At 39.6% G+C, this 60,948-nt stretch overlaps 4 protein-coding genes across 5 annotated transcripts; 3 read left to right on the top strand and 1 right to left on the bottom strand.

Moving 5' to 3' along the window:
* The first annotated feature begins 1,323 nt into the window (after window positions 1–1,323).
* On the top strand, window positions 1,324–10,405 carry LOC144044335 (extracellular serine/threonine protein kinase FAM20C-like). Its single transcript, XM_077558672.1, has 10 exons — window positions 1,324–1,796; window positions 4,025–4,203; window positions 6,266–6,344; window positions 6,422–6,514; window positions 7,306–7,421; window positions 7,518–7,698; window positions 8,218–8,327; window positions 8,544–8,625; window positions 9,232–9,291; window positions 9,722–10,405. The coding sequence occupies exons 1-10, from the start codon at window positions 1,324–1,326 to the stop codon at window positions 9,975–9,977; spliced, it is 1,629 nt and encodes a 542-aa protein (XP_077414798.1). The 3' UTR covers window positions 9,978–10,405.
* Window positions 10,406–10,590: 185 nt separating this feature from the next.
* Window positions 10,591–22,178, top strand: LOC144044334 (uncharacterized). Of its 2 annotated transcripts, none has more exons than XM_077558671.1 (15): window positions 10,591–10,897; window positions 15,310–15,484; window positions 15,552–15,947; window positions 16,070–16,188; window positions 16,264–16,398; window positions 18,501–18,545; window positions 18,635–18,677; window positions 18,747–18,887; window positions 18,981–19,120; window positions 19,328–19,396; window positions 19,508–19,635; window positions 20,756–20,873; window positions 20,956–21,030; window positions 21,118–21,258; window positions 21,333–22,178. In XM_077558671.1, the coding sequence occupies exons 1-15, from the start codon at window positions 10,763–10,765 to the stop codon at window positions 21,405–21,407; spliced, it is 1,935 nt and encodes a 644-aa protein (XP_077414797.1). In that variant the 5' UTR covers window positions 10,591–10,762; the 3' UTR covers window positions 21,408–22,178. The 2 variants fall into 2 exon arrangements, with proteins under 2 accessions (XP_077414797.1, XP_077414796.1); XM_077558670.1 differs by having other exon boundaries at window positions 18,735–18,887.
* A 1,759-nt stretch (window positions 22,179–23,937) lies between these two features.
* LOC144042672 (uncharacterized) lies at window positions 23,938–27,056 on the top strand. Its single transcript, XM_077555550.1, has 3 exons — window positions 23,938–24,436; window positions 25,034–25,311; window positions 25,425–27,056. Exons 1-3 carry the CDS (start codon window positions 24,202–24,204, stop codon window positions 26,220–26,222), a joined length of 1,311 nt encoding a protein of 436 aa, XP_077411676.1. The 5' UTR covers window positions 23,938–24,201; the 3' UTR covers window positions 26,223–27,056.
* ccdc97 (coiled-coil domain containing 97) lies at window positions 27,004–31,879 on the bottom strand. Its single transcript, XM_077555551.1, has 7 exons — window positions 31,510–31,879; window positions 31,025–31,198; window positions 29,497–29,656; window positions 29,257–29,345; window positions 28,137–28,320; window positions 27,885–28,008; window positions 27,004–27,224 (listed from the first exon to the last, which is right to left on the bottom strand). The coding sequence occupies exons 1-7, from the start codon at window positions 31,669–31,671 to the stop codon at window positions 27,110–27,112; spliced, it is 1,008 nt and encodes a 335-aa protein (XP_077411677.1). The 5' UTR covers window positions 31,672–31,879; the 3' UTR covers window positions 27,004–27,109.
* Window positions 31,880–60,948: the final 29,069 nt, after the last annotated feature.

Here is a 60,948-nt window from a genome sequence, read left to right as displayed (position 1 = left end):
CCCCCAAAAAAAACCTCGGCTATAATGCTGTGGTGAGGTAAGCTGAGGTGCCATGAGATTTGCTCGAGACTTCAGTGCTCTCACATGAAGACAGATAATTAGTGAGATTTAAGAGAAGGGATTTTCTTTGTTGTTGGTTTCCAAATTTCATGACCTCAAAGGTATTTATTTTGGAACTTAAAGATGTGGGTATATCATAGTCTTCATTTGGAAAATACCCTTTACCACTATTGCAAAGTTAATCAGTGACTACTAAGCGGCAACACTGTTACATTTTAAATTTGAATTAGACCGCTTTTTGCATTATACTGCCACGTCTTTGAGCATATGTTTTTATCGTGCTAATTTTATAGCTTCCATCTGTGTTTCTGTGTTTATCACTCCACTCACTGACAGAAAGGCTTAAAGATCATTTGTGTACAGGACAGGTCACAATGACATAGGTCACTGCAACATGTCTCCGTTCTGTTTGAATTGAAGTGTGCCATCGCAAACATCTGACTGCACACTGTGGTAGAATTAGCGGAAGAATCAGATATTTGCCTCATTAGCCGAAGAAGTAGGGGAACAGAAAGTGGGAGAAGAAATAAAGGTCTTGAAGGGAAAGAGATGTAAGTAATTCCTTCTGCCTGCCGTACCCGGGGGAATTTGGGAGCAGCAAGTTCAATAATTTATTGATTTTCCTCGGTGAGCTTTTCTGTATCTCATCATGTAAATGATTATCGTTTTTGTTTTTTTAACTTAATGCCTGAGTTGCTCATCAACTAAAACTAGTAGATTTACAATTCATCTCTGGGTGTAATATTGTTCTGAATGTTTACTTATTTATATCCGATCTTATTGTATTGACAGAAGTAAGTAAAAACCATCACATTTACATTGCCAAATGGTCTATTTGAATAGGGAAACGATTTGCTCCAGGGCTTGCCCTCTCTCTCAGCTTTTACACAAGAGATGTTCTCATACAAGTCTGAAAAACATTGGCGGTTTCTGAGCTGATCCACGATTAGTCTCTAGACCACAAAATAGATGATGCAAGTTACCATAGCAACAGCAGAGATACTATTCTCACAATAAGAAGCTGTTTGAGGTCAGACTATTCTGTAGTGTGTCTTTAAGTACTGTGGTTGAAAAATATATCTGCTGTTGTGGAAGAGACCAATTCCATGCGGAGCTTTCAATTTACAGAAGAAAAAAAGTAGAAGATGGACAAGAGTTCAATCAGACACTGAGTTGAAAGAAAAAAAAATGAAAATTAGGTCTGAAGTGGTCAAGGCTCAACTTTTCAAGTGTCTCTTCTTCTGTTCTTGCCTATTTTCCAGCATGGTGAGACGGAACCTACGTCCTGCATCCACTCGTTCTATCTATCTTTGCCTGGCCTGTCTGTCCCTTGCTTTGCACATCATTCTAGCAGTCGTTTGTCTCACTGTCCTCCAAACAGCCTGTGTCATTCCCAACTCATCCTCCTCCTCCCTAAATCCAAGAACAGATGGCCAGAAGCATCAATCACTCTCCTCCTCATCACGTAAACTATCAATAATTTCCCAGAATGGCAAACCTTGCAAATCAAATGCCACCGGATTGCCTGATGCCATTGGCAGAGAGATGAAAATGATCGGCGTTGGAAAGGCAAATCAAGTCGACAAGGAGGCCTCGAAGCTGGAGGCACTTTTCAAGCACCCGCTGTACAACCTGCCAGAAGTAGGACTGCTGGAGGATGACTGGTTGCTGAGGGTGAAGAAAAATGAGGACGTGGATGATGACATGGAGGAAGGCATCAATAGTGACAGTCAGTGGTGAGTGCTATACTGAAAATGTTCATTCGACATTGGGTGAGTTAAGGGTGTAAAAAAAGAGTGCTGTGGTTTTGCTGTTACGTAACCAACCTGAGTGGTTAGTGGCCTACAATTTTTTTTAAAACATCAAACACTACCTTCTTTTATCTTTCCATTAAGTGGTTTGGGAAATGGTTGGATGGATGGATGGTAGAAAATTAAAAATCCATATAAAGTGAAAATAAAAATGGCCACCCCAGTTGGTGCTCGCAGCCCAAGGTCAGCATGCAAACGGTATGGCTGCATGGTTAAGAACCACTTATTTAGACATTTCAGGTATGAACTTATGGCCACCCCTATATGAGTCATGTTTTCACTCGAGCCACTTCAATGAAAAATTTCTGGCTACGCCCCTGAGCACAAGGGCGAGTGTTGTTGACAACTGTGCTAAATTTAAATGAGCAAAAAAAAAAAAAAAAAAGCCCAACTTTATAAAATAAAGTATTAAAATCATGAAAAATCAAGCCTTACTTCCTGCTTTCAAATGCTGTGGGCATGTCCCTTAAATGCGCTGAAACCACACCCTGCTCAACTGTCAATCAAAGACCACACATCTTTCTTCTGCCTACACATCATCACCACGTTTGAGCCACGAACAATATCTGCTAAAAGTCTCCATTGGCTGAAATAGTGCATATCCCAGAGTATATATGAACTGTCCCACCCCCAACAATAAGCGCTAGCAACCAGCTAGCTTGCAAGCCTCTCGGCAAATGGACGGTCAGCTAACCGGCTAATTTGCTGTGTCACTTCCTCGCTTGATTTTCTGTCAGAGTGTAGGTCCACATAACAGAGAAACTACTATAGGGAAAGTCAACTGTTAACAGTCAAACAGGAAGAACCTGCGTATCATTGACACCCACCCATTGAAATGCTTTGGAAAGATTTATTTTTTCCACAATCCACAAAATATCGAGAGAATTTTTTTTAAATATATGTTTTACATGAAAAAAATGGGGGGAAATAGTTAAAATATATATTAATAAATTAAAAATTATATTTTAAAAAAATATTTACAAACATAAGTGAATACGCAACTCTGTGGGTAGCGAATTGCATGTGTGCTGGGGTCGACTATTAAACACATTAAAACATTCAGACTGTGCCCACTCTACATGACAGGCATGTTAGCACATATGTAATTCCTGTAAGTTATATACTAACAATGCTTTACATTTCAACATACTGTATTATGGTAGCCTGAATGACACAAAATAAATTACACTTGGGAATCTGGCAATGCTAGCTAGCTAACTGCACACTGTAGAGGTAGAAATGGGCCACGTAGCTATAACTAATAAGTAACTCACAGTTGTGCTGGTTAGCTATTAGCTGGTGATGCAAACATGATTCGCTCAAGTTCTTTTATAGTAAAGGAGTTGGCTATCAATGACAGATGTCCTAAAATTCCAACAATTCTGGAAAACTGAAATGGTTTACTGTAACACTATCACCACATAAAATAATATATTCTAAGCTTGTTCTAAGTATTTGCACATGTGTTCAGCAATTTTCTTCAAACATCCATCCATTTTCTTAACTGCTTGTCTTCACAAGGGTCGCGGGGGGCGCTGGAGCCTATCCCAGCTGGCTTTGGGCAGTAGGCGGGGTACACCCTGAACTGGCCCAATTTTCGTGCCCAGTCTTGCGCAAAGCATAGTCTAACTGTGGACATCGTTGGAGTTTTCTTTCTTTTAGTATTTTTCTATACTTTGCACTGGTGGAATTGGGCATAAAGGGGTGTTTGCGTCAATGTGTGCCGTTGATGGAATGTAGCCGACTCCTGGCCAATCGAAGCGGCTCCCCTCATTCTCATTAAAATCAGGGCAGTGGAAACACACACATGCTTGACATTGCGGAAGCAAATTGACTCGCTGGGTTCTGAAAGATGAGATTGGCATATGCAAAGTGCGTTTATACAGGACTGTCAAATGCGAGATGCGCAGGGGGTGTGGCAGCCGCTTCCGCTAGAACACCCAGAGAGGTGTAATGCATTCCCAAACATGGTAGACTAGACTTGCCCCGGCACTAAAATAAACATGCAGCCGTTTTTATGCCAAACGCACAGCCTGTAAAAAAAAATAAGGACCATACGATGCACCTGTACATAAATCTCTGCATTAACTTTACAGGGTCTTTAAGATAATTTACATTGGCCTATTGCTCACCACCCAGTGTCTCCTTTAAAGGCAGAGTGCAAGTCAAGAGGAAGGCTACGACAAAGTCTTTTGGACCACTGACGCAGAGTCGCACCCACCTTGGTTGCGATTCCACTTGGGCATTACGCGGAGGGAACTATACAACAGAAAGGACCTCACTGTGTCAAAGCTGACTCATGACTTGGCCATGCAACACATCCTTGAAGCAGGTGAGTAAAGAAGAGATGCTTTGATAATAATGAATAATAATCGGTATGGTGTCGAGTGCTGATGTTATTCCGGTATTGTCTGAGTGCTCAAGACAACAAACATCATGCAGCGATAAAGTTAAACAAAATGTATAGATTTATGAAGCATTGATCGCAAGTGTAGTGTTATATTTGAAATATTGCATCATTATGTAAACACAAGTTTTAGTGCCATTTACTTCAGTCGTCTTTTGGGTTTAAATGCAGACAGACATGATTCTGCACTTCACTTGAGAAAGCTGCATTGCTCAACAAGGCAAGCATAAATTTAGAAGCTGACCTAGCTGTTAACCATAATGGTCCCAGTAGTGCTTAGTTCTCATCTAATTATGATAATTCAGTTTCTTCTTAGTTAAACAGAAAAACAAAGTCCCTACCATGCTTCTTGTTTCATTTTTTTTACTCATATGCCTTTACAGAAATGAGTCTAGTCTGCGAGAGAGCTCGAGGCAAGAAAGGGAAATCACATTGTTTTTTTTTTTGTTTTTTTAAACTTGAGGAGATAGTAAACTGTGCCAAAGTTTACATTCAGAGCAGGGAAACCTTTGGAGATTTTTTAGAACAACAAAAAAGGAGAGCACATCCACACATGTCGTGTACACACCCAAACTTGCACAATCAAGGCTGACCTTTATGGCAAAAGTGAACAAGATAAAAAAAAAAAATGTTATTATGTCACTATAAACAATTAGCCTTCCTTATACTGCTTGGTTAGTGACACGAAGAAGGTGGAGTTGTTTGTCCGTTGTGTGTGTGTGTATATATATATATATATATATATATATATATATATATATATATATATATATATATATATATATATTTCCATATTGTATTCACATTATTGCCATGGACAATTTATCCACAAAGGGCAAAGCTGTTAGGAATATCACTATGTCAGTAATACATTGTGTGCAAAGAAAGATGCCTGAAGCACATATCTATGACTTAGTACATTCTGGATGAACTCATACATAATCAAGTTTGCTTTGTTTTGATTTTAGGCACCCTTCTCACAATCTCAGCACAGTGCAGAGTACGGTAAATTATACATTGAGAAGTGTGTTATGCAGTGAAGATTGCAGATACAAGCTGCTTTTTGGTTGTACATTTCTCTATAACTGAAAGACCTACATATGGTAATCATGCTAAATATTTCAGTTCTCTAGGTTACACAAATACAGTGGTTATAAAAAGATAAATAAAAATAAGAACACATGTCTTGTAATAGCAGGATTTTGTGATATATAAAAATGAGACCAAGACATTTAAAAACTTTTTTTTTTACCATTACTGTGACCTGTAACCTGAACAAATCAGTTCAAAGAAAAAAAAGGAGGGGGGGGGGAGTGAAAATAATAACTCAGATGATGTAAAAAATACGTTGTTTGCAAATTTCCGAATTACAAAGCAATAAATATAGCCTACCATTGAACAGAGTAAAGACAGACTTTACCATGGTTCAGTGGTAGACTGGTCGTCTCCCAACCTGAATGTTGTGGGTTCGATCCTCAACACATCTTATACTGCCCAAGTGCCCTTGAGCATACTGAACACTAATTTGCTCCCAGTGTGCATGGCAGCAGCCTCCCCTTGATGCATGAATGGGTGAATGTGAGGCTCTGTGAAGTGCTTTGGACACCATATGGTGCAGTCCATTTATCAAGTTGAGAGAGAAATGGCACAACAGTGACAAGACCAAGAACTGGACATCCATCAAAATTTGATGGGGGGAAAATGAGATGAGAAATGGTCAGGTATGCTAGGAAGCAGATCACAACAATCTTCTATCATCTTCATATATCTGGATTAGCCTATGGAAAATAAAACTATTTGTCACAAAAACCTGTCACTGGCAAAAGGGCATATAGACTTTTTATATCCAGTGTAAATGACAGAAATAATATTTCGTTTTTAAAATATGTTTTAATCATTTGTCATGACAGCCTGGGTTATCACTGAATGGTATGATTAATTTGAATTCACCTCGTGAATACAACCTTTATTTTTCTTCATCTTTTAGTTCAAAAATCAGGAGGTACTCAGCTCAAACTGCTGATATCTTTCCCAAACTATGGACAAGCTCTGCTCAAACCTATGAAGTAAGACCGTTGTGTCATAATGCTATAATGCTATCCCACATCCATCTCAGCGTGAGTGTTTTTTCTCATCTATCCAGACAATCCAGAGACACAGAGACTGATGTGAACCTCTTTTACTTCTCCGACTTTGAAAGACACAATGCGGAGATCTCAGCCTTTCACCTTGACAGGTACCAATAATGAATTTCTCTGTGAAGCTTCAACTATATTGTGAAGAGAAAAGAAAATCTCAAGTGGGGTGTGCATCTCTCCAATAATAGACAATTTGATACGTTGGGTGCGATAAGATTTAAGGACGGAACCTTTGAAAGTGGAACGATTCAATTCGATTTGATTCAGTGGGATTACGATTCAATTTGACGAGGTATTGCTCAGTTTGAGAGTGTATGATGCAAATACTGAGTCCAATTCATTTGTTCACATGCTGATGCACTCAAAATTGATTTTCCTGATTCAAATTGTTTTTTGTTACACCGCTAAAAATGAACTAATTTCCCTTAACATGTAGTAGAGGCTATGACGACCTTGTACTTATCTATCTTTCGGAGTCACCTTTGGAACTTCCAACCGTCGGTCATGAATGGCGTCACAGCAGAGTTTTTTCAATTTTATAATGGCAACAAGTGTACCCTAGAATTGATCATTTATATTTCCACTATTTCCTAAAGAAAGTAAACGTTTCAAAATCTCAACAAATCAAATGTCAATTACCATCCAGGGGAAAAAAATTGTTCAGCTCAGAGGTTCTGCTGTATTTGGCAGTGGATGCAATGAATTAATTAGCGCAACTCAAAAACAGCTACAGTGCACCAATTTCTAAGAAGCTAAGTCAAGGTCTGTGGCACTTACCATACTTAGACATAACTGCCACCTACAGGACACAAGTGTTCTGCCTCAATGGAGGTCTGTGCTTTTTCAAAGTGAATTTTGCTTCTGATCTCTGTGTTGCTCTGCGTCTCAGACTGCTAGGCTTCAACAGAATCCCCCCAGTGGTCGGTCGTCTCATCAATGTCACCAGTGAGATCAGAGAGATTACCACTGACCGCAAGCTGTCTCGCACCTTCTTTACTTCCCCTGGTATGCTCCTGCTCTGGGATTTTGTTACACTCTCACATTAAAGCGACAGTACTTTAATGTCCTACCACTAAAATGTGTCTCTCTGGCTCCCCCTAGCGGGGAATGTGTGTTTCTATGGTCAGTGTGACTACTACTGCTCACCAGAGCACCCACTGTGTGGGCAACCACACTCATTGGAGGTATCCTTGGCAGCCATGTTACCCGACCTCAACCTTGCTCCTCGCAGGTCTTGGAGGTCACCATGGAGACGATCCTACAGCCGCACCAAATTAGCCCAGTGAGTACTCTCCCTGCGTTAGATGGGTAGAGATCTTAGTCTGTGCTTGCTTTTGTTAGACTAATACTTATGAATTGAACTGTGAACATTTAAGAGTCTATTAGAAAATAATTTAAGGCATGGTTTGGAAAAGTGGGCCTATTTATTTGAATGCATGGCTGTTATTTTGCTGTATTAACAGCAACAGGTGGATGCACAGATGCCTTCTGCCATCTAGTGGAAGAGTACTTAAATTGTTCTTCCTTTCATTAAATGTTGCTGGTATACATAGAGGAACACTAAAGGACTTTTTGGACCCATTGGTTCTTTTTACAGCTTAGCCTGCTCAGGCTTTTTGGATCAATTAGGTGAAATTGGCTATGATGGAATATCATATGCATGATTGATTATGGCTGTTACTATTATATAGAATACTTGCACATTCTCCAGTGCTGCTCACATGTTTTCTTTCATGAAATTCCCTTTTTTTTTTATTGAATAACTACTACATATCTAATGTTGATTGCTCTGTTGTGCCAGGTGGGAAAAAGACCCAGCCTACTGTGACATTGTCAAACAGACGCCTCCCTACAACCACGGCAGCAGACTGGTGGACGTGATAGATATGGCTATATTGGACTTCCTCATGAGTCAGTCCCGACATTCCAAATTCATACCAATTCAACAGTGCTTAGTAATGCAAACATTACATTACAAAGTTATTTGTTCTTCATTAATATTTAAAAGAGGTCACTAAAAATAGGAGCAATGACAAAACTTGACATAGCATGAATCAAGTGTATACTCTTACCACTCTAGGTCAAAGTCTAAGGGGACATTGATTTTTTTCCTTTTTCCTTTATAAGGCAACATGGATAGACATCACTACGAGACATTTGAGAAATTTGGCAATGAAACTTTCCTGCTGCATCTGGATAATGGGCGAGCGTGAGTACAGTATTGTCACATACATCAGCTATAATGATAAAAGTTGAAGTCAATAAGCACCAACAAATCAGCACCCTTTAAATCAGATCCCAACACTTAGTTCAGGATTGACATGCGCCAACATTACCTAAATTTGTGGGGGAGAGGATGCTGCGTGGAGAAGCATTTCCCAAGCCCATGTCACTAGCTCAACTGGCATTGCTAATGCCATGTTATTGATATGTACAGTAGACTGAATTACATTGCTTGGAGATACATTTAACAAACTAACCAAATAATTAAAACATTTTGGTCTGGTTGTTGAATATTGCAAAGATATTTTCCTGTATCAAAAACAGGAAGCTCTAACAATCATGGGCAAAAAAGCTAAAAGTATGCATGTGCAGTATGGCAAATTTCCCAACCCTGGTACCCGAGGCACACTATCCAGTCTGTTTTCCGTGTCTCCCTATTACAACGCAGGTGAGGATCATTATTAGGCTTCTCCAGAGCTGCATTGGAATAGGGAGACATGGAAAACAGGCTGGGCTGGATAGTGTGCCCCGAAGACCAGGGTTGAGAAACACTGCAGTATGGTTACTACTTAATTTGACTTATATTTTGTAGGTTTGGACGTCACTCTCAAGATGAGCTGTCAATCTTAGCTCCCTTACGGCAGTGTTGCAGGTATAACTCAATGTTCACACCTAAAAGTGCCAAACATACTGTATGTAGGCTACTTGATTTACAATATGGAAAAAAAATATTTAGGCTGCACCTGGCCCCTTACACTGACAACAAGTAAAGAAGAAACAATATGTTGCATATATATATGCAAGAATGTTTGTCCATTTAGCTTCCCTCACAGTCATGCAAATACAGAAAGTCCCCCAAAGCCACTTCAAAGTTGGAAGTCCACAATTATTTAAAATAAATAAATAAACAACAATAGTAAACACCACACCCCTAGTTTGATCAATTAATCATATGCATAGTTTATTTTATTGTATTTACCGCTACTGTGAGAAATCAGTGTGAAGAGAATACAAGCTATCAAAATGGTGTGGAATGTTTTTTTCTTGACTGTTTTCCACTTGCTCTCTTTCTACCTGTACAGGATCCGTCGCTCCACCCTACTTCGCTTGCGTCTCTTGTCCTATCCAGACTTCCGCCTAAGTGATGCCATGCGGCAGTCGCTGGCCCAGGATCTTCTTGCAGCTGTTGCTCCACTCCTGTCCGAGCCACACCTTGCTGCTTTGGATCGACGCCTAGCGACCGTCCTGCAGGTGGTGAAGACCTGTGAAGAGCAACACGCTGATGTCATTTTTAATGACTTGGGGAAATACGAAGGATATGAGCATCAAACAAAATGAATTTAAAAAACAAGGTTGGATTTGGACTTGTGCTTCTGACTATTTAGTTAATGAAATATGATTTGTGAAGAGGCTAAATATAGATTTTAAATATATATATTTTTGAAAGGGGAAGTAAAAATAAACCACTGAAATAACTGGAATACATGGTGTTCAGAACTAACCACTAACATTCTAATGTTACATGGTTATTTAAAGTGCCTCAATTGAATCCCAAATAAAGTTGAGTTGTTCTAGTAAACTTCTGGCATTATTTTTGCTTAACTCGTGGGTGGTATTTTATTTTGAAATAGCCTGGTCAGAACTATCAAGCCCAAAACCAATGCCAATACCACTAGGAGTAACAAAGCCTGAGTCACGATATAGTGAATCGTGACAATTCCAGGCATCCGGGCATTTCTAATGTTTCCGTAATGCAAATTTTTCCTTTACAAAGTGTACGCGGTGAAAATAAACAGTTTTTCTTTTACTTGTGACTAGCATACCCAGCTAAATTGTTATAGTAATCAAACTTATATTCTTTTTTTCCTTCTTCTTTTACGAGGGGAGGAACATTAGGAAACGTCAGTGAGTCACTTTCGAAACGTCACTGACCTAGTGGGCAGTGGCTTGACGGACATAAACAGGGCATGCCTTTCACCGCCATTTAAAATATTTTCAGAGTACAGACCGCGAAAATCGGATAGTCCACATCCTTCTACTCTACTTTAACAAGTGTGACTGACCGTCTGAATAATTAACTGCCTTGGCATGTTGGCTACTTTCGCTTGGCGTTTTGCAGCTTGATGGATTTTCCGGGGGACGAAGAACTGCTACAATTCTTCCATTGCTCCAAGACTGAAATGTCGTGCATGGAAAACCCACACACATTTGTACGACAGCTCAGAGATTACGATCTGATTCCGGAACACTTCTACAAGGTGAGGCGGAAGAAGCCGTTCCACTCCCGCACACGCTGTCACACGCTCTCTCGCTCTCGCTCTCTCTCTCTCTCTCGCTCTCTCTCTTGCACTCTCTTTCTCTCGCTCTCTCTCTCTCTTGCTCTCTCTTTCTCTCTCTCTCTCTCTCTCTCTTTCTTATATTTTATTTTAATGATACGTTATTGGATACGAATATACCATATATATATATATATATATATATATGTATGTATGTATTAGTTATTGTGCTTCCTACTCCTTTTGAATATGTAAATTATGACATTGATTAATTATTTTCTTTCTTCAAATTTTTATTTTTACTTCAACTTATATTTTGTAATGTGCTAATATGTTCAATAAATCAGCCAGTCAACAACAACTGGTCTATAGCCTCCTCTTCGTTGAAGTCTTCTCCTCTTCGTCGACGGGATCCGACGATTTCTGCCTCGTCAATATTTTGAAGCAGATGTAATGCCTCTACTGTTTTTTTTTTTATGTCAGCCCATGGTGAAATTTCTCATAATGCCTTGCTGAAAAGTGGTTGCTATGGAAAATCAACAGCGTTGTTAGCGGTGCAAGAATGACTCAAAAATATGTTCATGTTTTTTAATACAATAAAATGGCAGCATATAAATAATATTTACACAGGCACATGAAAAGTCAAAACGCCAAAAAGCTAGAAACATTAGATAATTTCATGAACAGAGTGGCAACACATCAAAGTTTAAGCTTTAAAATACAGCTCTGTTGTTAAACAGCGCCTGTGTGGTCGACAACTACATTTATTCCTGCGAATATTAACAAGTTGCAACAAACTGTCTCCGGTGGTCAGCATAAGAGAAAAAAAACAAGGCAGAGTTATAACCTGTTTATGTAGCACACAGCAGTGATCGCTCGGTGTATTGTTGTTTTTCCTCTTCGATGCCTGGACAAATGCACGCAACCACACTCGTAAAAAAAATTACGGAAAAATACTCCAAAACGCTGACAACTGGTCGAGGTTTTCTGAAGTAAAACAAACGGCGATGGCATTACCGGAAAAGGCGGTGCGTTATGAGATTTTCCCTCGAAATACGTCACGGCTATTTGTGCACACGTCCATAGAATGTTACAATGTTTCTTTCTTTCTTTTTTTAATATGGGGTAGATGCCACTGACTTCCGGGTTCCACACATCAGCGTCGTTTCCGGCCCCTAATGGCCGCGTTCCAACACTCGCACATCCACCCCTGCGCCCCCCAACCGCGCGCTCCCGCGCAGGTCGTCTCAACTCTCTAAAACGCTTCGGACAACTGAGACAGACACACTCGAACCCGTCGACGGGAACGCGCAACCGAGGGGCACAAAGGCGGAAGCGCAAGAACTGGGACGTGGCCCAACTTCGCAAACCGGAAACGGAAACAAAGCTGATGTGTGAAAACGAGGAAGTCGGAAGTCCCGCCTCCTCATTGGCATATACAGACGCTCCCCAACTTACGAACGAGTTACGTTCCGAGCGATCGTTCGTAAGGTGAATTTGTTCGTAAGTTGCTTCAGTGCTATATTTTGTATTATAATTTATGTTTAAAGAGAATACGTACAGTACTGTACTACGTATGTTAGAGAGAGAGAGCGAGAGACACACACAGTATGTACATGTACGTAATAAGATAAATAAAATTAAGTTTAACTTACTTTTGGAAGATGTACTCGATCCTTAAGGATTTGATGGAGGAGGAGGAGGAGGAAGAGGAGGATTTTATATCATGAGAGGTTCTTCGTCGTCGCTGGAATGGGCTTGACTTTAGCGTTAGCGCTAGCGATGTTTTGAAATAGAAGCATGTGTTGTATTTAAATGTACAATGTGTATAAATCTTCTTGTGTGTTTAGTTTTACAGTACATTCCAACTAGGGACAACAGAATCACATACACTACACACTTGCTAGTTGCTAATGCTCACTAAAGCCCATACACACCCGTGCAAGCCGTTGAAGCCACATCTTACTTACCATCTCACGAGCAGACTACTGTAAACTATACCTATACGTACAGATTAGACATATACAGCTCGTAGGCTCTTTGTTTAGGTTCAGGTGGCAGGGGTGGGGGTTGGCGGGGTGGTCACTATTTTTTAACAAGTGGACGGTATGTGCTGCTTTGAAGACCCCCTTTTTCTTTTATCGCTTAGTTCCTTAGACCCCAATATTAGATTTGGCAGGGGCATTTTTTGTTGAATTGCAGGTATAATTCTGCAAGCTGCAATATGGAACTTTTTTTTCCCAAAAGTATCTTTACAGTAGCCTTTTTATTTGACCATTTATGACTGAAATTACTTCTACATTAGTAGATTAACACCTAAACTGTTCACAATTGGTACTCCTGCAAGCCTCTGGCCAATAGTTTTTAGACTGGATTCGGGTTTTAATTTCCCGCGCCCTGTCTGCGGATGTGACGTCATGTGTGAAGCAGTGTGTGTACGTGTAGAAGGATATGTGTGGGCTCCAGAGTGGAACCGTCACTTGCCTTTGATGCAGATTGGCGTGGGTTCGCTACACCGCCTCGGAGACCATGTTTGTCCGTGTGCATGTTTGTATGAGTGGGGGAAAAAAAAGAAGGGTATGTGCAGTTTCATTTTTCATCAGCAGGTGGCAGTAGCCTACTCTCAGTAGCTTTCATAAAAAAATATATATATTCAAGTCTCGTCCTGTAAACATCATTTAAGTATATAATTTATACATGTATTTAAGGGAAGTTGTAAAATGTCTTAAGTTCTCTTGTTTATGTTTAACAAATTTAAAACATCATAAATCATGCTGTTTATACAAAGTACAGTCTCAAATGTTCTCCCATTTTGATACTGTAAAAGAAACGTTTAGTAGTAATATGGCGGCCTCACGGTTTCAAAAGTCTTGGCCTATCGGCTATCCAGTAATATATACAGCTCGGTGCTAATGCTACGTGAACAAAACAGTACATTCAGGGTCCTGTCACACAACGTTGGAAACTTTGTAACTTTTAAGGGGAAAACAATCGGTCATTTGGATGTTTAAAAAATAATAATGATCAGTGTAAATCAGTGTAAATCTGCCTTCAGTGTCGAGACAGTCTTCCAACACAATACGACCAATATGGTCGTTTATTGTTGGAGGAGAGGACTTGTTGGCTTATCAGTTTGTGAGTTTTTTTCCCCTTGGAAACCGGAGGAGAATGGTTTTATTAAATATATATTTATTTTTAAATGAGCATGTTGTTTTAAAATAAAGAGAGGATCAACAAAATACACTGCCCCTTGGGATGTGTTTATTGCTTAGAGCAAATAAGACACTATGTAATGACAAGTCCAATACTCAAATGAGTACTATTGTAAGACAATTATTTCAACACATTGCAACACACAATAGCCACTTAAGGACCAGAGTATGTTTGACCTGCTGTTGTGGTTGAACCAAATTATGATAATGTACCAGATTGCACAGCCACTACTTGTGTGCTGATGAAAGTAATGCACTTTATGGAAGTTTATTTGTGCCATCTGTTTTTGAGTTTTAATTGCTAACACAGATTTTTTTTTTAAGTGTCAAAATCAAACGTTGAACTTTTAAACTGTCAAAATCTTGAGGTTTTCAGTAATAACAAAAAATGAACACCTCAAAATAATAAAATATTGAAAAGCTTTGTGTAAAACTAGGGATGCACGCTAATATCGGTACCCGATAAGTATCAGCAATTATTGACCATTTTGACGTCATACAGATGAACCAGATAATTTAAAAAATCCACCGATAATAATAGATTGATCCAAATGTGAATAAATTAGCATTCTTTTGGAGGGGCTCATACGTTCCTCCTCCCAGGGTGGGTTATAAATGGCAGGAATAAAATTGATATACAGAGAAAATACGTATTGTGTTGCTACATTATATATTTGTACTGTATTCTTAGGTTAAGTGTTGTACATCATGAATTGGAATTTTTCACACACAAAAAAATACCCCCAAAAAGTTCTTCTGCAGACAAATGCCTCTTAACTCAGTCCCAAAGTGCACCAAAAAAAAGAGGGGGGACTTGAAAAAACCTAGTAAAGTTTTTCCACTCAGAAACGGACCTTACAGAAATACTTAGCCTCAAAAGAACCTTTGAAGATTTTTTCCCCCTCAAAAAATGGTTCCTCAGAAGCCCATAGTTCTGGGTAGAACTTCTGCCCTTCATGAAGAACCTTTTTTGGGACTCTTACTGCTGTAGTAGAGGATCTGTATAAAGCAGATGAGATGAGTATAAATAAAATACAGTACATTGAAGTATTTTTATTGACAAATATGAGGTGAGGTGCATACTACAAAAACCGAGGAACTGCCGGGGACTAAACTACAATGCATACTCAATCATTACCATTAATCTTTGCTAACATTTGTTTTTTGTGTACGTGTGTGCAGAAAGTGAACCGGACAAAGAGCAAAGAGGCTTTGAAGAAAGGCCTCTATGAGATTCTGGACTGGTTTGAGCGAGAGCGATCACAGCGCATCAAGGTGTTTTGGAGGTGTGTCTTCAAGGAAACCATTGTCAACCAATACCCCACCCTGCAAGAGTTGCGAAACAGCATCAGAGATGGTATGACTCATTTACATTGTTGTCGGATTAAAATGTTTAAAGTGGACATGTCTGTTGACTCTACCAGGCTCTTTTCATTTGGATACACAAACGTTTAACTACAAGCCGCAGGAGGAGACCATTGTCAGGAAAAGAAAAGAGCCTTCACAAGACGAGAATGTAGAAAGGAGGCAAGAAAGCCCATTGCCGAAGAAGAAGAGAGAGAAAAAGAACCATTTGCGTCGTGATGAGGAGCAACCCTCGCAGTCGTCTCCATCAACAAAGAAAAGTCTGTTGAACAGCAGGAGACAGGAGGAGACCAATGTCAGGAAAAGGGAAGAGCCATCAGAAGACGAGAATGTAGAGAGGAGGCAAGAAAGCCCAGTGCCGAAGAAGAAAAAAGAGAAAAAGAACCATTTGTGCAATGAGGAGGAGGGGCCCTCGCAATCGTGTTCCACACCAAGGAAAAAGAAAATTGTATTCTGTGAGTACTGTAAACGCTGACAAACCACCATGGGATGCTTTAGAATTAGAATCTTTATGGTCATTGCATATAAGTATCATTGTTGAATTTTCCCTTTGAAACGAATGTTTTTTTTTTTCCAGCCACTCCACTTAAAGGAGCTACGAATGACATATGGACATGGCCTTTATTTAAGTCCAACAACCTTCCTGTGACCTGTGGAAACTTGAAAGGGACACTAAACCAAGATTGGCTTGAAAAAAGGTTACACAGGCAACATAGATTGCATAAATAATACCGTGAAATTATTTGTTGAATCTGAATCTTTTATTTTTCAGGCCAACCATGCATTTTGGTCGACAAACAGTGGCTCACTCCCCCTGAATTTGAATCACTCGGGGGTAAGAGTAGTAACAAGAACTGGAAGATAAGCATCCGATGTATGAACACACCCCTTGCAAAGCTTTTGGAGGTTGGAGCATTTCATTTACTACTTTTACTGTCCTACTTTCACTGCACTTGAATTATCTAATGAGATCGAATACAAAAAGTTGTTGAGCCATTATTCTTACATCCATTTTTGACATTTGAGGCATTGATTGTTATAACTAATATGTAATTAGCCAAATTTGGTCATAAGAGGATTCTGTCTGACAGTGGCGATATATTGCCAAAATGCAAGAATGAACAAATTGTTTAAAGGATCTTTGTGCAGTTTGTCACTTTTTTACTCACGACTGCCACCCCTGGCTCAAAGCGTAACTGCAGCATCTATCTCATACTCGTTCATGGTGCGAATACGTGAACGTTCTTAAAGCGACAGTCACAAAGGAAGACATGACTTAAGGTAAGAAAAACTCAGCCCCTCCCCTCCCCAAAAAACCAGGGTCCGCACACTCTACTATATCTAGTTTTGCTCAGGGCTCGGGAATGTCACATGACTAAAGTCAGAGACTAGTGAGCCACTATTGGTCGTTACCTGAGCCTTGAGCAACTGTGATGCCATTTTCAGTCAAGTGGCAAAATGGCTGACCACTGAGATGGATAAAAACGTGTGGATTTTGCTGCTTGACTAATACTAACGGCCAAAAAAGCTTCAAATAGGATCCCTGCAAACCAATGTTAACGTTTTTGACACTTAACAGCTGTGTGTTTATTCACACAGTGATAATCGAACATGGATGCGCACCTTCTGTGTCTTCTCAACGGCTAACGAGTGGCGCTACTCTATTTTTATTTTTATTTATTTTTGCTGCTTAGCTCATGTTCCACAAACACAATATTTATCAGAATGCTGTGTTTACACTAGTGGGTGCGCATATAACATATTATTGTAAAGAACATTTTGAGGTTGACTTCCTCTTTTAGAGCAGGTGTGGTGTAATTAAGTAGTAGTAATTCTCATTCTCAGACTCCGACATTTGTCTCCAATGCTTACAAAACACTACAGACACTTATGTTCATGCTTTATGGTTATGTACTCCGGTTATGTATTTCTGGACTATAGTCTTAGAAAAACTTTCCGCTATTTTGGACTGTAGGATACCTTTATCTCCAAACTTGTGTTTACTAGGTGACCTAACAACAACTGACTTACCACATAAACAATTTCAATCTACACTTGTAGCCCTTACTATCGCTAAAAAAACAATTCTTGTTAACTGGAAAAATAAACAAACTCTGAATATCGACCAATGGTCTAACCTCCTCATAAATCACATTTTAATGGAAAAAATATCTGCCTCAAATAAAAACCAAATATCAAAATTTATAGAAACATGGTCTACGTATATAGAATTTTTTAACCTAATTCCGGTTACTTAATTCTGTCTGTTAGAGAGAGCCACTACATCGTGATAACTTACATTGATGTTTCTGCATTTGGCAATTTATTATTATATTATATTATTAGTATGGGATTTTTTTTAATGGGCTTTAGGTGAACTGATGAATACACACACGCTCGCACGCACGCACGCACACACACACACACACACACACGCACATACACATACTCACCCACATACAAAAAAAAAGTATATATATGTATATATATATATTTATATATATATATATATATATATATATATATGTGTGTATATGTATATATATATGTATATGTATTTAAAAAAAAAAAAAAAAAAAAAAAACATTTATTAAATTTTTTTTAATTGATTTGTTATTTTTAAAAAAAAAAAAAAAAAGAAAAAAAAAAGGAGAGCAATGATGATGTCAAATCGAATGAACAATACTGAGCTCTTCTGTAAAAAAAAAAAAAAAAAAAAAAAAAAAAAAAAAGTAGTAGTAATTAAGTGAATTTATAGGAATTACCTCATCTTTACATAAAACCCACAATTACTGAGGGGCACCATTTTAGAGAGTACTAATGACAGCATATTTTAACGAATGCTTTTCGGGCACAGCATCACCTTTCTCTACTCGTTTAGCAAAATTGAGCATTATTGTCCTTGTAAAAGCCGAGTTCTTAATGAAACTTTTGCACCGGGTCTTATTAGCTTGTTTAGTTGCATAGAAAAATGTTTTTTCTTTTCTTTTCTGTGGAATCAACTGCAGACAGGACATCTGCAAAGGGCGAGCTTCAGAACGAGGGGTAAAAAGGTAAGAACCTAATGCAAATAAGTAACATTCGTGATTTTTTTTTTTTTTTAAATGTAACCATGTGCAAGCCTACTTTTTCTTCCTGCTAGGCCAAGGAGTTGCTCTTCACCAATGATGGCAGCACTAATACAGGTTTGTTATTTTAGTGTGCGACATCTAAGAAGTTTTTTTTAAATTGCACTCTGACAGTATGTCCGTCAGATTCCAACCATGAAGTGAAGAGTGAAGTGCAGCCTCAGGAGATGCCCAGCAGCAGCCATGACACAAACACGGACATGTCGGTGTTCAATGTGACGTGTGGAGCACTGTCTGGCAAATTACACAAAAAACGATTTGCAAGAGGTCATGAATCCATGAAATCTGACCATATGCTTCCTTAAATCTCATCTAAGGTCAGAAGAGATTTACCTCGCGGACACCTTCTCTCATCAACAGGGACATGTGGTCACAGCATTCGCACCGACGTCCGCTGGATGACCCCAGCAGACTTTGCAAAGGATGCTTTGGGCAGCAAAGATGCCTGCTGGCAGAAAGACATCATGTGGGAAGGACAGTCGCTTGGTGTTGTTATTTATGTAAATATCAAAAATAAAATGCCATATTTCAGTGTATAAAATGCAAGACTTAAGTGTTTGTAAAAATACAAAGCAGATTTTATTTATATTATATATATATTACTATGAGATTATATCCGTGATTGACGATTGGTGCCATTTTTATTGTTGCCGTGGTGATAAGGTCACACATAAGGAAAAGGCAATCCTAATTATGGTCTATTTCAGGAAAACCTCTTGAGGATCCACTCGCTGCTGTGTACTTGCAGACTGTGCGAACCAAGTGATAGCGATCTGGTAAGACTGTTGTAATTAAAACCCAATTTCCTTTTAGCCTTTTATTTCAGTTTTGTGGCAAAGATATATAGTTATTGTGTCTTATACTGTAACTCTACCATGCCTAAACAGGAGGAGCAGCAAAACGATGACGAGTGTTTTGTGTGTAAAGGTGAGGGAGACCTCGTTATCTGTGACCAGTGCCCCCGTTCTTTCCATCCAGAGTGTCACCTGCCTCCCGTTGACAACACCATTTTGAGGTGATCACGATTATTTGTACTTGTACACCTGACAAAAATTCTGCATTTGTCATTCATGTCTCCAATTTTTTTTTATTTTTTTTTATTAATACAGTTAATTACATTTGTTATCAATATTTTGGTATAAAAATACGGGACAAATCTTTTCCCTCGTCAAACTAGTCCTGCTGTACATTAAAAGTGACCCGAAAAAAAGTAGCCCAGTTCCAAAACGTGACGTAATTATTTTGGAGTTATTTTGGAGGCCAATGATTCGTCATCAATGTGCAGCTGCGCAAACCACCACCCCGGGAAAACAGCTGCCATTAACGACGAAGAGAGGACAACAATGGCTTCCAAACAGATTAATGCTTGGACTTTTGAGGAGGCGCAAACCTTTTTGCTTTTTGGTGTAGAGCCAAGTAGAGTAGAGTAGAGTAGAGTAGAGTAGAGTAAAGTAGGGTAGGGTAGATACCGTCGGTGGAAACGAGGCTCAAATTTACTGACTCCACTTAAATTGATCAATCATCATTGAACTTTTTACCACATTTTTTTGCACATCAGGTAAAATCCTTTCTTAAGAATCATAGTGGCAGCACGGTGGCTGACTGGTTAGCACGTCCGCCTCCCAGTGCAGAGGACGTGAGATCGAGTCCGGGCTTCGGCCTACCTGGGTGGAGTTTGCATGTTCTCCCCGTGCTTGCGTGGGTTTTCACCGGGTACTCCGGTTTCCTCCCACATTCCAAAGACATGCATGGCAGGTTAATTGAACACTCCAAATTGTCCCTAGGTGTGGTTGTTCGTCTCTGTGTGCCCTGTGATTGGCTGGCAACCAGTTCAGGGTGTACCCCGCCTCCTGCCCGAAGCCAGCTGGGATAGGCTCCAGCACCCCCGCGACCTTTGTGAGGAAAAGCGGCCAAGAAAATGGATGGATGGATGGAAGAATCATAGTTTCTCAGGGCTCATGTAACGACCAATCACAGCTGGACTTTTTTTCGGAAGCTAAGCCTTGATTGGTTATTACCTAAGCCTGAGCAACTGCGATGTCATTTTCAGTAACAGCCCAAAAGGCTTAAAATGGGATGCTGCAAACCAATGTTAACGTTTTAGACACTTAACAGCTGTGTGTTTATTCACACAGCGATAATCGAACATGGGTGTGCACCTTCTGTGTCTTCTCAACGACTAAAGAGTGGCGCTACTCTGACAATTTGGAAAGGGATGTAATCCTGTCCAAACAAATATCCAAACACATGCTGGTGAGAACAATACATCTTCCACTGCCTTGGTCAGCTGATTATTCCCCGTGTGTAGATAACCTTTCCCTTTCTTCCCTTTTAGGAGTGCCATTACCTTCTCCTCTTGCTATTTAGCGCTGACGATAAACAATTTTTCGCAACGAATCCATGTGGCGATGTAAGACTCTGGTTTCTGTTTTTTTTTCATGCACAACTTTGTTTTACGGTAATGATCCAAAATAGATCACATGTTTGTGCTTGACAGCTGCAAGACTACAGTGCTGTGGTGAAGACTCCTATGTGGCTATGCAAAATTGCAGAAAAGATCAAGAACAACGACTACTGCTATGTTGCCGAATTTGTATCTGACGTCCAGCTCATTTTCTCCAACTGCGCTTTGTACAAGGTGAGAAACACAACTTGAACGAAGACTGTCGATTAGGTTTATCTTTTCAAGCATCATTTTGCTCTCTCTTACAGAATAACCCTCATTTCCTCAGCGTGGGCTCCAGACTGAAAAAGTTGTTTGATGAAGAATTTAAGAATGCATTCTAAACTCTCCAGGATATTTTTCTGTGTACCCCACTGTGGGTATCCATGTTAAGAGGATTCTTTACATGCATACCCACTGGCCACAAATTTGAGTACACCTGCACAATCTAAAACAAGCATTTTCAAAGTCATCAAAGATGTTTGTTTTGTTCAACAATGGCATTGTTTGTTTGTTTGTTTGTTTCTATGTATGCATTTCCTATTTAGTAGTATTTTTTATATATCATTACTACTATTATTATTATTATTTTATCTTTATATAAATGTATGTTTTTAGACTACAGTATCTGTTGCCTTTAACCATATATGCTATGAGCTTCATGACCAAGATAAAAGAAAGCAAATGCGGTATTATGTTTAGTGTCAGCACAAAAAATCCTCATATTTGAGGTACGACATTCACAAACTCAGAATATTTCCGGCATTTTTAAAAAAAAAAAAAAACCCTATTCTCTGTTATTTGTTGAAAAGCTCACACATCTTTGTGCCAAGGAACTATGTTGAAATGAGTTCCATTTTGACAAAGTGCTTTGCCGCCATCTTGTGAGACCTTTTGGGGCAGCATAAATCACTCGCAGATTTTCACATTCACAGCAGGGCTTGTTCGCTATCCCTGCCACTAGTGGGATTCATTGTAAATTAACTATTTGTATTTTAACAAAGTGCCTACATTTCCATATTTTAAATCTGCCTTGTCTTATGTTACTGCAAATGTAAACCTTAATAATTCACAAGAGAACTGCAGCAAAACAATAAAGCCTCTTTTTAAACTTCTGTTATTTACTGTTTTGTTTGATATGCCTCATTAAATTTCTAATACACCAGTGGCAGAAAGTGAGTTTTGGATGGACCTTGGTTATTTAGGTAACCTAATACACCTCTTAACAAGACCATTAGGGGTGTTCCACACCACTTTTTCCCCCCAGGCCGATACCAGTATGAGTACAGTGTTCCCTTGTTTTCCACTGGGGTTAGGTTCCAAAAAGTACCCACAATAAATTAAATCCGCAAAGTAGTTAGCTTTATGTTGTAAGGCTCTAAAACCCCTCACCACACAGTTTAGACACTTTTCTCATCAAGGCATTTACATTTTCTCACATTTCTCTCATGTTTAAACATTCTCAATGTCCAAACCTTTATAAATTTTATAAAATGAGGTACATAGCTAAAAAAAAAAATGGATGCAAACTTGCACTAAGAAAAAAATCAAGAGCGCGATAAGCGAACCGCGTTATAGCGAGGGAACACTGTACTCAACTTTCGAGGAGTCAAGAGTGGCGTGGCTCATTGGTCGTCTCCCATCCGCAAGGTTGTGGGTTCAATCCTCACACCTGGTGACCATGTCGAAGTGTCCTTGAGCAAGACACTGAACCCTAATTTGCTCCCAGTGGACCTGGCAGCAGTCGACCACTGGTGTATGAGTGTGTGTTTGAATGGGTGAATGTGTGGCTTAATTGTAAAGCGCTTTGGGCACCATATGGTGTACTTAAAGCACTTTATAAGTGCTTTAAGTACATTTACTATTTTCATATACCAATACCATGTAGCCTACCAATACCACTATTACATATCATACATACCCCCCCCCCCCCAAAAAAAACAATGACAGATCATTTTAAAGAACGACCTATATATCCCTTTCCCATACAATTTGCATGAAATGAATGGCAATTTTCTATTCTAATAGTTTCTAGTTCCTGATTCCAAAACAGCCATATTGGGACCGTCACAAGTACTGGTACCTTGAAATAAGTCCAGCAAGTATCGGCTGATACAATACTTGTATAAGTACTCAACCATCACGAATATCTATGAGTGACATTAATGAGCCAAGTTCAGCCATTAGAGGCATTTTGCATATTTGAGGATAAATAGCATTGTTACTTAAGCATTAAAACAGTTACGTACTTTTATCTTCAAATACCAATGAAAGACTGCATCGCACGCCAATTCACAAATTGCTCCCCATTGTGAAAAGGAAAATAACCACAATGGCACAATACATTTTCAATAAAGGTCAACTAAAGATAATTCACTAAGGATTTTCAATGTACAGTACATGTACTTTTCTTGTTTCTTGCCAATTTCAAGGAATTAATATACAAATCAAATTCTGCAAGATATATATATATATATATATATATATATGAACATTCGGAAGGGATTTGGAAATTATTATTTTGTGCAAATAAAATTTGCCAAATTAGAGCATAAGATTGATTCCAAAAGGATACAGATTGGTCATCATGAATGACATTTGTAATTACACCTTTTAGATCAATTGTAATGATATGTCCATTTTATTCACATTATACATATTTTTCAAAATTCCTCAAAAAAAACAGGGCAATTACAAAATAAATGTAAAACTGTTTCTGATTCATTTCCACAGAATAAATATTTATCACCTGTGTCAGAGAGAGGTTTTTTTGGAGGGGGGTCGCGTTGGCGTGCCTGATAGTGACGTCACACTAGCAGCGAGGCCAAGCTGACTGAGCAGCTGCTCTGCGCATCGGTCAGGTTGTGGGCAGCCGCAGCGCAGCCATTTCTGGGCTCCCATGAACGCACATTCTCTCCCTTACTCTCCCTCTCACACACACACACCGAGATGGTGTGTGTACTGTCCATCACACACGCGTGTAACGTAGAGGAAAATCGCTGCTAAAACGAAATCTGAATTCTGCTGAAATCCGCCATCCCTAAACTTTCTCCGAATTGAACGCCTGCGCAGCCACTTTCCTCTCTCGGTTCGTATGATTCTTTGTGCACGTACGTCTAGCGTGCACGTGTGTCCGCAATGGAGACCACAGCTCTACAAAGAGGTAGCTGCGACGCAGGAAAAGTGCACGTGAAAAAGGAGGAGGGCGATGAAAAGCAATCTGCGATGGTTTTGGGCAGCCAGGGCTCGCCTGCGCCTTGCAGCGATCCTGCATGCGGAGGAGGAAGAGGAGGGCTGGATCACGCTACAGAAGAGCTGAGGGGGCCGTCGGCGCTTCACGTAGCAACCACTACTACTACTGATGTACAATTGTGTGAGTGCTAACATCTGCTCTTATATTTTGTTGTATTTTTATTTATTTATTTGGCGGTGTATTTACATCATGCATTCACCAAGTGAAAATCAGGAACAGGTAAGCAGTGCTCCACTAGATGGCGCTGCTATCTCTAGATGTTGTAGGTGTTCCCATATATCAGAAAAACATTTAGAACACGTCTTCTTTTTTTATATATATAAGTAAAAACGTACATAATTTTGAGCTGTATACATAGACTTGCCCCTAGTTTGCATTTTGAACAGCCCCGTTTGGCACTTGCACTGAAAGGCATGTTGAATACATTTTCTTCACGGGCCACATATCATTGTTGGGATTTCCCTCAGAGGGATGTAATAACTGAAAATTATATTACTAAATTACTGAATCATACCACACATTTACCACTGCATTTCATTGTTATTATTTTTCACAACAAATTAAGTTTAAAATAACAAGTCATGTAAAATCACGACAACCAAATACTATCTATTCCTCAATTCACATTACTTCTCTTAGCAATTCAGTTTGGACTCTAAGTTTGTGTTTAGAGCAAACATGCGTAATCACTACTTGTTTGCTGCTCCCCCTCTCCAGCTTCAGTGATGCCACCTGCTCCTCCCCCCGGTTCCGATTTCTCTTCCAAGGCAGTTTTGTGTCTGATTGACGCGGTCGGCCGCCGCTGGGGTCTGTATGAGACCCGGGAGCGCTCACAGCTCTTCCAGAGCGTCCAGGAGGAGTTAGCCGCCAAGGGGCACTTCCTCCCTGTTGAAAGGATCCGCCGCAAGTGGAACAACCTGATCGTCACGTACAAAAGGGTTAAGGATCGCAGTCGAGAGACGGGACACGCCAAGACATCCTGGGAGTTTTTTGATGTGAGTGTTATGGTTACAAAAATAGCTTTTCTGGTTAAAGAACACTCAAGTTTGAATACAATCCTAATAAATGCAATTGCAGTTACCTGAAATCAAATGTGTGTGTGTTGCAGCTGATGGATGCTACGCTATGTGACACTGTTGGTTCTTACATCAGCAGCAACAAACGCGGCAAAGGAAGTGGAGCCATTGTCCCACAAGCCTCAGCGAAGGCCACACCAAGACTACACGTCCCGCCGTCGGCCACTATCGCCCGCCCTAATGGGAACTTCCCCGCCTCTTTTCTAGTGGAATCAGGGGTCAAGAGTCAGGCTGCTGCCAGCATTAGTAGCACTGGTGCTATAGCATCAATGCCGGCTGTTCGCCAAACAGAAAGTCCGGATCTCAAACCCCTGATAGTCCTTAACAGTGAGATTGTAACTGCCAACCTTCACCTGGCGTCCACTGAGCCACCTCAATCATTTATCCCCTCGCCTTGTTTTACCCAAACCGCCTCCCCTTCTCTTGGAGCCACCGTCAACACAGACCCAAACACATCCCGCAAAGCACCGTCCTTCCCAACAGATGTCATATGCTTCCACCGTAGCAACAACCACAACCTTGCTTCCAATTTCCCCTCTACGTGCTCCTCCTCTCTTTCCACCTCGGCAATATCGGGACCCGAAGGCCACAAGGGAAATGAGGCGCAAAGCGGCTCCTCCTTCTACCAGGAGATATTAAAACGAAAGGAGGAACACACTGAGCTGGATGGCGCGGCTCGTGTCCGGAGGGAAGCCAGAGAAAGGCGGCGTGAGAAGAGGGAGGTGCGGATGGGGAAGTCCCTGAGCAGGATTGCTACGGCCCTGGAGCTGCTCTCCTCTAAACAGGACACCGTCATCGCCCTACTGCAGAGGCTGGCTGACAGAAAGTGAGGGAAGAGAATGAAACAGACATGTTAGCCACACGTCAATCCATATGTTACGTTCCAAAGAAACATGGCTGTGGCAGCATTATGCTTTGAGGCTGTCGCTGAATGATGGACTGTTTGTAATGGCGATGTTTGCACAAAACCTTCAGGCTTCTGCTAGAAGGCAAAACAAAAAGGTTAGGGAAAAAATCTATTGCAACATCTGAAATTCATTTGCCGTTAGTCAGAGCTACTTTCGGTTGGGAGATGTGTGCTGACTCGCATTTGACATGTGTTTGAATGGGTCATTCTGAACCCAGTTAAATGAGGGTGTGCACACTTGTGCAATCACATTTCAGTTACTTCCCCCCTAGAATTTTTTATTTTTTTTAGTTGTGTAGCTAAAAGTCACAATAACGGAAAACGTTTTGACATTATTTTTCTGTCTCATTATTTCAGAAAACCTGGCATTTGAAAAGGGGTGTGTAGACTTATGCCCACTTAAGATATGTATAGCTACACACTGGTACTGTATATGACTAACAGTTATTATGGCCCTGTGAGAACCATAACCATGATGTGGATTGTGCCACGAAAATGACGCTGACACCATCGCCTAAGAGTGAAACCTATGCAGGATCCCATTCTAATTAAATACATTTATCCGAACCATGTTTACTAATCAAACCAAGGATATCTGGCTCCTCATTATGTCTGGTAATAAATATTGTTTTCAAGACAAACAAGCACACTCTAATGAGATCCAAGGTATGTGTTTCCCATGAAAGCTCACAATTATCAATCTATTCCAAAAACAATATTTATTACAAATTACAAGTATAAGCATTTGTTTGCAACATAATACAAATACAGTAGACCACAACTTTAAGAATAGATTTATTGTCCTTGTGGTTACTGTTCTGTCATCATTTCTTCGTCTTCATCCTCATCTTCATCAAAGTACTTTTCCTCAGCATCTCTGTCGACGATGTCAAGGTTGTCATAGTCAGGATTCTCATCCACTTCACTATCATGGAGACACAAGCACACAATTCATTACATTTTTTAAGAGAATGGGAGAATTTCCAATATTCTTAATTCCTTTTTCAATGTATTTTTCCCAAACTACTCGAAGGAAATGCTATTAAAACAAATAACACATTATGCTGAATTTCTATATGCCAATCCCTCATTAAAGCATACGTTTTAAACGCAACGTTGAAAATGATAATGGCCTTTAGGTGTTTTTGATTGTACTGTAATCCAATAAACGAGGATTTTAGATTGGAGCAATAAAGATAGAGGCAAATGGGAATGTCGACTACAATTTCTACAAAACAACAACGTGTAAAAAATTCATTCGATTTTTTTCCCACCACCCAAAGATAAAATTAAAAAATATTTTGAAAATGATTTCACGCCCAAACACAATTCAGGACATGAAATGGAATGGTAAATCTTTAACGATTGACCTACATAATTAAAGTATTAAACCTAATTTCACAAATTAGAAGCTTAATATATTTTTTGCAAAAACTAATAACTGTAATGTAAAGTACTAATCCCACTTTATCAAAACTATACACTGCACCCATATATAAAAGTAGTCATCAAGTATGCTGTCAAACTAAAGTTCCAATAAATGTTTAAAAACTCTCTAATGCCTATAGCTTGAGATTAACTGAACCTGTAGTTGAAGTCTGTGTCTTTGCCATCAAGGAAACGTTGGTGCATCTGACTGATGAACTCCTCCCGAAGAAGCACTTTCTCCTCATAGTTGGGCTCCCAAGTCTTCTCCTGGACTGTGTCTTCTTCAGTGAGAATGTCCAAACACACATGGAGAAAGACAAAAACGTCACTTCAGTAATAGCAAACTAACAGATGTCCTGACTCTGCATTTCTTCTCTTCTTTTCTAACTAAAGCTCAAGCAACCCTTGCCTTCATCCTCCTCCTCTTCCTGTGCACACTCCTCTCTATCCTGCTCCTCCTGCAGACGACTCTGGATGAGACTCTCCTGGTAGGAGTTGAGGAGGAGGTGTGTCAGGCCTCCTGTTATTCCCTCCGATTGCGCCGGTCCTTGCTGTGCACCACCCAACATGGCCTCTTGGGAGCGCTCTATCACCTAAATTGTCAAATACAATTCATTAGTATTGTGAGGAAATATTGCAATTTTGATGAGGGGCTAAAAGTAAACTGACAGGAATAGAGTCATTATACAATATTCAGAGGTTTGATTCTATTCCTGGGGGGGGGGGGGGGGGACTACACATCATGAAACCAACAATTTTGTTGGGTTTGTCTCATATAGTTAGGACATACAGACGCTCCTACTTACGAACATTCGAGTTACGAACAACGGTACATACGAACATGTCTGCGCGTGTGTCGGAAAATGTCCGGAAAGAGATGCTGTAACTTAGATTTTGTATTGCGTGCCTTTTTCCGAGTGTAGTGCTTCTTTCCGCCGCTAATACCGACGCTTGGCGCTGTGAGAGCTCACCCAGCATCCACCTTCCTCTCCCTCTAATTTTTATCATTAAATATCTCGTGCATCCATTATTCAACATGGTTGGTGAAAAGCGAAAGGCTTCTAGTGAGAGTGGTAGTGCAAAGAAGCACTTTCATTTGAAACGAAAGTGGCAATAATAAAGAAGCTTGATGCGGGTGAGAAAATGGTGAGCGTTGCACGGGCATACAACTTGAATCGTTTGACCGTTGGTACCATTTATAAACAGAAAGATCGTATAATGGAACACGTGAAAGGTGCAGTGCCGAAAATCATAGAAGAGATGGAGAAACTTCTTTTTTTCAGTACAAACCAATGCAGTTTACTTGTACAAGCCTTAAACATACTTATATAAACCTTCAATATACTTATATAGGCTTTAAACATAAATTATAATACAAAATATAGCGCTGAAGCAAAATATAGCGCTGAAGCAACTTACGAACGAATTCACCTTACGAACGATCGCTCGGAACGTAACTCGTTCGTAAGTTGGGGAGCGTCTGTACTATCAAAAAATAAAAATGATGATTGAGTAAAGTATATTATTACCTCTTCATCAGTTAGGTACTGTCCAATATATTGTTCATACAGCAGCGGCTCCCTTGTTCGCATTTGTTCCTCGCTGAAATATAGACCCTCTAAGAAAGTGAAAAAAAAAAAAAAGAACATCACTTGGTTGAGTGCATGAACAGTATAAAAATCTAACAAGGCCCTTTTGCTGCTCTTGCTCATTTTGTGTTTATGCATGCACTGTTTATATGTTTTTTGGGGAAAAAACAAAAAGCCTACCTTTCTGCAGGGCCCTGAGTGCAGCGTAGCGCTGGTTTCGAATTTGCGTCTTGTGTGTATTTCCTGCTGCCTGCTTCTGGATCACTTCGCTGTAGTGCTGAGCCCGCGGGTCATTGCTGACTTGGGAAAAAGCTGGCAGATGTTCGGGCTTCAACCATCTCTGGTAATGTGGGAAATGAACGAGGTGAGGTTGAAACGGAGTGTCGCAAAAAGTTATTTACGCTGCAAATGTGCAAATTGTGTTTTCACCTCTTCAATGAAATTTAACATACTGTTCCACTTGCATATTTTCTCTCAGATTTTTCTGTTCCCTGAAATGTTATTAACTCACCTATTTTCTGTCATTTTGTGCTCAGGCCAAATCCATATAAAATTATTGTTTTGGCGCTATGTTGTGGCATCTTGGTGCCAAAAAGCTGTGATGAAGTGAGTTACAACGCTTCATGTACAGCAGTGCTCGCTTTGCCACCATCTTGTGGCACCTGTCTTCAGTTCTAAAAGTTTTGGGGGCATCAATTACTCATGGATGTTTGCTACATGCCGCAGGGCTCGGATGTCATCCCCCGCAAATAACTGTAGTTCCAAAACAAATCGTCTATTCCCCACATCCAATTAAGTCATATCTTATTGAAGGTGCTCAAAAATTCCATCTAACCTGAGAGAGAGAGAAAACGCATACATCCGAGGCTTATTTTGTTTTTTAAAATAATATTTTATCATCACCTATTTTAGCCTTTCTGATACTCAGTATACAACATTAGGAAAGTAATGGAAACATTTAATAGCATAAAAGTCAATGCAATCCATCCCTAAACATGTGGCATGAAATATAACTTATTTTCTTTTTTTTCTAGAGCAACGTATAAGTTAATGATAGCGGAAAACTATTTTGTGTGCAGTCTGTGCACACATATTGTTACCAAGTTAACAAATCGGGCATTGTAGAAAACTGAAGAAAAAAAAAAAAGAATCTTTTTAATGTTTGTACATCAGTACATTTTTTTCAATCTGTACCCCCTTCAATGTGTTTGCTTTATTCTCATTACTATTTACAGTGTAGATTCTCACTGAAGGCATCAAAACTAAGAATGAACACATGTGGAATAAAGTACTTTAAAAAAAAGGTGAAATAACTGAAAAAGATGTTTTAGAGTCTAATTTCTTCAACATAGCGACCCTTTGCTCTGATGACTGCTTTGCACACTCTTGGTATTTTCACCTCTGGGAACTCCTTCAAAACTGTTGGAGAACCATTTCAGGTGACTACTCTTGAAGCCCACTGAAGGAATGCCAAGAGAGCAAAAAGAGACTACTTTGAAGAAACTAGAATATAAAACATGTTTTCAATTATTTAATCTTTTTTTAAAGTACATAACTCCACATGTGTTCATTCATAGTTTTGATGCCTTCCGTGATAATCTACAAATAGTCATTAAAAATAAAGAAAATGCATTGCATGAGAAGGTGTGTCCAAACTTTTGGCCTATACTGTATGTAGTCAGAAGGGCAGCCAAAACAGTGTACATACGTGGTAGCGCTCCAGGAAGACCAGTGGTTTGTTCCTGTACTGAAGCAGTAGCTCCTTTCTACGCTCCTCTGCCGTCAGTTCAGCATCTCCTATCTGTTGACTTTTCACTTGGCTTCCACTAGCAACAACAGACTCCAACAAGGCGTGGACTTCAGCGGGGACATCTTGGGACACCTTGGGGTCAAATCAAAAATCAGAAAGACCACAGTTGAATACGGTAGGATGCTCATTTTACAAGTAAGGGAAGAAAGGTTAGATTTTAAATAAATTGTTAAATATTTCTATTAAATTAATTACAACTATATTTTCATTGTGCCGAGTCACCAAGCCTACACTTGTTTTTTAAATTTCACTTTGGAATCAGTACTTCTACGTTAACCAGAGTCTTATGCTATTGTAACAATTTTATATAAGTCTGTACTCCTAGTAATGTGTGAACGAAAACGTTTACCATCTCTATATAAAACTAATGCTTTTTGACTCACCTGGGTATCTTGCAGTGGTTTTGAATGGTCAATGCGGGGAGCACGAGGCACTGGAGGTAGTATCTCCAGTTTCTCCGGTACTGTGCGCTGGTCGTCCTGAATACATTTATCAGACGGCGTAGGTTGTTTTTTAACGGGAGGTTCAGTAATTTCACCCCACATTGCTGCTCAAGTGTTCCTTGGAACGGCCCAAAGTTAATGTAAACACGTTGCTGTACTAATGGAAAATCATTGGCGCAGATAACAGTGGTTAGTAGTAACCAGCCACGTTTAACATGATCAGACGTGAGTAGTTTTATCGAGTAATGTAGAAAAATCGTTGTTATAGTACGCCGCCATATTGGTCCGTCACTATTTTTGTTCCCCGGAAGTTACAGCAGACATCCGCTCTCTACTGGTCTTTTGTGTAAATGCATGATTTTTACATATTTTTATTATTTATTATTATTATTATTTTACAAATCTTATGGCTAGCAAGCTAACTTGAAACACAAACCCTCTCTGGAAAATCCTATTTTAAAACACTTCTTTAAAATTTATTCCTGGCTAGAAACTACACAAATCCTGTTTTGGAAACCTTTTTTCTCTTTTTTTGTTTTGTTTTTAATTAAACTGGGTTTAATAAACATGATTGTAATAAATAGGTGTTAAAAAAGTTGAGACAGATATTTGACAGATTTAAATCATGTATGAAGGTATTAAATCATGTATAAAGGTCTTCAACATACTGAGAGACCCTAGTAGAAAGTCTTCACTTTTGTTTTTGTTTGTTTTGTTTTTGTTTTTTAGATCCTGAAAGAGGCTAATTATTTGTCCTCTTTTGCGTGTTACAAAAACTTGAAGACAGATTTCTTGTAAGAAAAAACACCTTGCAAGGATGATTTATTAAACAGAGAATTCTCCGGTCACGGCAACAATTTATATCACGTAAAAGGTGGAATTTAAAAAGTGCCCATGTGCCCCCTCTTTTGCGGAATCCAGCTTTTAAAGAATCTAAATCAGTAGGACAACACCTATTACTCCTCCCATCATGAATAAGTAAATATGTTATATAACAGAGTTGCAGCTGTGTTGATCTCTAGACAAAATATACTCTCAGGGCACTTTTCCCAAAACAAAATCTAGAGTGGCCGTGAGTGATGATGCAAACAGAGTCAGTGGTGTGTGTGTGCTATTTCGAAGCAGAATATGTTCTCACTAACAGAATGTGTTTACGCACAGAACACTGAGAAGGAATTTTTTTAGAAGAAAACAAGGTTAAGGTCAAATCATACTGAGTTCAACACTATTTCACCTACTCTACATCTATAAAACATTTCAACATGGTTAATATATGAAATAAAGAATTAAAATGTTAATAATGTCTAACAATCCACATCCCTGTTCAAATGTGCCATTCAGTAGAAGAGTATAAAGCATTAAATACAACATGAAACACAGCGAAGGCAGCCATCCTCAAGTGGTGTGCAACAGCCAGGTGCTATTTTGCTAACTTTAGCAATTATTTTTGTTTGTTTGTTTGGTTGGTTGGTTGGTTGGTTGTTTTTTTCCCCCAGCAGTGCCTTCCTCCATGGAGTCCTCCCATGAACCCCATTCTTAGTTAAGTGTGGGTAGATTAAATAAAATAGCAACAGTTTAAGATAATCCCCAGAGAAACAGGAATTAAAGCATTACAATCTACTTCATGATCACCAACAAATGAAAACCACTCATTAGCAAGTATATTGCCTTATTACAGGTTTGAAACTGGTCATCCTGTCCTAGGTTATCCAGTCCACCCTTACTGCTAAAAAACAAAAAATGTAAACACGGCCCGTTGTTGATTATTGCTTTGTAGGTGTGAGAACCATGCATCTCTTTAGAATTTATAAGGAATACAACAAATACTGCCTTTCAACACAGTAAATTATATAGAGTAAATTTGGTCCCACTCTAAATAGAGTAAAATTTACACTTGGAAGGGCGTAAAAAAAGTCACTCAAGGGTTGAGGAACAAACCCACAACATCAGGTTGGGAGCCAATCTACTCCCTGAGCCATGCAGCTCCTGCTGTGTATTACCCTGGGATTACACCGCATGCGTGTGCATTGCGTCTCCGCTCCGCTTTGCTCCGTCGGCGCAGCCGATTCGTTTCCATTCTATCAGCATGTTCAAATTACACCGGCTGCGTGTGCGCTGCGGATCGACTGCGGACCAGATGCGTCGTGCCGGAGGCCGCCGCATGGATAGACCTTTTATTTTATTTTTGCCGGACGACGCATCCGTCGGCATCTGTCAAATGGCAAACTAGCACAGAACACATCGAGCGAGACAGGAAGACCGATGCAGTTTAAAAATAAATAATTCTGGTTACTTTTCAGAATAAAATACTCACCAGATCCTATTTGGCAATCATGTCAGCAAAACGTCATAATGCTTAGCGCTTAATTCACTGCAGCAAACATGGATGAGGAGCGATTTATAATGGAGGTGGATTACTTGGACAACCTAAAAATGGATGCTGCAAGGTACGTACGTCTGGGGAGTGGACGGTGAGTTATATCGAAAAAAGTCCACCTCTCTTTCTGCTTCTCTGTTGAGCAGTAAAGACTTTGTGTGTTTGTCGTTGTTTTTAATGCCACATTATCGCACGTGATCACGGAAGACACTGCGGGAAGTTGTCGGCGACGGAGCAGCCGGACCGCAGTTGTGCGCAGCCGGTGAGTTTTGTCCATAAAATTGACGTGTCCGGAGCACGCAGTCAAGACACATCGGAGCGGATATGCCACGCACACGCATGCAATGTAATCCCGGGGTTAGTATATCACCCGTGTCAGCTGGAATCTTTGTAACCAAAAATTTTTGGTCTCCTCTTGGAAATAAGCAAACAGTAGGAGTGGCATAGCTCAGGTGGTAGAGTGGCAGTCTTCCAGGCTGAAGGTCATGAGTTTGTTCCTCATCCCTTGTGTAACTTAAAAATAAATGAATGAATAAATAAATAAATTAATTAATTAATTAAGTAGAACAGTAAGTCAAAATCTCGCCTTGCAAAATTTACCAAGAAAAGTGAAAAATCTTTAATTGATTTTTTTTTATGTGATAGGCAAATTCTCTCGTACACACTAAAAATACTTTGAGTAAAATTTGCTCTGATTGTTTTACTCTCTTCCAAGTATAAATTTTACTCTATTTAGAGTGGGACCAAAAAGACTCAGTTTCGAGTCAAATTTACTCTACAGAATTCACTGTATAGGAGAGAGGACTTTACGGTTGATTTTTACTTGTACCTTTTTTAAATTTGTTGTCTTGTTTGTCCATGCTAACGACTCAGGAAGGCCCATTGGTGGTGTGTTTTTGAGATGTTCACTGATTTACACACGCACACCACATTTTCAAATGCATCACAATTATATTTACATAAACTAACACATCATTATGCACAAACTTGAAACTACAGTCACACATGCAACAAGATACCTGCAATCTATACACACACAAGCGTCAAGCGCACAACAGAAAAAGTGAGATAATCCATGTCAGCTCTGTGGTTGTAATGATGTATTAAGGTCCTGATTCGTTCCCCCTTCTCTTGTTCATTGTTGGGAATAATGGCATTTAAACTAACTGCGTTGGGTAACTGTTTTTTTTAAATAAACGGACTAATCTAACTAGTTATTCTCCCCATATTTGAAACGCCATTATCGCTATTGTATGAGAAATGCGTTGCGTTATAATTTATTTATTAGATTCCAGGCTCGAAATAAGTTGACAAGACATTGTGCGGTGACTAGCTCTGAAAATGTAATTTGCGCACAGTTAGAGGCACTGTTGTTGTCGGACCTCGTCACAATAAAAGTGTCTTGACAGCTGATATGTTGAGTGACTTTTATTTTGGAGGTGGCGCAGGAAGCGTGTTACGACGTGACGGACGTGTCGTCCTTCTTTCTGGACCATAAGGCTTAATTCAATTACAACTTACTAGTTACTTTTTTAAGCAAGTAATGAGTAACTATAACTAATTACTTTTTTAAAGTAACGTTCCCAACACTGCTCTTGTTAGATTTTTAAATTCTTCGCCTGGGGACACCGCCACCATCTTCTTGCATATAAACACCATCAGTGGAGAAACATCATCCTAACGTGCACATCGTATCGTCTGTCCATCCCGTCGCTGATAACCAAATGAGCCATTGAATCGGTGGAGGCTGGTGTCTGTGGCTCTCACTCTGCTTCGTCTGTCTTTCCTTTTCTCAGTCTCTCCTTTGGTCCCTTGAGGTCTCCCTGATTTGTTGGAGTTTAGATGTCTCTGGGGTTGGCGAAGGACTCTGGTTAGTGGCCTGGTGGGTGGTGTCCGGTCGGTGCTGGATTTCACTTTCCTCTCTTTTCTTTGGTCCTTCCTCGGGTCTCCTGACGACCTCACGACTCTGGCCGGAAGTGTTTGGTTTAGGTGAACGGTATGGGATTTTTTTTAATAGGTTTTAGGTGAACTAATGAATACACACACACTCGAATGCACGCACGCACACACGCACACACGCACGTACACATACTCACCCACATACAAAAAAAAAAAAAAATATATATATATATATATATATATATATATAAATATATAAAAATATATATATAAAAAGGAGAGCAATGATGACATGTCAAATCGAATGAACAATACTGAGCTCTCCAGAAAAAAAAATAATAATAAAAAAAATGGGCCAGTTTTATTGGCCACCATAGCATCATAAGTTGGTTGTAATGCACACTGACAGGTTTGAAAAAGGACCTTGTATTTTCAGCCCTCTCTCACCTCTCAGTATCACATCATATTATCTGGTGTCAGAACGGACGGAGGCTTGTAATGGAGATGAATGGAACTGTCAGTGAGGGCAACAGATTTCTGATCTTGCGTGGGGTATACAGACAGTATTCACCTCGAACAAAGGAAAGGATTTTTAGAATCAGCAAGAAACAGCTAATGGCAAAATTGGACACGGAACCTAAATGCATATCTGATTAATGTACTAATACAACTATCCTGAGAGCATGTAAAACTAGTGTGTGATATGCTATGGTCAAAATTTTGCCCTTTCCATTATTACAAAACATGAGAAAAGATTCATGAAGCTTTGATAATATCATATTGCTAATGAGAGCATGCATCATTATGTTATTGAGGGGAGAATAAAAATATAAGATGCATGGGAAAAGACAATTTTAACTAGTGGTATATGTTCCCATTTTCTCCTGAGAATGATTAGGGGCTAGAAATGAATGACAGTGCAAGCTTAGAGCGAATACGAGAAAATAAGTCACAGTGTGGGACAACGCGAGTGAGCTAAAATAGGCTACATCAGAGGAAAGAAAACGTAGAAGCAGGGTTCAGGAACAGTTTATGATGGGGCAAAAGAGAGGCAAATGTGCACTTGCTGCATTCATGGCATGAACAATTTAATGGGATTTCAACTTTCTGGCACTCGGGGCAAACAGCTTGCCTTCATCACAAACTTAGAGAAGACATTGGCTACATTTGCATTTCTCCACACAGAATGTTTAAAGAGGAAGTCAACCTGCAAAATGTGTTTACTATTATATGTTCTATGCAGCCCCACTAGTCTAAACATGGTATTCTGATTAATATTATGTTTGTAGAAATATGAAATAAGCAGTAAAACCCACCCATTTTTATCCACCATAGGGGGTGGCCATTTTGCCACTCGCTGTCCACTGAAAATGACATCACAGTGGCTCAGGGCTCAGGTAACAACCAATCATGGCTCATTTGTTTTCTGAAGCTCAGTTGTGATTGGTCGTTACCTGAGCCCTGAGCAACTGCAATGTCATCTTCAGTCGACAGCAAGTGGCAAAATGGCCGCCTCCTGAGATGGATTAAAATGGGTGGATTTGGCTAATTAATTCATATTCCACCCACACAATATTAATTAGAATGCAATACTAGTGGGACTGCATACAACATAGTCTAGACAATTATATATATATATATATATATATATATATATATTTATTTTTTTTTTGACTTCCACTTTAGCTTCATGACTTGTCACATGCAGGTTATCTGGATGTGATACATTTCACAGAAATTTGGTCATTACACATTACATATTGTACAGTTTAATTTAACTGGTCATCGTAATCAGGGCTGTTTTTAATGTTTTGGGTTTGTTTATAATTCATGTAAAGCACTTGGTGTTAAAAATAAAGTTTGATTGATTGATACCACCACACAGACTTCAGTCCACCACAATAGTAACTATTGGATACACCTGACATCTGTTATGCCACCATCTATGAAATATTTCCTTAGAAAATGTTTAGGATGTAAATAAAGTACCTGCTACTAGTACATAATTAATATGTATCAGGTAGAGTATATACAATCTTGAGGCGACTAGTTTTCTCATACCTTAGCAACACCATCAAGGTTTGAGCTAAATTTGGAGATAGCATGGCCCAATGCATAATGCTGCTGCGCAGTATATGATGACCTACATACAAGTTCTGATCCACACAAGTCCATGCCCAAATTCATAATTGGATTTTGGAGACCACTTGTTGAATTAAAAAGTTCTAGTATTTATTTATTGGTAATAATTTGGTCAGCAAAGGAAATCAACAAAATGTGGCTTACACCTCACGGTCAAGTCATCTTTTACCAGAAGCCGACTTTATAATCATGCACATAAATGCTCCCTTTCGTATAACATCCATCTCTTTGGTTTGTTGCTCCATTTTTCTTCCAGCTGCCACTCCACATTCATCTACCCCTCTAATCTTCCCCTTTCTTTTCACTCTTCATCTTCCACCTATTGATTTCCATCCTTATCACTTTCTCGCCACCTTCACTTCACTTCACTTCACTCATCCATCTATATCCATCTACCGACTTCCTATATATGTTGATGTACTAAACCCCCATAGGGCCACATGACCCTCTTCTGTGGGGTAAGTAACAGGTTTAAGAGGGTTGGCATCCCCTGTGGGAGTGTACCAGCAGCCCGGCAGTGCTCAGTGACGTGAATTGAGGCTTTAGCAGGTACCATCAGTCTTGCTCTAGGGCTGCTAATCCACTCACACAAGTGTTGTGGATGTCTACTATGTAGTCACATTGCATTAGGACGGTGGCACATTTTTGACTGCACGACACATCGTACTCAGACATTTAAAACACACGCCCACAAGCGCACACACACGCGCATGCGCGCGCGCACACACACAAGTTTGTTTTACTATCTTCTCATTGACATAATGCATTTATTTCCTAGTCCCTCCCCCTAAACCCAACCATCAAAAATGATTTCCAACCCCTATTCCTTAACCTAAACTCAATGTTGGACTATGTTAGAAAAACAAGACCACACACACACACACGCACGCACACGCACATACGTTTGTTTTACTATGTTTGTGGGGCCCTTCTCATTGACATAATGCATTTCCTAGCCCCTTCCCCTAAACCCAACCATCACAAATGATTGCCTACCCCTACCCCTATTCCTTACCCTAACCTAAACCCTAACCCAATTCAAACCTAAACTCTAAAACTAAGTCTTGACCCTCAAAAAGAGGTTTAAACTTGTGGGGCCCAGCAAATTGGCTCCACATGAACGGGTGGGCCCCACAACTCTGTGAAATCCCTAAATGTTGACCCCACTATGCTACAAAAACAAGACCACACACACACGCGCACACACACACACGCAAAACTCAACCATTCTCTGAATCTCTTGATGGACAAGGAACAATATTTAGCTTGTGTCTAAATTGATACCACACATATCACTGTAAATCAATAGAACTATGATTTCACAGCGCACATCAAGAATTAAAAAATAAGTCGTCTCGTGTGAGATGCTGCTGCTGCTGCAAAAATCCCTGAGTAGCTGACTTACGTTAAAAAGGTTTGTGTTTGCCTATATGCCAGAAGATTGTAGTTATGTCTAAACGAAACACTTGACTTCATCATGCTTCCTTGACACCAAGATGCCACCAGATGGTGCAAAAGCAATACTTACTCAAGTGGACGTTTGTGCGTTAACATTTCAGTGAAACATTTCACTCTCTGTTCTCTTTTTAATTTCGTTTTTTTTTTTTTTACATAATTATAGGACTTTAGTGTTCCATCTCCAGTCATTTGTGAATAATTGCATACAAGAGCAGTTTCCTTCTGCAGTGCACATGGGATCACAGCTATAGGCTATTAAGACTACGCATTTGAACACTGACTTGGCAAGCTACAAAAAAGAAAATCATTTGACTTAAACATTCACTATCAAGATGTCACAGATCCACACACTGTTGTATTCGTGCTCCACTTTGGCTCTCTTTATCCCTTGATGTAGCTCTGAGCAGTTTAGCTGTCCTCCATCAACACGCACACGCACACACACGCACGCACGCACAAGCACAAACACCGTTCTCAAGTACTACAGTCAGCTGGGAATCATGCTTTGAGGGTCAAAACTGGTCCTCTGTAAAAACACTGACGCTCTCAAACGTATAACTATCACATGTGGCACAATTGCTAAACCATTGTGTCATTTAGGAGCACGGAAGAACACACAAAATATAAGATCAAATTGATAAAACACAAGAGAACGTATCAATTCAAAATTTTATATTGTCCGTCTTGGTGGAAATATGAGACTTTCGTCAAGATATTGGTGTTTGTCTTGGAAATCTTTGTTCCAATGCTAAAGAATAAATAGATTCCATTAAAGGTTATGCAGTGCAAATTCAAACAAATACACGCTTTTCAGTGGACTGCTCAGATTTTTTTAAACCCCTGTATAACTGAATTCTCTCATCTATGAAGCCGATGTATGTAATTACAGTTGTACGCAACTGCAAATGTACAAACGCTAAACGTCAAAATGCTATGAATTGTCACCAAAATTCACACACACATCACTACTCATGCCAACTTCAACATCTGAAAATATCAAAACAATTGCCTTAGTAATTTGTATTTTATGGGCATTAAGCTTTTGTCTCACCATGCAGTACACTCATACATAGGGTATGTAAACTTTCAAGCACAACTACACCATTACACCTTTTGCCACCTTTCTATGAGAACTTGGCATAATATTTTGCAAACATAATGTACAGTGAAGAAAATGGTAGAAGATATAAACATGTCTACAAATCACAATACAAATCGACTCTATATTATTTCACAATATAAATAGTACCAAATTCTCCTGCACAAACGGCGGTTTACATATGACATAAAGTCTACCTTAAAAATATGGAACTTGCTGTTTGTGTAATAAGTCATAATTTTGTTTGGTGATACACTTGACTGATCCAGCCGCTGCGACCCAGAGTCCATTTATACACTCCTTTAAACTACACTTTTTCTTTTTTGTTTTTTTCCGTCTGAAAACCAGGAAGTATCACGACTCTCCTGCTTGTTTGTTGACTCGAAGGTCACGTTTAATCTCGAGAGGTTTTGCGAGACTTCCCGTCACATTTATGAATGAACTCGGCTCGTGTGTAGTGTGTTGATTTTGCAATATGGCTACACACCACACACGGTACGTTCAAAACTGTTATTCGCATGTGGTGTCTCTCAGAGTTTGGAAGTCGGCCGACAATTTTTAAATCTTGCCGTGCGAGCCAGGCTTAAGATGACAGAGCTGTACCATATTTATTAAGGAGTTGGCCACTTCCACTGGAATGGCAAAATGTGAACGTAAGTATCGCTATAAAAAGCAAAACATAAGTACTGAATTTATTTGTTTCTGTTTGCCTGTTGATATGTTCATTGAAAATGACTTGGCATGTTTGGATTAGGAGGACAGGACTGAACCATTAGCATTCCAGGGTGTGTTGAATGGTTCCATCGTGAATAAAACAGTAGAAAGAGAAGGGGAAAAAAATCCTCTATTTGTATTTTTCATCTGTATTATGTATTTCTTCAAGCATTTCCCATTGCCTTTTAATTTAACTATTTGGAATAATTAACTCTTTGACTGCCAGACGTTTTCAGAAAAGGGATGCCGTGGGTGCCAGCCGATTTAAGCATTTTTGACTGATCTTTCAAGGTCCACAGAAAATTATGTGTTTGGACTATGGAAACACACATACTACCAAATGAAAGATTGGACTCTCATCTTTTATCAGAAAAAAAAGTTTGTTTCTACCTGATTCCGTTTTTCAGTAATCAACAATAGAAAATGGTTAGCTTCACCTCTGTTTTGAAAAAAAAAACGTCTTTTAACGTCTTTGGCACTCCTCCATAGGATTTTACTAAACGTTATTTAACGTTTTTGGCAGTGAATGAGTTAATTACCTCTAAGGCTCTGTAGTAAGAAGAATGTGCCCCCCCACCCCCATCATTCACCTTGAACTTCGAGAAGGGATAATAAATGGGTTTATACACAGAACAGTGATCTTCTCACCCCAGTTCCATGTCATCGCTGTCTAATTTTATGAGATGAGGTCCAACAGCGTCGGACCAGTTGCTTGATTAATGCGTTGCTGGGAAAACTGTGAGTCAGTAAGCTGTGATATGAGAGAATTATCCATCTCTGCCATCAGGACATAATAAAAGACTATTAGATTACTGCCACTGGGAATTCAATGCAAAGTTACAGGGACGCATCACACAAAGGACGACACACAGACACATACCAGCGATAGGAAAATTATCACATGATTGAATCACATAGTATCAAATCAACCCCATGTCGTCTTTTCATCATGGCCCACTTTTTGCCCAGCAGTGTAGCCATCAGTCCGTATAGATCACATGGATAGTGTAATTAAATGAGCGGCAAATGCCGTCCTCAGTCCAGCAGATACATTCATTCTCTAAATCCCAGTCCAGATCAAACGTGCATGATAATGACATGTTGGCGTGTGAAGAGGTTAAATATATTTGTCCTCTTTTGCGTGTTCCAAAAATATGGAGACAGACTTCTTGTAAGAAAAAACACCTTGCAAAGATGATTTATTAAAACAGAGATCTCCGGACATCGGGGACGACCCTGAACATCACGTAGGAGGTGGAATTTTCAGAGTGCCCATTGTGCCCCCTCCCTTGCGGAAGAGGGCTACTTATAGTATCGAGCTTGGAAAGTGAAACGCCTTTTAAAACACGTTATACAACAGATTTGCAGCTGTGCCGGTCTCCAGACAAAATATACTCTCCGGGTACTTTTTCTCAAAACAATATCTCACAAACAAGTTGAACTAGATTTAGAGTGGCCGTGAGCGATGGGGCAAACAGAGTGTGTGTGTGTGCTCTCTCAAAGCAGATTCTGTTCTCAAGGACAAAATGTGTGTGTTTTCGCACACTGAGAAGGAATTTTAGACTAATCAAAGTGTATGGTTTAGGTTAAGGTCAAATTATACTGAGTTCGACACTATTTCACCTACTTTACACATCTATAAAACATTTCAACATGGTTAATATATGAAATAAGTAATTAAAATGTTAATAATATCTAACACGTGATATCCTTGAGGGGAAATTAATTAAAGCTTTATACACCGGCAGGGGCCAATGATACGTAATGTAGAGATAGTCAGGCTTGACGTGACTGATTTACCACGGACCCAAAAGTTTACAGTGGTTCAACCTACTTTTTCATATGCTTTAAATGTCAAACAAAACTTCATCAAGAGACATCAGAGACAAAAGTCAGCATATAGAAGATTTGTGTTCATTTTTTTCAGTAGGGGGCATCATTGACCTTGGGGCTGGGTGAGCACAACTTTATCACAGCAACAGTTTTAGTGCCACCTCCACCATATCTTGATTGGTTGGCCTCAAGAGAAAGTCAACAATATATATAATGTATGAACTTGAACCATCTAACCCAATTATTGCTCTTAATCCCTCAGAGCTGATGCTGAAGATGGAGCAGCTGCAGTCATGCTTCGGCAACTCATGCCAGTCAATGATGTAACTCATTTGTGCCACCTGTTGAATGCTACCTCAGCTATTCGTGCGTACATTAAAAGTAAAGTACTGATACAGAATCAGATATTATTTGTCATAATAAATAAGTGTATAAAAACGTGATATTAAAGTTTTAAAGTGGAAATCGACCGTAAACATTTCTGGACAAAGATATGTTATATGTGACCTCACATTCTAATTAATATTACATTTGTGGAATATGAGTTATGCAGCAAAATCCAGCTGTTTTCATTCATCTCAGGGGGCGGCCATTTTGCCACTTGCTATCGACTGAAGATGACATCACAGTTCTGAGGGCTCAGGCAATGACCAGTCACAGTTCACCTGTTTTCTGAAGCTGAGTTGTGATTGCTTGTTACCTCAGACCTGAGTAACTGTGATGTCATTTTCAATCCACAGCAAACCGCAAAATGGCTGCCTTCTGATATTGATAAAAACGGCTTGATTTTGCTGCTTAACTCATATTCCACTAACGCAATATTAACCAGAGTACTCTATTTAGACTATTGAGGATAGAACATATTATTGTCAAGAATTTTTTTTTCGGAGGTTTGACTTCTCCTTTAAATTTACATTTTCTCAATGAAAGTTGAATGCTAAATATCAATAGGGGCGGGCATATAAATAGATCAGTTGATATCTAATTTTCTTTTTTTAAATTTGGAGTGTAATTTTAGCCTTCAAAATGTGTTGTGCTGTCAGCGTCTTCTCACACAATTGAGACAAAGTGGAGTGCACCGCTTGTAATCAAGGCGCAGGAGCAGTTAGTTTAGTCTAAAGTAGTTTGCTAGCTAAAGAAGAAAATAAATGGCAACAAACTGCTGATATGGCACAGTTTCCTCAAGAATTAAATCTTAATTGGTTCTCATGCCATGTCTGTTCAAGTGAAAATGTGTGCCAGGGCAAAGTCTACAATAAATCAATATTTATTGAGAGAATGGAGTAAGTTGGAATGGAAACCTACCTTTATATGATCATACTGGGTGTAAATGACCCTGCTGTTATTTTTGTCATTACATTTTTGTATTGCGGATTTGCTTTGTTAGTTAGTTTTGTTGCGCTATCATAATATGATTGATACTTTGATTTTGAAAGGGTCTCATGAACCGGTGGGAAATGACGCAACTAGCCGACGAACTGCTAGTAGTCACGCCATCTTCATAGGCAGAGGACTTGTGCACCACAGAAGAACAGAAATCTGAAGTTTACGGTTAATTCAGTGAACGATTTTAGCACCTGGTTGAGAAGGGAACGAGGTGTGTATTAAAGTCATGTTTATTGTTAACTAATGTCATTATGTTGTGTGATTTACTGCATAGTAAAACTTTACCGTTTTGGTCCACTAGGGTGTGCTGACGCACCTTGGTAAAAAATTTGCAACGCTATAGGTCAAGGTTCTGTATTGTTTGCTGTGAATTTGTATTTCTGCATGATTATTTTTGTTTTAAGGTATTTACAAGGGCAAATGGCAAGGTTTAAAATGTTACATATACACTGTCAATTGTATTCAAAGACGATATTGTTAAGGCAATGGAACTTAATCATTTAAGGCAATTCGTTTATGATACATGGCTTGAATGTGGTAAGAGGATACACAGGGCATGCCGTTTGAGTTATTGATGGCATTTTTTGTTTTGTAGCTCTTACGTTGTGTTCACACAAAGGAAATGGTAAATAAAAGTTGTGAACCATCAGTTGGAGAGACCACCTTTATTTCAACCTAGGATGCTACACTGGGCCACAGTCTACAACGTAGCAATCCATTAGTGGAAAAAGCGAACGAGCACTCTTTTGTCAGCGTCTATGCAATTTGATGCCTATTAGTTATAATGATCCAGACTAGTCTATTATTGACGACATGCTTTCCCCACTCTGTCTAATGAATTGAAGGTACACAATGGTGGAGTTCAGGTGTCTGTAGATCAAGCACAGCAGGAGAGCTGCTCTGTGTTTGACAGCCACCGTGATGTTCCAACGACAACTGGCTTCCTTTTCTCAGAGTGCAAATCTTTCCATGGATGGCATGAACAGTGTTGAGCCACTCGGATAGATAAGGGCCACTCAGCAAACATAGTTGACATTTCGTTGACATTCAGTTGGCCCACTGTACTAAAAATGCTCACTCTTTCATCAAGGTACCCTCATTTCAAAGCATTTGGGACATAGTTATTTGAATAATTCATTTATTTAAACAAACAATACTCCCCCCACCCCAAAAAACAAAACAAAAACATTATGTCCGTCATTATTGTTCTGCTGTCAGCCTCTCACACTCTTATTTTTTTGTGCATGAATCCAGAAACAACAATTATACCTCATATACTTCCCTCTAAAAACTGAAACGTGGACTCAACTTGAAAAACTGAGGTAACAATTTGCATGCATCTTTTAAAGTTGTTTCAACTCAGCCGCCATTGTGTAAATGCCACAAGATTACTTTAGTATTAACAACTTGTAACAATTTGTTTTGCACACTAGAATCTCAAATAAGCTAAACCAACTTACATTTCATTGTGTGAAATTACTACATTTACTGTAAAAAAATAGTGTTGAGTCGGACCAACGTAATAAAATGAGGTAACAATTTGTATCTTTTTAAGTTATTCCAAATTAGCCATTGCATAAATGCAACAAAACTTCTCTTGTTAGGAAAAAAGAGAACATGATTCATTTTGTATTCTACACGCTTAATTAAGTTGAACCAACATAATTGTAACCATGCAAAAGCTACTGCCTGTAGTCACTTGTTCTTTTCTTCTTCTTCTTCTAATTCTACTTGAATCATTCAACGAATGAGGACATACATTCAGGAGCTGGAGGTCAAAGACACTTGGGACACAGTCACAAGGGTTGTGGATTGAACTACCACTGATCCATGCCACCACTTATTAGTGATGAATTAACTTGAACACATGACTGCACATTGACATTTCAATAGCCATAGACAGTACAGCTGCCTCAAAAGACTTAACCATTTGACATTATATACTGGTCAGACTGATTCAAAGTCACAAACATATTGAAGCAGCAAGTAGATCTGCACCTTCTCTAGCCCCTTCTCTCCACAGGATAGACCAGCATGGGCAAACCCCGGCCTGCGGGCCAAATACGGCCCCTTACGCGTTTCAATCCGGCCCGCCGAACTTATCCAATAAGGCTAGAAAATAATTCTTTTTTTTTTTTTTTTTGTTCAGCTCAGTAGCCGAGTGGTTAGAGTGTCCGCCCTGAGACTGGGAGGTCGTGGGTTCAATTCCCGGCCGGGTCATACCAAAGACTATAGAAATGGGACCAATTGCGGCGCTGTTGCTGCTCACCGCTCCCTCAGGGGATGGGTCAAATGCAGAGAACAAATTTCACCCCACTTAGATGGGTGTGACAATCAGTGGATCTTATCTTATCTTACTGGATTTGGATTTGGACATTTATAGCAGGAGACGGCACGGTTTTGTGTTGAACACAGCAATAATGTCCTGATAGTCCAGAGAATCGGTCAATTCTTTTTTGAAAGAAAGCAGGGACAAAGAGTTCAGTCTATCAGTCAACATTGTGGCACTGTTGCGTGTTTTGATCCTTTTGACAGCTGAAGATAGTCTTTCTACATGTTGTCATGGGTGAGGTGAGGAGCACGCATGCAGGAGACTGTTGATATTGGTGAAGACATCCCCGAGGCGTGCGTCGAGCACTTCTATGAGCGTTTCCTCGTTGGCTTTTGGCTTCTTTTTGAGCTGCTGCACAAACACCGTGTGCTATGCGTCCCCCACGGAGATGGAAAAGTGGTCAGAGACGGATTGGATGTACGCGCTTTGTCCTCAGCGCGTGACAGGCAGCAGCGGCTATCATGCAGCCGCATGTGTCACACGTACTGTGGGCCCGGGTTAAAAATGGGTGGGCCAATGGAAAAAAATTCTTTAACTTTACGCCTTGAATTGAAATCTATTAATAATAGATGCAGTCACCAGGTTTGACAGATCACAGTGTATGTGCTATTATAATCTATTTACATTTCTCCTCCCACTTTGCCAAATAGTGTGTAAATGCCGCATCTTGCATATTCATTGAGGCAAACGTACTACCTGGATTAGGGCTATTTTATAATAATAATAATAATACATTTCATTTAAAAACAGCACCTTTCAGAACACCCAAGGTCACTTTACAAAGCATAAAAACACAGCAAAAGTTGAGCTAAAACAATAAAAATGAAGCTATTGGAAATAAATTTTAAATAAGTGGATTTTGCACATTTGAAAAACGCAGTCCTTAGTGCACACTATAAGTAAATCGGGTTGTACATTTATCTGTGTGTTTTTACTGTGTTATGAGGTCCAAATGCTCCTGGTCCGGCCCATCTGTCAAAATTTCAAACCCATTGTGGCCCGCAAGTCAAAAAGTTTGCCCACCCCTGGGATAGACCAACTTATTAGGTGGTGGGAAAAAGAGGTGAAAAATAGTTGCTAAGACTTCAAACTCACTCATAGACTTCCTGGGCAGTTTCAACTTCTTAGTATGGAAACGAACATTACACAAAAGTCATTGGCCACTTCAAGCATATGTTTACTGTACCATCACAACTGCACTCTCATTCTCACATGCTGGTACATTGAACCTTCAAGCATTCTTACCTTTGATTGTCCCTACTGATTTTTGGTCAGACTGAAAGTCATTGCTTCTTAAGAAGCTGCTGTCAAGCACTTTAGTGTCACTTAGGATTTGGGCTGAGAAGACACACCATTGAGTGGTTTGAGTAATTGTATAATATTTTGTCATAGACACCATGTTGAGGCTGGAGGGCATATGGATTTATTGGACCATTGTCTAATTAGGATGTAAGTGCCGTCTTAGAAGCCTTGAGAGCATTACATCACTGACAGTTATTTAAATGGTGTTGTTTTCAGACAAGATGCCCTGTGATGCTACATAATTAACACCATCCAAAAGCAGCCAATTTAATGGCACCTTTTTTTTTTTCAAACATATGTGGTATTTTGTTGAGAATGCATTGCTAGAGAGATTTGGTCATATATTGTGCACAAATGAGCATGTTTTGCATTCTATAGGGTGCTTGAAATTGCAAAATGTTCAAGGTGTGTGAATGTTTTCAAAGCAATGTATATAGAAATGTACTGTATATGTATAGAAGTGTCACATTTCATAGAATGGTGTGTTCAAATATATTTTTGTGATTGTGTATACATATTTCTTAGCATGTAGTGTGTCAAGATGCTGAGACATCAAATGAATTGAAATGAAGGAAATCATTCTGGCTTTCAAAATGCTCTACAAGTCGTTTAAAGCTAATATATTTGCATAGTCAACATGGCACATGAGGCCATTCCCTGTGTCTGATCTTCAATTCAGATCACAAAACAACTCACACTGTCCCAAACCTCAACATAACTTTAAAAGCCAGTAAAACACTACACGTGACTACCTGAATACATTCATTTTCCCTGCTGCAAAGTAAGAATTCCCAATATGCAAGTGTAAAAAGAGGTCGGCGCATGATCAAATTGAACTTTAAATCATGTATGAGTCTGTCAGTCTGATTTGAGTGACTACAACCTGTCTAGATCTATTTGCCTCTCACAGTACTGGAGCATCTCTTACAGTAGCATCACTTTATGATTAGATACTACAATACCTCAACTCAAAAGGTGCGGTTGTAATAATGAATGTGAAATATATACAGTTTCTATGTGCATTCTAATCTTGTTTAATTGATCAATAAGAATTCTGTTAATTCTGCAAAATTGTTGATTAATGACATCTTAAAGCAATTGAGGTAAAATTGAGTGCGCTTTTTGCTCACACTAGGTCTGTAAAATGGCTAAATTTGACAGAGCATTAGCACGATTGTGATTATTTACACTAACAAAATGTTCCATTGTCTGGTTGGATCAAAGCATCTACTGAATGACAAGCTATAACGTATACGCATTAAGAGAGTAGAAAGTGTAGCGCATAATGTAATCCAACATGTATTCTTAGTAAGATAGTCAAGGTCAAAGCAGTCTGGCTCCACAGTGTGTGATCTAAACCCATGCAACCTGCTGTTATAATGTTGTTGCTCACACACACATGCAAATGTGCACGCGCACACAAAGAGACAAGTATGCAGGCCCTACATACAAGTATTGGCATTATTGGTGTCGGAAATCGCTACGTTCATGACTGAGGAGTTTGATTTAACCAGAGGATAATCGATGATTGTCAATGAGGGGGGCTTTAGGACCCAGATGCGGGAAGGCAGAGCAAGGAGGCCGAGGTGTAGTCCAAGAAAAAAAGTTTTAATTTCTAATCAAAAAAGCTTTCTTCAAAGTACAAAATAAATTAAACTAACAAAACATGAATCTAAACATGGCTAAACAACTTAGGCAAAACTAACAGCATGACAGGGTTCCTGACAAGGCAAAAAAGGTCAGCGTGACATGGAGAAAGACTTGCAACAACAACAACAACAACAACAACAAAACATGAACTTGAACTATAACTTGGGAGGGAACAAATAACCGGCAGCATGACATGAGTAAAGACGTACATACCACAATGAACCGACCCAGACAGAGGGGAGACAGCAGACTAAATACACCAACACTAATGACACACCTGGACCAGACACAAGTGGCTGAGGGCACTGATTGGATGACACATGAGGGTAATGAGGAAACAATCAGGGATCAGGGTTGACACACACGCCACCCGTGGAAGGGCAAGTGACCAGAAACGAGAGTAGTCAATTTTCAAACTAAAACAGGAAATGACAAGCGAAGGGGAACACACAAGGAAAACAGAAGCTAAACGTGACAGGAACTAAACATGACTAGAAATAAACATGACAATGATAGCATAGCGCGCAGCTAGCCAATGCTCGTAGGCCTCAAGCCACATACGAGTGCATACGCCTGGGCACTTAGGATGCCGGGTTGGTGTATCAAGACCTGACCTGGTATGTAAATGTTGACCGTTCTGTCAATCACCTCATAATATTGGTGGAAATCTGCAAATAAAGCACATCTTGTTCATTTCGTTTGAAATCCAGTGTGGTGGTGGCTAATAAAATTAATCTTGTCTACAAATCTATATCGTCCTGTGTTTTTTCTTTTTTAAAGACAAACAAACAAACAAACAAACAAACGGCAACACATTGCACCAGAGCAGAAAAGAAAAGGGTCACACAAGAAAATCTAAAACCTGCCATATCAGATCACTGCAAACGAGAAAACCACAGCATAGACTGGGACAACGCTAGCATCATTGGAACATAAGAACAAAAATACCAAAGATGAAGAAAAACAGGGACCGGACACACTAAACAGGGCCGAAGGAACTTTCCCACACATGGGATCCACTTCTCTGGAGATCATCGAGCAACGGAGGGCGTAGTCGGCTATTCGCCCAAGAACATCAGCTGATAAGACAACATGTCAGTTTGAAAGCTTCTGAGGAAGGCGGCAGTCGTCGCCGAAACTAGTCAAGGTAAAGCACGACTTTTTTTTGTCTTAAAAAAAAAAAAAAACAGGACAGTATGGTTTTGTTTACAACGCGAATGAAGAGACGAGTGAGGTCAGGGCATTAGCTGAGCTCATTCACACATCATGTAGAGGGAGTAATAACGAGATAAACATTCCTCTATCCATCTTAGATAAGAATTTTTATGACACATCTTTGTCTTATGTCCATCAAATAAGACTTATTTAATAGTTTCATATTATAATAGTATAATTGTAATTTGATCTGAGAGTTGTTTTCCGCGGCTGACTGGTTAGCACGTACTAACGTACTCCCAGTGCAGAGGACGTGAGATCGAGTCCGGGCTTCGGCCTTCCTGGGTGGAGTTTGCATGTTCTCCCCCGCGCTTGCGTGGGTTTCCTCCGGGTACTCCGGTTTCCTCCCACATTCCAAAGACATGCATGGCAGGTTAATTGAACACTCCAAATTGTCCATAGGTGTGACCGTGAGTGTGGATGGTTGTTTGTCTCTGTGTGCCCTGCGGTTGGCTGGCAACCAGTTCAGGGTGCACCCTGCCAACTGCCCGAAGCCAGCTGGGATAGGCTCCAGCAACCCCCGCGATTCTTGTGAGCACAAGCAGTTAAGAAAACGGACGGATGGAGTTGTTTTCGAACCTGTGGAGCCAATTAAATTGCAGGTAACCATGACTTAGTCTGTTTTATGAATGGCAACAGATTGATACACACAGTTGGTTTTACCTTTTGGTGCGAATAATATACACTTACACGTTTACTCCAAAACATAATACATTTTTCTAAAAACTACATACCTACACTACATATATATATATATATATATATATACATTCATCCATCCATTTTCTTGACCGCTTTTTCCTCACAAGGGTCGCGGGGGTGCTGGAGCCTATCCCAGCTGGCTTCGGGCAGTAGGCGGGGTACACCCTGAACTGACTTGCCAGTCAATTGCAGGGCACACAGAGACGAACAACCATACTCACAATCACACCTATGGACAATTTGGAGTGTTCAATTAACCTGCCATGCATGTCTTTGGAATGTGGGAGGAAACCGGAGTACCCGGTGAAAACCCACGCAAGCACGGGGAGAACATGCTAACTCCACCCAGGAAGGCCGAAGCCCGGACTTGTATATATATATATATATATATATAAATATATATATATATATATATATATATATATATATATATAATGATGTGTGTGAATGATGAATCCTTAATGTTTCAGAGACAATGGAAAGTGTACTTTATTTGCTACATTGCAGTTACTTGTTTTTGCACGTGCCAATGCACTCTCTGACCCCTGTGCATTTATTGTGTCTGATTATTCTCATGCTGCTTCACTCTTACACCATTTTGATCCTCCCCCATGATCTTTCAAAGACCACCAGGTGCATATTCGTGCAGGAAACTGTGCAAAAGCTGTGAAAACAGCACTCTTGGGACTGTTTGACGCTCCCTATTGAGCGCTGCTTCACACGTTTATGGCACTTACAGTTTCACGTAACCATTTTCTTTGACACACAGTGGTAAAATTACAATTTGTTTTAGTAGACACAAGTCAAGTTTGACCTGGAGTGTGCACAAACTGTAGCACCAGTAAAGGAAAAACAAAAAAAACAATGACATTTTAAAATACCCACATTTTTATTTTTGGTAACTCTAAGAAAACATTACAGGGTGAAATAATTACATTTTTAGGTATGTTTATTGCTATCAAATATCTAAAACTGTCAACTTTGACTCACACATAATTAAAGTGCACATCTCGGCAGTGCGGTGCATTATGGGAAAACTAATGGTATCCAACAGAGGGAGCTTGGATTTGGACCATTTCAACTGCTGGGAAGTTGCTTTTTTATATTTAATCTATTTTTATAGGTTTACTGACTGCCCTCTGTCAGAACACTACAATTAAGCTTATTTAAGTGCTTAATATTTGGCTGAATGTGTGCACTTTACCGGGAGTCGGACAGAGGAGGGGCACCGAGATGCGAAGGAAGAGACGGGTAGGATCTTTCATCATTGAGATGGTCAATTGGGGTGAGAAGCAGGTTCTTTTTAGTTTTGTTACACATACGTCCACTAGCAAGCTTCGTGATGCCTCCGTCTGTTCCCTCGGTTTCAGGATATTGACAAAATAAATGTCTTCAAGAAATTTTCCCTTTTAGCCTCTTTTACGTCCGTTTGGATCTTTCTTTTCTGTCTGGAAATTGGGAAGAGTGAACGGAGGTTTACAAGCATACACTTCCGCTTTCTCGAGCTTTGCAATGGTGTTTTTAGCCTATAAACTCTATTCGGACAGTTAAAAATGGCACCAGGATGCACCTGTCGTTTTTTCACTTAAGGCTGAAAGTTGTTTAAATAATGCTTGCAAGCTTTAAGGTGTACAGTTACGCAAACAGTTTCAGAAAATTCCAATCTCCGCCATTCAAATGATGGCTATTTTAGTAGTGAAAGATATTATAACATTTTTAATACCTAATTTCATATATCAACTATTGTTACACATCATGAATATTTTAATTTTTCATATTAACCTTGTCGAAATGTTTTGTGTCCTGAGCAGAGCACATGATGTTGACCTCGTATGGCCTGGCCTTAAGCTGGGACATACTATTTAGTCTAAAAAGTTCCTTCTCAGCACTTTGTGCGAAAACACATTTATCCCTTGAACCAGAATTTGTCTCAAAAACACACACACACATTGTTTTAATCTTCATCAGTCACGGCCACCGTAAATTTGATTCAACTTGTTTGTGAGATTTTGCTATGGGAAAATCCTTCAACTATATAACACATTCTGTCTCAAAAACATCCACCTGACCTTGTTTACGCCATCTGCTCACGGAAAAGTACCAGAGAGTATGTTTAGTCTATAAATGAAAAGGAGGAGGTCTTTTTAACTATAAGAAGCTATTGTACACGTAGAAGAGCACATTTGACGCTCTGAAATCCCACGTTCTTTAAGTGATGAAATCAGAAGCTGTTGTATGTCCAGAGACTCTCTGTTTTTATTAAATAATTTTTGCAAAAGGTGTATTTTTCTTACATTAAACCTATCTTCATTTTTGGAACACGCAAAGAGGACAAAATTCCTATAAAATTCTATCAGAAGCCACGCCATTTTAAAAACTTGATTTTCACGCATGCGCAAACGTAACGCACATTTTGCTAATTATGTAAGGGTTAACTTGCAACAGCTAAGAAGACTGTGTAAAAAATAAATAAGTGGGATCATTATGTAGCAAAAAGAAGGTTTAAATAGCAGTTAAAGTCTTGACTAGTTGATAACAATATAAAAACAATTCAATTCATTTCAGTCCATGTGACCAACTCTCTTGAGTCTTTGTATTCTTGTCCCTGCCTACATGTGTATGTGAGTGATGATGCAGTACGTGCAGATTATGGTTCTCCAACTAACCACCTGCAGTGAGGCACCCAAGTGTCGAAAGCTTAAGGAGAAACCAATCCGTGCCTTAATGTGACAGCGGCATCCACACTAAACTGTTGAGCCTTGCTCTGTACGTGCATGTGTGTGTGTGAGATGCATAAGCCCACATGCCCTTGAAAACAGACATTTTGCAGGAGGATACGCCAAGTGCGACTTAAGCACAATGCAAGCAGCTGATGTAGGTCAGGCGTATACTGCAAACTAAGTCCCTGACAGTTATTAGATTTATGCTGAAACCGAAGGCTAGCGGGGGATTATACAGCAGCAGCAGCAGCAGCAGCAGGCCGACCATTGCCAGCCTACATGAATGTGTAAGTCACAACATGCACAATCAAACAACGGGATGTTGGACTCTCAAGTTGCCAGAGAAGCGTGGTCAGCAAAGACTTTCACTTTGTTACCTGAGTATTAATACATAGAAATGAATGGAAGCATAAAATGAGTTTTGTTTACTGAAATGTGCTAATTAAAAAATATTTTAATTATTGTTGGGACTTTAATTGTGTTTTTAAAGAAATACCTTCCCATTATATTAAAATTAATGACATATGATAAGGATATAACTACAGTGGTTCTTTGAGCTATGAGTTTAATTTGTTTCATGACCAGGCTCGTAACTTGAAAACACTTATCTAAAATCCTCTTTCCCCATTGAAATGATTGGAAATGCCAAACCCAAAGATATTGAAACACATTTTTAATGAGAATACGGCACTTGATTAAAAACATACAGCAAATAAAGTGAGAGTGTGTAATCGTTTGCGCCATCTAGTGTTGAACTAATAATTAATTCAATTGAATAAATTGATTTCGATAATATGCCCAAAAATATATCCTATCGTATCAAAGTACAGTTATATATATATATATATTAAAAATCTAAGGTCTATGACTGTAGCCTCAACTTACAAGAAGCTGACATGTTTCGCTACCATCTCCCTGCTAAGGATGCTCAAGAACAACTTCACAAACATAGTTAGCCCAGATGATGCTTGCATCTAGTGTCGGACCCAACGTGATTCGGGTTCCTGTCGCTTGTCACCTTCTGCTTTGCTCTCACAAGTTGTTGCTAGTTTTACTAGCTTCTCCCACTAGCCACTCTTGTTACTGCTCCAGCTAAATCCTGCTTGCTTGGTCTTTGTCGGCGTCGCTCGCCGTACTTCATACCGGCTGCCACTCGCTGTTGCTCGTCAAGATGCTTGTTAGCTCACTCACGCAAAATAAGAATTGGTGGTAGGCTTGCGAAGTGTGGTCTCTCTCTCCGTGCTTTGAAATGCATGCGCTTCTAGTGCATCTAGTGGTCAACTACTACACACTGTCTCTTTAAATATAATTACAAATAATTAAACTGCTTTTGGTTACACTTTGGATTAATTGAATAGCAATTGTATTGTGTGTTCTACAGTGGGGCACTTAAATTAGTCTTTCTTTGCAGAGGTGAAGAATATATGTGAGTACTCTTAAATTTTCTGGCTACGTGTGTTGCTGCATCATTTTTGTTTTGATGTTAATGTTATAATACGGCAACATAGATGGTAGTTTGCCAGTTTCTATGGCATTTCCAATTATGTGGTAGCATTAGCATTAAGACAGCAGACCAAAAGCTAAACTACAGTATGTGCTTGTAAATATACAACATGAAATTCTCTTTGTTTTTGTAATGTCTTATAATTGTAGTAGAGTGCAGGATGGCGAAGGATTGACAACAAACACGGACACCTTCAGAACAGCAGGCTTCTGCTTTTTACTTTGTTTCTTGCTCTAACATACATTGCTGCTACATTGCAAGTAATGGCATTAACGATAGCGCTCCTAGTGGAGAATCGTGGTACTACACATGACAGTTTTATGTTTATTTTGACAGTGGTCCAACGATGAATTATATCTTGAGAAATTCTTAACTTGCGTCGTACAAATTGCAAGGTAGTAATATTTTAATTTGTGCATTTAAATAAAGCAGTAAATTGAATCCAGGTGTACATAATGTACATATTTCCATGTAACGCCTTCACTTACTGTAGGTTTCACTGCTGTCTTGTCTGCATGTGTGTGTGTCCTTGTCCTCCACGTCTTTGTCTTTAAAATGCTGAGCCAGCATCATATGGCCTTTGACAGTCTACACACATCCACCCTATGTTCAACTAAAGTGCTGAACTCCTGCATGTGTGAGAGGCTACACACACAGTGACTGTACTCTGCAAGGTTCCCATCTGTTGATAATGATGTGCAGTCTTTCTTGTCAGAATATATGTCACCTTTATATGTTTGATCTCATGAATCTGTCTGCCCATCTGCCTGCTTTTATGTCCATCAATTATTCCTCACTTCCTCATTAATTCGCACAAAGGAAATGTGTTCTCACACATCAAGACATGAGAGTGCCCTCCTTTGGCCTGTTAGCGAGCTTCAGACTGTTTGTAAAACGTATTAAGGCACACTGCAGATATGTTCATGCTACACTGGTCCACTGTGAAATATGAAAAAATGTAATACTTTTTGTTGTTGTGTTTTTAGTTTACTATGGAGTAGATATAAATATATACATTTGGAAATAGTGTTGACATTAAAACGTACAACAAACACAAATGGTTAGTACGATAAAAAATGGTGGATGGATAATGACAATGTTAATTTAGTTTCTCTATTTTACATTTGACATTTATGAGCAATTAAAAATAAATAAATCAGAAGTTACTCACCAGTTACTAAGTACGTGAATACTTTTTTTCCCCACTGTAGCCTAACTTTTACTTAAATAAATATTTGTAGAAGTACTTTTTATTTATAATTCAGTTATATCATTTTAAAGTAACAGTACTGGACTCATACTTGAGTAGAGTTGACGGCTACGCTACCCACCTCTGATAACAAGCTGAAATAAAAATAATAATTTTATGATCCTTAGAGAGGAAGTTCAGATGTTACAGCAGCACACAGCAGATTGTTTGAAAAATTAAAAAAATGCAATGAATGTAATCAAACAGTGAAGACTACAATATGAGATTCAAATTTGTGGCAGTAAAGAATAATACAGTAGCTGAATGTGGTGATTATAGGAAATATTTTGCCTGCCTAGTTCTTGCCCCAAAACAAATAAAGTGAAAAAAAAAAAAGGTTTCCATTAAAGAGCAACAAAATTGTAGTAAAAACATCGAGCCAAAATCAAATAAACGTTCAGGTGAATAACTTCCCCTTTAAGTCATCCAAACATGCATACAACCTTCTCACAAACTCATTCAGTTGTTGCAACAGAGCAAATGAACACAACCGCTAATCTCCAGGGCGATAATTGTTTCGGATTAAGCCTTGTGTGCACTTTGTCTGATAACCCTCTGGTGTCATCAATACACACTTTTTATTTCAGTCTGCTTTTAGTCAGGCATGAGAGCAGACAATGGAGAGAATCTCAAAGGATGCAGCCCAAGCCAGGGAGCTTAACTGGCTCTAGTTCGAAAAAGATGTGTATTTCCCAAGATGACTCAAATCAAATTATGTTTTATTATATTTATAAATTCGATATAATTATTTAGCTCAGTTGCAATCTATGGGAGATGTAAAACTGTGTGAAACAACTTTCAATGACAACTTTCAGGTGTGGGTGTTATCCTATTCCGGGCTCACACTTTTCTTTTTCACTTCTTTGCCAAATGTTCATTCAGCATCCTTCTACCATTTTCTCTCATTAGTTCATTTTCTACCACTTAGTTTCCACTGGCACATATGCCATATTTAAACCTGTTTTCACACACTTCCCGCAGATGCTGCTAAGATTAGTCGTAGTGTACGAGACATTGCCACTAAGGCTGTCTTCATCTTAACACTCACAAGATTTATTTTCCAACTTCCTGAATGACTATGACAGCATACGTCAATTGTATCCATATCCTGCTGTGAAGTCAGGTTGTGCGCTCATTACTGATAGGATGTCGGCGGCGGGTAGAAAACAAGGAAATGCAAAGGTGCGGATGATCATCAAGAGGGTAAGGTGATACAAACAGGACAAAAAAAAACTATAAGACACATCTTAAGGCAACATCTTGCTCACTTGTGAATATGAATAATACCATCAATCAAGCCATTATATTTTTACACTGGAAGATAGCTAATTAGCAGTGTTTCATAATTACAAAGACAATGGATGTGTTCACACGTGTTAGTCTGCATCAGCTCTAAATCTGTCACAGTGCAAATGAGCCTGTCAGAGTTCAAGCTGAAGACTGGAAACTAATGATGCCAGGTGGTAGATGACCACAATAAATCCCACGAGGCATTTTCAACATTTTCTCTTACAGTGGAAACTCCATTATACAGACTAATTGGGGGAAGAGGTTGTCCGGGTGAGCCAGTTGTCCATAGAATTAAAGTAAGTGATTTTTTTTTTGTGGCCTAAAAATGCCCAGTACAGTACAAAATTATTGTAAATAAATGTGCTAATGGCGTGCAGATGGTCATGAGACGCAATTTCAATGTGCTTCCTTTTTTCACCTCCATTTTGAGTGGATGCCATTAGAGAAACTTGACCAAAAAAATAACTGTATATTGTACCAAAAATAGCATGTTCAAGAGACTGTACATGATCTTGCAACATTGAACATCATCGTTATATACTACACATTACTTTTGAGCTGCATTTCTACAGAGATGCTAAGCTAATGTCCATGCTTTGGATCGCTTGCCTTTGATGAGATTGTCGCTACGGCCAACATGGCCGCCACGTAGAGGTTTCTGTTGTTAGCCTGCTCTAGTCTGTGCCGCATATGTGAGACAAGAGTGTCACCAGACAGTCACTGTGGCGCAATTGTGGCCAATTCTGGACCTGATAGACTTTGACAGCTATTGTATAAAGGGCCATTTGAAGTGGACTGGACACTTTATTTATTTATTTTTTAATGCACCACATACACTCACTTGTATATACACTGGGTGGGGTCACATCCACGGTGCAGGGGTAAAGTTCGCCAGTCGGCGAGCTGGCGAACTCAGTAACAGGGTTAGCTTTCACTAAGTACGCTGGCGTGACGACCGGGGCTTTTCCCCGCTGGGTCTGGGTTTCAGGGGTGCTGCCCGTCCCCCGGTGCTCCCATCTCCCCGGGTGCCCTCGCCGCTCCGCTGTCCGGCACGATACCTGGGTACGGGGGGTCCCCGGGGTTTGAGGGTCGATGGGGGCTTGGTTGCGGGGTGGGGTGGTATGGGTGGCTGGGTGGGGGGGTGCCGGGGGCGGCTGGGGCTGGGCTGTGGTGGGTGATGGGGTGGATGGGGGGCGGGGGCTGTGGGACGGTGGGGTGGGCAGTGGGGGCGCTCCTGGGTTTGCTCTCCGGCCGGTGGCTGTGCCTTGGCGCTGCCGTGGCCTGGGGGGCCCTGGGGGGTTGTGCTTGCTCTGTCCTGGCCCAGGGTCGAAGGCTCCCCTCTTTGGTGGAGATTTTCATGCATGCCAGATCCACCACACCAGCCTCTATCGAAATTCAAACACAATCTGCTTTCTTAACTTTGAACGTTGAATCGGTGGAGGCTGGTGTCTGTGGATCTCACTCTGCTTCATCTATCCTTCCTTTCCTTTCCTCAGTCTCTCCTTTGGTCTCTTGAGGTTTTCCTAAATTGTTAGAATTTAGATGTTTCTGGGGTTGGTGAAAGACTCTGGTTTGTAACCCGGTGAGTAGTAGGTGATGTCTGGTCGGTGCTGGATTTCACTTTCCTTCCTTTTCTTCCTTCCTCGGGTCTCCTGACAACCTTACGACTCTAGCTGGATTCTGAAGTATTCGGTTTAGATGAACGGTATGGGATTTTTAATAGGTTTTAGGTGAATTAATGAGTACACAGTCACACGTACGCACAAATGCACAAATGCACACACGCACACGCGCACGCACGTACTCACGCACATACAAAATAAAAAAATAAAAAATTTAAAAAGAGAGAGAGCAATGATGATGACATGTCGAATCGGTAAAATTACCGAATGAACAATACTGAGCTCTCTCTCAAAGAAAAAAATAAAATAAGTGGACTGGACACAATTTTCTGTCTCTTCTGAGTCGTCCAATTGAGCTTATGCTGTATATCAAATCTAGCCTTCCTGTCTCTAGTTTGCATGTTCTTCCTGTGCATTTGTTGCTTTTGTCCTCATTTGCGGTTAAGTGATATCAAAAATGGATGAATGGAGTACCAAACCAAATATATTTATTTGAATTTCAATATGTATACTATTTAGTATACGTAGAGTGGTCCAATTGCATTGCGGATGTAACCATAAAGACTCCTGCGGAAGGTATGATGGAGTCATCATAGTGGGAAAAATTCACTTCATCTAAGTCGCAGCCCAAGTTACATATAATTTTATTTCAACTATGTTGTATAAAGCATCGTGTTTTCTGTGTGATTAATGACATTGTTTTTGAGCATAAAATGGGATGGAAGGATTTAAATACTAGGTATGGAGCTATTATTGTTAGTGTTCACATATGAAAATGCCTCTGAATAATAGATGATAACCTCCTGTATGTACTTGAATTTAAATTTTAAGCTCTACCATTAGTTAGAAAAAAATAACCCCCTACTCCTCCCTCAACCCTAAAAT

The sequence above is a fragment of the Vanacampus margaritifer genome, chromosome 2 (genome assembly GCF_051991255.1).
Source record: "Vanacampus margaritifer isolate UIUO_Vmar chromosome 2, RoL_Vmar_1.0, whole genome shotgun sequence".
Lineage (NCBI taxonomy): Eukaryota > Metazoa > Chordata > Actinopteri > Syngnathiformes > Syngnathidae > Vanacampus > Vanacampus margaritifer.
This window is presented reverse-complemented; position numbering and strand designations above follow the sequence as displayed.

Coding starts and splice junctions, on each gene's coding strand:
- LOC144044335 (XM_077558672.1), top strand. CDS start 1,324: ATGGTGAGACGGAACCTACGTCCTGCATCCACTCGTTCTATCTATCTT. Junction 6,345..6,421: donor GCTCTGCTCAAACCTATGAA/GTAAGACCGTTG, acceptor TCATCTATCCAG/ACAATCCAGAGACACAGAGA. Junction 6,515..7,305: donor TCAGCCTTTCACCTTGACAG/GTACCAATAATG, acceptor TCTGCGTCTCAG/ACTGCTAGGCTTCAACAGAA.
- LOC144044334 (XM_077558670.1), top strand. CDS start 10,763: ATGGATTTTCCGGGGGACGAAGAACTGCTACAATTCTTCCATTGCTCC. Junction 10,898..15,309: donor TTCCGGAACACTTCTACAAG/GTGAGGCGGAAG, acceptor ACGTGTGTGCAG/AAAGTGAACCGGACAAAGAG. Junction 16,399..18,500: donor CCCTTGCAAAGCTTTTGGAG/GTTGGAGCATTT, acceptor AATCAACTGCAG/ACAGGACATCTGCAAAGGGC.
- LOC144042672 (XM_077555550.1), top strand. CDS start 24,202: ATGGAGACCACAGCTCTACAAAGAGGTAGCTGCGACGCAGGAAAAGTG. Junction 24,437..25,033: donor TACTACTGATGTACAATTGT/GTGAGTGCTAAC, acceptor CCCCCTCTCCAG/CTTCAGTGATGCCACCTGCT. Junction 25,312..25,424: donor CATCCTGGGAGTTTTTTGAT/GTGAGTGTTATG, acceptor TGTGTGTTGCAG/CTGATGGATGCTACGCTATG.
- ccdc97 (XM_077555551.1), bottom strand. CDS start 31,671: ATGTGGGGTGAAATTACTGAACCTCCCGTTAAAAAACAACCTACGCCG. Junction 31,199..31,509: donor AACCACTGCAAGATACCCAG/GTGAGTCAAAAA, acceptor TTTGACCCCAAG/GTGTCCCAAGATGTCCCCGC. Junction 29,657..31,024: donor TCTTCCTGGAGCGCTACCAC/GTATGTACACTG, acceptor CCACATTACCAG/AGATGGTTGAAGCCCGAACA.